At 40.0% G+C, this 72089-nt stretch overlaps 1 protein-coding gene and 1 pseudogene across 1 annotated transcript; both read right to left on the bottom strand.

The window, feature by feature from the left end:
• Positions 1 to 14549: 14549 nt before the first annotated feature.
• LOC118842150 (receptor-type tyrosine-protein phosphatase T-like) lies at positions 14550 to 40810 on the bottom strand. The gene is made up of 4 exons (XM_036749773.1): positions 40550 to 40810; positions 22859 to 22940; positions 17585 to 17700; positions 14550 to 14732 (listed from the first exon to the last, which is right to left on the bottom strand). The coding sequence occupies exons 1-4, from the start codon at positions 40808 to 40810 to the stop codon at positions 14550 to 14552; spliced, it is 642 nt and encodes a 213-aa protein (XP_036605668.1).
• Positions 40811 to 66871: 26061 nt separating this feature from the next.
• LOC118841916 lies at positions 66872 to 67351 on the bottom strand (annotated as a pseudogene).
• Between the last annotated feature and the right edge of the window lie 4738 nt (positions 67352 to 72089).

The following is a 72089-nucleotide window of genomic DNA, read 5'->3' as shown; positions in this document are numbered from 1 at the left end:
ACCAAAACTACTACCTCCATAGACAGCTAGGCATAAACCAGAGTGTTACAGGTAGGCAATGAAAATTTTGTTGACTGATTAATACAATGCTAACACTGTAAATCAGAAAATCAGCACCATGGCTAGCTAGCAGCAGTAGGCGCAGTCCACACTAAAGCTGGAGAAAATCATGAAGTCAGTTATAGGTGGGCTTCATTGTGCAATTTTTATGTCAACACACAGAGGCAACCTCTACGTGTATGGAACAGTAAAGGTCACATGTGGTTATTCATAGATAATTATGCTTTTAGGCGATTTGAATTGTTTGTGGACTGAAAGTCCCACTGAGGTAAGAACCTAGGGATTAGGAAGGGAGCTACTGAATTATGTGGCTTTCCCAAAGAAAAATCTCCCTGATACAAACATATCTCTCTACATTGACTGGCAGGGAGGCAGCAAAGGCAGAAGAGGTATGCCTGTGTGCCTTGCTCAGCTGTCCTGTGGCAGAGCTTTGTACCATCTCAGGAGTTTTCACAGAATCAAGGAATCTGAGAATGGTTACAAAAAGACCTTTCAGAGATAGTCTTGGCTGCAGAGATTGTTCTGAGACTGTTCTGTAATCCTAAGGGTACTACAGTTTAAGAGCCTGGCTATATAATCCTAAAGATTCTGCAGTTCAACTCCTAGTAGTTAAATCAGGGCTTTTAATAATTTTTCTGTCACAGACCCCTTTGGTAGTCTGGTGAAGCCCACAGACCCCTTTTTCAGAATCATGTTTGTAAATAAATGAAGGAAATACCAAAGTTCAGTAAGACATTAGTGAAAATAAAAATGTTAATTTTTTCCCCATACAAATTCACACATCCCTTGAAATCTATCCTTGGACCCCTTGGCAGAGTCTGTGGACAACAGAGTAAGAACCCCTGCTCTAACTAATGACCTAGTTGTTGGAGAGATGGATTCTTCTGATTACATAATTCTAAAAATAAGCCCAAATTGAAGCAGGCCTTCCCTGATGGAGTGGCCAGAACCAGTGGGGGAAAAATGATGTTTACCAAAAAAAATGCCCTATAAGTAAACCAAAGCTATGAGTCACACACAGAATTATAACTGTTGTTGTTTTAGCTACTGATACTCAGTCACATCAGATGCTTCATCTCTGTCTATGGCATTGGCAAGCATAAGACGGGCTAATAAAAACCTTGTGGGCTGAGCTCAAGCTTTGTGAGTAGGAAGATTTCATCTAGAATTTCTCTGTAGGATTTCAGGCTAATACACATACTCTTGGCTTGCCATATCTAAGAGGGAGCAGGAGACTGAAAGGGAAAGGGTGTCAGAAAGAGAGACAGAGAAAATGTGAGTATGCATGCATGCGCACACATGGTTGGATGCACTGGTCTGGAACAGGTAGGTTGAGGGAAAAGACTGTCAATTGAGTACAACTTCAATTACAGACTAATCTAATGTATACCCAAGTACATTATCACAATCCAATAAACATCTCTTTAGAATTAAGTAATTCCAATTTGCTTTCATTTCAGCCTGTGTGCATGTGCTGAGTTTCTGATAATACCCACACCAAAATTAGCCCAAGTACCTGGAGTCACTGATCCATACAATCCAGTGTAAGAGGAGCTGCAACATGTTCCTTGCAAATCAATCATTTATATACCTGTTACCATATATACCATGATAGGGTCCCCTTGTATGACCCAGAAAATCCTTCTCTTTCACTCTTGCCGTTTGTCGTGTCCGTGCTCAGCTGCGCCACCGGCCCATACATGCTAATATCATATATGCTGATATCCTGGTGCCAAGAATCTGCTCACTCTTGGCAGTCTGGTTCTTTCACATTCTAAGAACCATCAGAACAACCTTTCCTTTAAGGAAGAGTATGGAGATTCCCACTGTCAAGAGGTTTACAATTCATCTTAAGGAATAATCACCACTCGGGATCGTAAAATCACAGATTCAGAGTTAGAACAGTCCTTAGAGGTCATCAAGTACGAGCCCCCTCATTTTATAGATGAGAAAAAATGAGGCCCATAGAGGTCAAGTGACTTGCCCAGTGTCACAGTGTTTTAGGCATGATTTGAATCCAAGTCTTCCTGGCCTTCAGTCCAGGGCTCTAGCTACTACACCACATTGTCTCTGTTTAACTCTTGCTTGAGATCTTCCCCTGAAGAATCCCTTCTAAGGATACATGTGTCTGTACACATAGGAGAATAAAAGTGGGGTTTTCTGCCAGTCTACCATAATTAAAATGGCTTCCCAGAGGGAAGAACTAGGGTCGAAGGATAGCTGCTACATGAAAGTAAATTCTGACTTAATATAAGTAAGAATTTCTCCTCAAAGCTGTCATAAAATTGAATGGGTCATGGTATTAGCAAGGCAATAATCACAATATAGACGATAATTGTCAAAATGCCTATGTGGTTCTGTACTGCAAAATTTAAGAGACTCTCCAAAGAGAAGGTAGAAGGAGTAAACCATTTATTCAGACACCAGAGAACCAGGTCCCAAAACCAATAAGCCCAATCCATCACAGCAGCAAGGAATTCAATACACAATATCACAGCAGAGAACCATTCCATCTCATAACCTTCCACCCCCCTGATGGGGCCTTGCCACCAACTATCACTCACAGCACAGCTAGCACACGTCTGCTCTCTCCCTCAGTTCTGACTGCTCTCTCCACATCTGTGACACACTTGCCTTTAACTCTCAGCAAGCTCCTCCTACCACGTGGGACTTAGGCTTCCTGTGACATAAGCAGGTCACATGGCCTATTAATGGGTGGGAAAGATCTTCAAATCCAAATTGTCATTATAGTCGCCTGGGGAGGTAGTGAGTTTCTCATCACAGGAGACCTTTAAGCCTAAGCTGAAAACCATGCTTCAGGTGTGGGCTGGACTAGACATACTCTAAAGTCTCTTTCAACTCTTACATTCTATGATTTCGTACATGACACAACAGGTATGACCATTTGTATAACAACTCATATTTTTTCAAAGCACTCTCCCATTCTCATTTGATCCTTATACTCCTGTGAAGTAAGCCATTTCTAGATCAGAAAGTCAAGGCCTCAAAATTTTTATCTCCATAGTCTAATTCAGGGGTGGGGAACCTGTGGCCTCAAAGCCACATGTGGCCCTCTAGGTCCTCAAGAATGGCCCTTTGACTGAGTTCAAGTTTTACAGAATAAATCTTTTTATTGGGAGGATTTGTTCTGTGAAGTTGGGTTCAGTCAAAAGGTCACACTTGAGGACCTAGAGCGTCACATGTGGCCTTGAGGCCACAGGTTCCTCACCCCTGGTCTAATTAAACAAGTATTACTATGTGCCCAGGACTATGCTAGGTGCCAGGGCAGATATAAAACTGAGCTAAGACACAGTCCCTGTCCTCATGGAGGTCACAGTCTGGAAAGAAGACAGGGTCCATACCCAGATAATTACAGTAAAGACAACTCCACAAGGTCACTTCATTTTAGGAGAGGCAATTATAGGGAAGACTTCACACCAGTTCCGTGAGGGGTGAAGTTATATTACAGAGAGTAACTGAGGCATGGCAAGGTTAAGCAATTTTCCCAAGGTCCCACTGATGCAGGGCTAGAGGTAAAACCTGCATGACAATCCAGGTCTTCCACTGGAATCCTGACCTTTAACCCACACACCTGTTTGATTCTGAAAGGCACTGGAAGCTCAGGAAAAAGGAAACTAGAAGTAAATCAGCCCCAGGGAAAACATTTTGTCTCCAGAAATAGATATCAAATGATTTTTTTTTCTGATTTTTAAACCTCTATTCAGGAAGAGAGATCAATATTTTACAAACATTTTTCACAGCATGTAAGGATGATTGTATCAAAGTACTTTGTCTCACTGCTCAGCCACCGAAATTGCCCTTTAAGAGATAATTGTGGTGAGTCATTCTTTATGACACATCCTTCCCTGAAGTGCCTCTGTTTGCTTCCTTTAGATGGACAGTCAAGCTACTGGCCTTTACCCTGAATGATTTTTCCCTTTCAGATGGTGAATCTAGTCAAGGTTCCTGTCCCTTTGTGTGCTTCATGACCTTTCTATAACTTCAGTTTTTACCCATTGCCACAGGCTTCTTCCACATCCAGGAGACTGGCAGGCTTTTGTCTGAGTCACTGACTTCCGGAGACAGAACTTCATTCTGCCATTCCTGGGCTGAGGATCACTGTGAGAGGCTCAGCCCACTTCTTACTATGTCATGCCACCAGTGTCCTATCACCCAGCACCATTTTGACTGAGCTCAGTGAAACCCTCTAAGTGCAGGCTCCTGACATAGAAGGTGGGCTAAGGCCTACCTGGTAGGCAGGGAGCTGAATAGCCACTACCTAGAAGCCTGTGCTTTGCCTAGAGAAAAGCTGGCTTCTTTCCATTTTCTGGCTGGAAAATCAGAAGAGGAGAAAATGAAGGACATTTCTGAGGCTCAAATGCAGCTTTTATGCAGCACACTATTTTTTTTTTCCTTTAGAATAGTAAGTTGTGATCATGTAGAAAAATGATAAATTAATGTGTGAAACCTTTCCTGCTAAAGTCTAGCTTGTAATAACCTGTGTACCCAGTGAATGGAAGAAGGTTGAACTGTTGTGGTATGTTAATCTATTGAAAATATCATTGCAGACAAAAAGGGACAAACATGAATAAGTCAAATAAGTAAAGACCTATGTGAAGTGATGCAAAGCAAGGTCAACAGACTAAGAATGTCAAACATACCAACTACAACTTGATAGCTCCCCAAAAATAAATAAATAACAGGGAAATGGATGCAGACACAGATTTAGGAGGAGCCACAGAGAAAATACCTAGTATTGCTAAAATTTACATTCTTTTTCTTTAACCACAAGCTGCTTAAATTTTAGGATTTTACTTGAAGACCTAGTCCCTCTTTGGCCTGATTCTTTGTTGACCAGTGTTTGTGGAGGGTATTAAGGTAGACCATGGGCCCCTTGCAAATCAAGGTTGTGATAGTCTTTTTATTTGTATCCCTAGCATCTGGCACAATTTCTGGTACATAATATGTTTGCTGATTTAATTGACTTAATGCTTGTTGAATGATCAAGATCAAAAATAAATATCAGAGAAAGAAACATAAAGATCCAATTCTTAGGTCACCCAGAGTTATGGCAGAATCAGTTTGGCCATCCCTAGCCCTTGCTCCACACTGGATATATGCCTTAGGAACCTTAGTTGATTTCTTCCTTCCTAAGCATCCTTGGGTGGTTGCAGAAGACTACTTGAAAGCTGCCTTGCATTAGATCCCACCTAGTTTCTACCTTCCCTTCCTAATAATAAAAACAGGGATATCTTACATTTGCAGGGTACTTGACTATTTTTGTGGACAGGCCCTCCCCAGGCAAGAACACTCAATTCAAACACTGCTCAAGTGGAAGACAAAACTCAGGATAAATCTGTGTGTATAAACATGTGTATACACACACACATCTTCATGCACAGAATAGATGGAGCACAAAGGGCACTTGACCATCATCTTCTTGGTCTAGCACAGCCTGAGATAAACTGGCTAATATTCTAATCTAATCCAATCTGGGAGGGGGGATGGTACTCATGGGGATGGTACTCATGGGGGTATAATGAAGACAGAGCAATACAAATTAAAACCCCTAAGGAAGTGATCTGAGCTATCAGAAATTTCTAAGTGCTCACCTGACATGAAGGCTTTTGGGCTTCAGAGACAGAAATTGGAGGGTGTGGGATTTGAATTCAGATGTGTCTACAAGTCAGATAAATTGTACTAAAAAGACTTTAATCTTACAGTATTGATCATTGCTTGCTCTACATTAATATATTCTATGGTGACAAGGGGCAAGGAGAGAGACTTAAGACGCCAACAAATCAGACCCCTTCCTTTTGTAGAGGAAATACAGCTAGGAGACACAGCAGACAGTGACAGGCCTGGAGTCGAGAAGAACTGAGTTCAAATTCAGCCTCAGAGGCTTACTAGGTGTGTGACCCTAGGCAAGTCACTTAACTTCTATTTGCCTTAGTTTCCTCAGGTGTAAAATGGGGATAACAGCACCAGCTTTTCAGGGTTGTTGTGAGGATCAAATGATACAATATTTGTAAAATTTTTTAAAAAGCACAATGTCTGACACATAGTGCTATACAAACATGATGATGATGATGATGAAGATGATGATGGACAACAGCGACGTGAACCCAAAGAGGTTAAGTGATTTGCTCAAGGTCACTCAGCTTCTCTGATTCCAATTCCAGCACCCTTTCCATGGTATCTCAGTACCTCAGATCCAAGGAAAACCCCATAGCAATGGCAAGCAACCATTCTCACACCTGTTTACACATAACTCCCTGCTCTGGTAAAAAACCACATCATTTCCAATCTTATTTTCATGCTAGGTTCAATTCTAACTATTCTTTGCTACATATTCCAGCATCCTGCCAACTCCCTTGCCACTCCTAAAGTTCCTCCACCTCCATGGAACTGCAATCAATTCACTACCATTTCAAGATGACCCAACAGCAGTGAGGTCTAAGAAGGGAGTTTTCCTGGTAATGATGGTACTGGTACCTCTTCTGCTTCCAGTCCTTCAGCATCCCAACAGGCTGACCATCCTGAAACCATTAAATAAATCCCAGGATGTTAGTTAAAAGAAATATAAGAGCATGAAATTGTTCCAATAAAGTGATTTCAGTACTTTCCTGAGGCTCCACCAATCTCTTAAGGGAGATCGCGCCTTTCTCCTCCATCTGGTTGACCACAAGCCAGTTATTTCCCTTATTAGATTAGAGAAAAAGAATAAAACATGGGCAACTTGCTGGCTAATATGCTGCTCCTTCAACCTCATCTCCTACAGACCATCTAAAGGTATATAAACAATAGGAAAAAGATCACAGAATCACAACTCTCCATCCTCATAACTTACTCCCCCTCCTTCACTCTGTGATTAGCCAAACTGACATTGCATTCACCATAACCAACATTCCAACTCCTGTGTCTGTGTCAGTGCATTAGCTATCCCCATGCCTAGAATGCATTTCCTGCTCACTTCTGTCCCACAGACCGCCCCCCTTCCTTAAAGATGATGCTCAAGCACTATCTTCTACATGAAGCCTTTTTTGATCCCTTTAATTGCCACCTCCCTGTCTCTCTCAAACTGCCTTGTATTTAACTACTGTATATTATTCTAGATATACATAGATCTGTGTCCTTGTTGTCTCCTCTGTTAGAATGTAAGTGCCTCCTAAGTAAGTTTTTTTATTTGTTGTATTTTCATCCTTAGTGCCTAACACAATACCTGACACAGTAGGCATTCAATCAATGTTTGTTGACTGACTGAGAAGTAGAAGGAGCCATCAATTCCCACTCTTTCATTTTATAGACAAGGAACTGAAAGTCACAGAGGTTAAATGAGTTGCCCAAGGTCACTCAAGTAGTGATATCTAGAACCTGAATCCAAGTTCAAATTTCACATTATTTTCAATATCTCTCATGAAATGTAAAATTGAGATAAATTTCTGGAAAAAAACTGATTAATTTCATTTATTGAATTCAATTAAAAAGAGCTATCCCCTGAGATCCAAATAGGTATGGACATGATAGTCTAAGTTTCAGATGAAGATACGGGATGATCCATTCTGGAATAAAGTCAAAATTTTTTCTTCCTCTGAGATGCCATTATGGTATAGTATGGCTACCATCAGAAAAACTGGAGAAGAATCAAGGATGGGCATTTTTGTTCCTTTCTTCACTGAGGGATCTGTGTCTGTCCTTCTCCTTCCTATTCCTCTCTATTTTCTGTCCCTTTTCCTTTGTAGCCCTGAAGCCTCTTGGCTTGTGTGTATGTGTGTGTGTGTGTATGTGTGTGTGTGTGCATGTCTGTGGGGTTTGTGTGTGTATGGCATATATCTCTATCTTTTATTACCTCATCATGAATTTCCACAGTCTTCAATAAATGTCAATAAGGAATCCTCATTATGCTATTCTATCTTCACAAGGGTATCTGACAAAAGTGTGTGTATTTTCCTTCTCACAGATCCTCAATCCAACCATCTGTCTTACTGCATCCCTTCCTGGAGTAAATATCTGATATTAAATAATTGTTAGTATGTATTAGCATTAACCTCCCCATGCAAAGTTATTGCTTGGATGAGTTAATTTCTCTATTTTTGAAGAAAAAAGATCTTGAGCTAAATTTTCTTCCAAATTATTAGTAGTTTATGTAATAGTCTAATCCTGTCAATTTGATAAATATGCATTCTTGTTTTTAAGGAGAGACCTCTACATATGCAAGTTATTAGGTACAATCTACCGAAGTGCATCTTGGCCAAGGACAGACATCTAACATAAGACCCAGAACATGTGCTTACGAACTGTGTCACAGGTCACAGGAGGCAGCTGGGTGACATTTGGTTTTGTTTTGAGTTGTATCTTATTTTTATTTGTCGTTTTTTTTGTAGTTCCTTCCACTGTTGTAGTCATTAATTGTATTATTTTCCTGAACTTGCTTACATCATTCCTAATCAGTTCATAGATTACTTCCCATGCTCCTCTAAATTCTTCATATTCATTGTTTCTGACAGCACAATATTATTGTATTATAGTCATATAGAACAATTCCTTTTCCCAATAGATGAGCACCCACTTTGTTTCCAATTCTTTGCTACCATGAAAAGTGCCGATAGTAGCTGCTATAAATGTGTCAGTGTATACTAGACCTTTCTTTTCATTTCTGACCTTCTTCGAATATATTTCTAGTATTGGAATCTCTGGGTCAAAGGGCATGGACATTTTTGACATTTCTAAAAGTGTAGTTCCAAATTGTTTTCTAGAATGGTTGCACCAATTAACAGCTTATTGGTAACATTTTTAAAGCACTTTTTGCCACAGTTTTAGGTTAACTCCACTGAACTTGCCATATGTGCATTATGAGATTTTATTTAGACTGAAGAAAATGTGGTGATAAGAGGCCATGCTAGCCGCTCATTTGGCCTCATGGAGGAGGAATTTTGCTGCCAAAAGGACAGAAAATAAACATGAGTTGCTTCAAAAATAAGGCCATCTGGAAATAAGAGAAATTATTAAAAAACAGATGTAGAGCCATGGCGATACTATCTCCTAGACACTTCTTCTAATTGTGGGTGAGACAGAGGTCAGGGAAACATTTAGAATGAATTAATAAAGGAAGCTACAAAATTAGTAGATGCTTAATACCTAAAACAAGGGAGACAAAATTCTATACTCCTTACCTCTATAAGATCATATCTGGAATGTTGCATCAGTTCTTGAAGACCTTGATATGCTATACTATATCCAGAGATGGGTAACAAGGAATAGAGACAAGAGTTGAAAACATATCACAAGTCAAGGAAATGAAGGAACTGAGGACGGTTAGTAAGGAAAAGAGGAGCCTTAGAAGGGCCATAATCACTATCTTCAGATATCTGAAGAACTACTTCCTGGAAGTCTCCAAATGGAGTCTCCAAATGGAATGTCTCCAAAAAGGAAAGCTAAGACCAATGAGTGGCAGTTACAGGGGGGCAGATTTTGGTTCAGTGCAAAGATTTTCACAGAATCTCTGAGTGGTTGTCTAGTCTAACACATAGGGACAATAAACCCTTCCACATTATGTCCAACAAGCAGTCATGCATCTTTTCTTGAAGGTTTCCAGTGAGGGGAAACTCTCTAATACGCAAGGCAGCCTATTCCACCTTTGGATATTTCTAATTGCTCACAAGCTTTTCCTTTTATCAAGATGACTCTTTCTAACTTATATCTATATTGCCCAGTTCTGCTCATCCACCCAAGCCCAGGCCTCAAAGCAATTATCTTGGAAGTAACTGCTATGGAAAAGGGCACAGGCACCCCCACCAACTCATCAACCACCTTCCACTCACAGGGCAGGTGAGCCAGCCTAGCCAAAACAACAAAGGTACTCTGAAGGAAACACAGGAAGTATTATGTGACATGCAAGTCAAACAATCCTTACCACCTTGACCACCATCTCCCTTCAGACCCTGGTGGAGACAGCCCAGGACCTTTTGCCCAAGAGCCTTTGGAACAGCAATGCTTCTGGCCTGATGTCCCCATCAGCCATCATGCTGAAAACAGCCCCTCTGTAATTGTGGCCTGGCAATTGCTCATACAGGAGCTACAGACACAACTAATAAAGACCCAGAAAAGGAATTTCTTTTTATCAAAATCCTTGATACTGTCAAGTGGTTTAATATCAAAAACTGATATAATGTTGTCAGTGGACATTGAAGGAGAGGTATCACTAAAATGTTTTCCTGCTGCAGCCTAAGGACCATCTGACTTGAAGCTGAAACCTTCTGTAATACATTATCTCCTCATATCAGAATGTGAGCTTCTTGAAAACAAGACTGTCTTACTTTTCCATTTTTTTCTATGGCTTAGCACAATTATTTTAAACATATTAAGTGTATAATAAATGCTTTATTCATTTATTCATTCAAGCAGAGTGAATTTAATCTGTCTTCCAGTTAATAGTCTTTTAAATCATGTGATCACTGATTTAGAGCAGGAAGGGCTCAGATGCCACCTAACTTGACCAACTCATTTTACAGATGAGGAAATGGAGTCATTATATGGTTAAGTGACTTGCCAATGGTCATAGAGCTAGTAAATGTCTGCTTCAGGATCTAAATCCTGCATTTCCTGACTCTAGATCCAGTTCCTTATCCACTACCCAAGTTGCCTGTAATAAAAATACTTTATGATGGCTAAATTTTCTCTTTTCCAGGCTACCCATCCCTTGTTACTTCACCTTATTCTCACAGGGTACGATTTGAAGCCCTTCACCATTAAAGTTGACTTTCTACGGATGTGTTTTGACTTATCAATGCTCTCCCCAAAATTGACATAATAATCTGCTTATTGTCTGATTGGTAGGTCATTTATCTGGACTATAATGCTATGCCTTCCTTCATGCAGACTAAGGTTTCACGAGCTTTTTCAACTACCACATGATACTATGGACTCAGCATGAGCTTGCAATCCCCCAAAATCTCCAGGTTAGGAGGATTTGGGTGGGTGTTTTTGCATATAAACTACTGTCTAAAGGAGCCTTCCCAATCTTGTACTTGCAAAATTGTTATGTTGAAACTAAGTGTACAACTTTACATTTATCCTTACTGTCACCGTATCAAGTCCCACATTCCAGCCTTTCAAGCTCCTTCTGAATCCTGACACTGTCATCCAATGTTCTTGCTACTGGTCTCCAAGCACTGCACCATCTAAAAATCCGAGAAGCACATCTGAGCAATCCCTGTCATTGACAGAAGAAATAAACAGCATGGGACTGAGCACAGTTCCCTGGGATACTCCACTTTACTAGTTAAAACTGAGTACTGTAGTTCAAAAATGGTCCGTCCATCTAAGTAACTTTAAATTTGCCTCAGTGCATCATCTTCTAACCCATATCATCTCCTTCTCACAAGAAGGCCACGAGACTCACTCACATTATTCGCTAAAACCTCTAGCTATGCCATTAACTATAGCATTTGCTTGCTTTGCCGGGTGGTTAACACTGTCAAACAAAAAAAGGAAACAAAGTACAGAACATAATTCTGATGAAGTCATGCTGGGTTTTTTTTCCAATAACCACTGCCTTGTCTAAAAGTTCACTAACCATCCTGTTACTAAAATTTCCTAGAATTGGCCAGGAATTGAAGTCAAAGACCACTGGTTTGCAAAATTCATTCTCTTGCCAGTTTTGGAAATGCAAACTTCTTCAGTCCTGCAGTACTCTTCTGTACTCCATGATCTTTCAAAGACAGGGGATGAGCAATCACATATAGTAGTTCTTTAGACACTCCAGGATATATTTCATCCAGGCCTAGTGACTTGACATCAAGGGCAGCTTGGAGCGCTCATAGCTCCTCCTTCCTTATCCCAAATTTCAACTCACTATTAGCCATATTTATTATAGTTTTTATAGCCCAAATATAATTTTCCTCAACAGAGAATACAGAAATAAAACAGCACTGAGAAATTCTTCATTCTGTTAACCATAATGTTGTCCCATCTAACCTGAGAAGTTCTCCTCTCCCCCCAAAAAGTTTTAAAACAAGAAAGAAAACTTTTGTTCTTCTTAGCTTTCCTTACTAGTCTCAGCTTATTCAGTCCTCTAACCATCTTAAACTTATTATTATAGTACTCTAAGTGGATTTTACAGCTGTTCTCTAACACTTGTCCTTGCTTCTACCTTCTGTACATGTTTCGTTTTAAACTGATTAATGAGTTTCCTGTGCATCCACATCAGTTTCTTTAGGCCACTTCTTTTCCTCATCAGAATTTTTTATTTTTGTATCTTTAAAATTTAATTCCTGAGAGCTTCCAACCACTATCCACCCCCACCTTTATTCCACAGTCAACTGGATCTCAGAGATTCATGGCAGACTGTGACCTATTTTCATTTCCTTTTCTATCCCAAGATACAATGTGGAGTGAACTTCCAAAGATCACATAATTTCCATTCATGCAAACAGTTCCCCCTTATTTTAGAAAAGCACATAAAGAATGGATGTTCCTCCTATTGTTTCCTCTATGTTTTGAAATTATAATTAAAGCAAGGCAAGAAATTATTAGCTGCTCCCCTTTTGTCAGAGTACCCTCCAGCAGATCACTGAATAACTGAAGTCTCCTGTCACTACTATATAATGACTCTATGTCAAGCTTGTGATTTGTTTGAACCCTTCATCTATTTCCTATCCAGAAGTTCCACAGCATACTAAGATTAAAATAGCATCTATTTCTGCCTCCACTGATCTTCCCTCACTCTCCACCACACTATCCTTCTCTGGTTCCTGGATCTCCTCACATGAGTATATCCTCTTACCATTCAATGCATAGAGCTAACAATTTCCTTGGGTCATCTCAAGCTCTGAGATTCTATGAGTCAGTCCACACTACATCATTTAAGTCATTATCATTGGTGTATCCAATAGATGTACCTGTCCCAAATTTGACTGCATTAGGTCAGAATGCAAAAGATTTATTTCAGTAGGTTTTTAGTTTACTTCTTTTGGGGATCTTTGTTCTATTTTGTTGAGTTCTTTTAAATTTTCTTTTGTCTACTTAACAATGTTTTGCTTTTTTTTCACATTTCAACTACCATTTCCCGCCCTGCCCCACCTCCAGACCCCCATGGCTAACTGATATGCTTGGTTAAAATATAACATTAATGAGACCAGAATAGTGGACCTAATTCCCCACATGGACCAATTATATTTATTCTTTTCCAGTACCAGAGACCATGCCCTTAGCTTCAGTCATCCATCTGTAAAAGAGTATGGCTGGTCACAAGAGGAACTAAGCAAGAAGCAGTAGAGATAGTTTAGTGCAAACTCATCTGTACTCCTATGTATACATCATGAATTAATGGAAAGATCATGGAAAAAAGAAAAGGTATTGCAGGACTGAAGAAGATAGCATTTTCAAAACCTGAAAGAAAATGAAGTCTGCAAACCACAGGACCATGGTCTTTGATTTCAATTCCTGGCCCAATTCTAGAACATATTAATTAATAATAGGACGGTTAATGGACATTTAGATAAGGATGTGGTTATTGGCGGGGGGGGGGGGAAGGTGCAATGTTTAGAGCAACAGCAATAATACTGGATAACAGTGTCATGATTAAAAAGGAGCTTAAAAGGCTGGAATGTGGGACTTAATAAGATGACATTTAATAAGGATAAATGAAAGTTGTACACTTGGTTTCAAAATACTACCTTCACAAGTACAAGATTGGTGAGCACCATTTGGACTGTAGGTCATCTGCAAAACCCCCCCTCAAAGTCTCCCAAAATGTGGAGATTTTAAGGGACTGTGAGCTCATGCTGAGTACGTAGTACAATGTGGCACTCCAAAAAGGTAATGAAATCTTAGTCTGAATATTCAATGCTCAACTAATATTATCTTCATGTGTGATTATCTTCAGGTGTTGTAATGTCGACAAAGCTTCATTGTTTTGTTCATTAAATTACATTATCCTATTATCCATAACTAGAGGAAGTTAGATGACTGTGACTCCTTTAAAAATATAAGGATTCTAATTATTCATCATAAAAATAAAATGAAAACCCCTACTGTGTACACAGTACTGTGGTCAGCTCTGGAGAAGATACTAAGTCTAGCCAAAACATAGTATCTGTCCTCAAAGAGTTTACAGCCTAGAAAGGGGGGAAAATGTCAACATACATAGTTATGACATAGAATATTATATGATAAATGAATTACAGGTTAACACAATTAAAATCCAGTCTTTCTTAACTTCTCCATAGCTTTTCACATATGATTTCTTTAAATGCAACTTTATATTGTTAATAAAAATATCTTTGCATTTTGTTTTTTCAAAAATAGATTAGAAAAATTAAGAATGTCTCCATCCCATAACCACCAAGTGTTGTGAGCAAAAATTCATTGTCCTCCTCCTTACCTTTAAAAAGGCCCTTCCATGGCAGAGAACAATCTCTGGCCTCTCTCAGGAAAGGTAGTTATTCGGAAGAATGAAAAAGAGCCACATGAATCCCATACTTTCCGGATCACTCACCTTTTACTATTAATTCTGCATAATTAGAGACTCCAGAGCCACCATCAGAGCGAATGACACATCGGTACTTGCTGATGCTCCTCTGAGATGTATCGGCCACACTAACTGTAGCTGAAAACCTTCGGTGGTTGACCACTCGGGTGACCATGAGGGCAGTATCTCTCCCATTCCATTGCTACCAGAGAAAAGAGAAATCATCTTAAGGGCTTGGATGGACCTTCCTAAATATGAATTGATTCCTGTCTCACTCCCCTACATCCAAAACTGATTAGTCATTTCTACACCTACTCTCTGGCCTAATTAAAAATGGGGTTCATTTTTATAAGCACATTCCTCCTACTTCTTGGTACATTTTGCTGGATGAATTATGGTAGATGTCTTAGCATAAGAGAGCATGTACCCTAATGGTTAGGGATGAAGGTAAAGGCTCAGTAATCACTATAGTTTCACTCTGAGGCTGGACTGATTTGCTTTGTGAGCTAAGGTCAATCTTTTAACCCTTCTATTAGTTTTCTTCATCTGCAAAACTGAGATAAGAGACTTTACCTCTGATACCGCAGGTCTGAACAAAGCATAAAGGTAAGCTAGTAAAAGGCCATTCTTATCTGGGCTGCTCACTTTCCTGTAGCTGAAATGAACCTGCTTGAGCTTCAATGGCACTGGTATACAGGTAACACTCCATTATATAAAAATCTAAGGTTTTTTTAATATGTTTGTCTGTTTTTTATTTGATTAATAAAGTAGAAAGACTCCTGGATTTGGAGTCATGGGGCCTAGGTCTATATCCTGGCTCTGACACTCACTGTGTGACCTCAGCCAAATTAATTCCTTTCTCTTGGTCTCAGTTTTCTCATCTATAAAATCCTCATTGGTAAAATGAGGGTGTTTGACTAGATGACCTCTCAGGAGCCTTCTAACTCTGAATCTATGATCCTGCCTTGATGTATACTATCTGCCAAGGTTATATAGGACCCTTTTAGAATCCCAAACTAATACATTGGAACTGGTAACTTTATTGCAGCAGAGGGACAACATTTTATGCTTTTCTTCCAATGAAAAATAACATTTTCTTTAGCTTTTCTTTAACTTCTGTGTTACACTAAGGAAAGCAATTCTGGGCATCATATTTTAGGAAGGGCATTGACAAGGTGGTAATCATCCTGCAGAGAGGACCAGAAATCATATCATATGAAGATCGGTTGAAAGAATTAGGATTGCCTGTTGAGGAGGCTTAAGCTGTATATTGATGGTTGTCTTCAATAATGTGAAGGGCTATCTCAGTGAGGAAGGATTAGAATTGTCCTGGTAGGCTCTAGAAGGCAGAACTATGAACAACTGAGGTAAGTTAGAGGGAGACAGATTTCAGTACTGTATAGGGAAGAGAGAACAATCAGAACTATCTAACAATGAAATGGACTACCTTGAGAAGTAGGGAGGTCCACATCACTTAATGTGTTCAAGCATTTTGGATGACCACTTACCTTGAACATTGTAAAGTTCATCTGGTTCAACTTAGGTCATATGTTTCTAAGGCTAGATATTAAGCAATCTGTTACTTGTAATGAACCAATATTTCATTTAGAAGAAGGTACTCTCTCACCATTTCTATCAATTTACATTTCTCTTTAGCAAACCCCATTTATACATCAACAATGACGTGCCTGGGAGCAGTCATTTGTTTTAGCATCAGCACAGAACACCAAATTTCCCATATGGAACAAATGGCTAATGAAATGATATTCCTCTTCGTGTTTTAAGTCCTGGTCAGTGATATTTAGTTTTCAGTTTAACAAATACAGCCTCAAGAAGGGGTAGATAGGATTCAGTGAGTTTGCTTGAAATATTCTCATTTTCTGTGACAGGCTTTCCAACCAATGGGCCTTTTCTGGATAGAAATTAAACAGTGGCATTCCATATATCTATTCCTTCTCTTTAAAAAATGGACATTAGAAGACTAGCTTATAAAATCTCTAATTATGCATGTCTCCTATAGTTAATCAATAAGCCTACTATGTGTCAGGAACCTAGATAAATACTAAGCATGCAAATATAAAAATGAGACGGTAACTACCCTTGGTGATGTTACATTCTAATCATGCATATCACACTGAGACTTGGGCACAAATGAGCTAGAAAAGCCCTACCAGCAGGAGGTCCAGGATAGGAATTTTGGCTGTATTTGAGCCAAGTTGAGAGTTGGGAGTGCCAATTGCAAAGAGAGTAACAGTGCTGGAATGGTGTATGGCTATCCATGGGATATACAGGCAAAAGTCTCTGGGTGGGGAACCTGCAGCCTTGAGGCCACATGTGGCCCTCTAGGTCTTCAAGTGCAACCCTCTGACTCAATCCAAACTTCACAGAGGAAATCCCCTTAATAAAAGGATTTGTTCTGTACAACTTGGACTCAGTCAAAAGGCCACATCTAAGGACCTAGAAGGCCACATGTGGCCTCAAGGCCGCAGGTTCCTACCCCTGGTCAAGACCTCAGAGATCAGATAAATCCAAGAAGGAATAAGCAGGCCCCATAGGTCATGGAAGACAAAATCAAGGTCTAGATTTTGGGTGGCCAGGAAGAAATAATCAGGATCCCAGGAAGCAGACTGAGAATAAAGGGTCAAGGCCCCAAGCAGGGGATCTGAAAAAAAATAACATCAAGAATTAAGGCCAAAAAGTTTGGCCACAACATGCTTAGGAGGTAAGTAACTGGCAGGAGGAATGGTGCTTGTTACAGAGTGCAAAGAGCATTGGATTTAATGTCAGAAGACTTGAGTCTGACTCACAGCTCAGTCACTTACTACCAGAATGAACTTGGACAAGTTACTTAACTTCTCTGTTTCTTCATCTGTATAATGAGGGTGTTGGACTTCTGAGCTCCTTCCCAGTTTAAAATGGACAATGCTACAGCCATGTTGATGAACTGAACTCTGTACTCAATCGAGAAGACGTGGATTCAATTCTTGATGCTACCACTAACTCTGATCAGATTACGGAGGAAAAGCTACATGAATGAAGAAGGAAGGTATTTACCTGGAGCCAGAGTTTGTCATGCTGGGACCACTTTCCCCCAGCAATACACTGGAATGTTGCATTCTGTCCCACATTCACTTCAACATTTTGGAGTCGCAGGAAATGAGGTGCTTTTCCTAGGATAGAAATGAAATATTAATTGGGTGGATTCTTTAGCAATTCTTTTCCCCTTAGGCCCTGGTCTGGAGAAGGCTCATGACCTAGGTAGAGTCCAAGGGCAAGATAAGGTTCTTTTTCTTTAGAGATTTAAGATGCTTATTCTTCATGAGGCAGTGAATCCAGATCAATGGGCCAAGTCTACATGGCACAAAATACTGGACTGAAAAAATGACCATCCCATTGATAGGGACGTTTTTACAGCAACACAATGGAGATCATTGAGGCTACTATTTAAGATGCACCCCCATCCCATGTTAAAAAAGAATTAACCCAAGATTAGAAATGGTTCTATAGTTTGTGTTTGGGACAACCCCTCAAAGGACAGTTCTGAATCCCCTCAAATAAAAGCAGCCCTAAATCCTCTCATTTGCCTTAAACATGTACAGGGTGTCCCAAAGGTATTAGTTCAGTTTTAAGTTTTAATAGCTTAAATTTTCAACCTTTAACAGCCTAAAATTTCACTAAGGCTTTTAGGGGGCAGGGGAAGGTCATACTGCCAATGCTGCCATGTTGATGAATATAAGTTAGTGCAACTGAAAATTCAAAGGCCCTAAAAGTCACACGGTGGTGATGAACTAGAAGATGCTTCTCTGTGTACAAAAAATATCTACTGAAATACTTTCCACATTTCCTAATCAAAATTGAACCTTGATGGCTGGAGTCCCAAAGAATTTCACGCCAATAATGCAAACTTATCAATACGTGACACAACACAATTATGGCCCTCTTTGCTCTCTGAGCTGTCTCATTTTTGAAGGACCTCATTCCAAGAAGCCGCCCCACCCCAGAAACTGAAAGAGAAGGGAGATTGGAAAAAAGGAACCAATGTGGACACATCTTAGATTAAAAAAAAAGGTGAAAGTCACCAAACAATGACAATGGTCAAAATAATTACATTTAACAATGACACTAGGAAGGTCTGTTTCATTTCTGAATCATCACTGACATTTAAGATTTGGTGACACTGTAGAAAAATATTCTGTCTCATACATCATTGTTCCGTGTGTGTGTGTGTTCCTTTGTTCCCTTCCTCCCCCAAATCTTTCCTCAGCATTTGTCACGACACCTTATACACTTTTTTTTGGCCAGACTTGTGATTTCAACACTGTATGTAACTCTCATTTCCTGTAATGCAGATTGATTACTGCTTTGTAACTTAGTGTATTAGAGTTGTCTAAGACTGAGAGATTAAAGTAACTAACTCAGTTGGGCAGATGTTGGTCAGATGGGCAGTGTTGAGGGATTTAAGCCCAGGTCTCTCTGAACTCAGAGGGCCATCAAGGAGTTCCCACTTAGTAAATGCTGAATTGAATTGTATAACATTAGGCAGGAATCACAACCAGCCTATATAGATTGGGCAACGGGTCCTTTAGATCACCTATAACAATTGGGCATCTATTATAATAAAGATAGCCCCTCAGGACCCTAGCAGACTCCTAGCTTAAGCCCAAGACTTGTGCTCCCAATCTTTGTACCCTGTCACTTTCTAAGACACTGGGATTTCACCTGGCAGAGGTCCCTACGAATGAGGCTAACCAATGCTTATTGTGCATTTAGGGCAAAATACCCTGATGTGATTGACATTTCAAACTCATTCTACAAACATCAGTACAACATTTGAAGACATATCACTCTGCCCTTTATGCTACTCTCTGGACTTGTCAGCACCCAGCAGGTAGTGAGATAAAATTGAGAGAAAGAGAAGACAAAGTCCCAGCGGTTCATGGAACACTAGGAAATTCACCCTGATGATGCCACAGAAAATAAAATAAGGAAGTCTGAAAGTCAGTGGAAAAGATGGAGATGGTGAGACCGTGAAGAAAACTTCTCTGACATTTACCCAGCAGTTATTACTGATGCAGCCCTGTTTTTAATAGTTAAAGCTAAGAAATGACAACCCTCAGAGGGCAACCAGAGTTACGACACATGCAGGGCGACATGGAAATGTTAAATGGGCTATAAAATATAAGTGAAAGGTTTGAGTTTATAAGAGAAAATCATTTCCTCTGCTGTGTTTTAAGTATTACGTCTGTCTCTCGATCACTTTTTAAAAGTGTGAGGCAAAAGCATAATGCTATTAACCTTAGCGCCAATCAATACAGGGCACGGGGCGATTGGGCCACTAAAGGCCGTGTAACTTTGGGAATATTTAACAGAAGCACTTATTGATAAACTCTGGGCATATCTTAATAGAGAAATAGCTCTGGAGGACAGAAATGGGAAATTAAAAGGCCTGGGGACGTGAGGAGAATAAAAAGTTCTCAATCTACTTAAATATTTAACAGGCCATGAGGGAAGTTTCTAATTCGTGCATTAATATTAAGTGTGAGTGTGTGTGCGTGTGTGTGTGTGTGTGTGTGTGTGTGTGTGTGTGTGAAAGGCAGGGTGCGTGTATGTTGTTGGAGGGTTGGGGAGAATGGGGAAACCAATATCTACTCAGTACAAAGAAATATATGGACATCATTTTATTTCCCAAGCAATTTGGGATCCTATGCACAGTCCACTGAGACCTTCTGTCAGCATCACTGAAGTTGGCCCACACATTTGGCTGCACTGTTCTTAGCAAAAGAGGCCTTCCAGCTTGCATGAAGCTAGGAGGCATTCCCATTTGTGATATGCCCCCACCGGCACCAGTGGCTCTGCTTTTCTCACAACTGTTCATGTTGTGTTAAAATTCAGCAGGTGTGATTTCTGCCCAGGGTCAAATTTTTTCTAGCTTGTTACCAGGTGAAAGAATTTTAGCTAAAGAAGGGCAAGAAAGGAGAAAGGCAGAAGAGGGGGTAAAAGAGAGGGGAGAAAGAAGGAAATCCCTTTTCCATTTCTTTCATGGGCTCCATGGCTTTCAGAGCTTGAAACTTTCTGCCAGAAAATCTTCAGAGGAAAACGGGCTGCTGAATTATTGAAGCACTCCTTCTCATGGAGCAAGCACATTCCTACTGTTCTCCATGCACTGGGATTCCTTTGAACTCACCATAGCACTGGCCATGGGAAGACAGAGAGCTGTCTCTGCTCACCACTGGTACCAGAAGTACCGCCAGGAGGCAGCAACACCAGTGATGTGGCCAGCTTGTTTTAATGGTTCCTTTCCCCACCTCCATCTAGGAAATCTTATGAATGTGTAAGAGGATCCCAAGGCCTGCATTGGGCACAAGCCCCTGGTTCTAGACTTCAGGAGGGGGGTTCAATTGGAGCAGCCCAGGTGCCCCTATGGATATATTATGAAAGCTTCCATTTTAGGTTTCTATCATTCCGTTAAAAGGTATGAGAACTGCAGGTACCATAACAGTACCCTTTCATTTTTTCTGTATTTTATGTGTAAGCCTGAGTGGTGCATTAATGGGGTGGCTTTGCATTATGCAGGCACACAGATAGGATCATGTTTTCCCTAGTTACAGCTCATAACCCATTTGCATGGTAATTGCCTCATGGTCATTCCACTCGTGTGGAATCCAGTTCTTTACCAGTGGAGAGGAAGCTGAGATTATCCTTAAAGTCCAGTGCACACTTACTTTCCCAAAGTATTGATTTTACCTGAAGTCAGAGTCGGGAGGTATGCGCCCCTAGCCCTCAGGCCAGCATCTTACCATCAAGCTTTCTCAGAGGGGAGAGGTTACAGCTACTGAATCTAGAATATAGGTTTTTAGCCTTTTGTGTTATGGACCCCTTTGGCAGGCTGGTGAAACCTATAAACTCCTCAGAATAAGAGTTTTAAAATGCATAAAATTAAATACATAGGATTAAAAGGAAATCAATATATTGAAATAAAGATGTGATTTTTTTTTTCCCTTCCAAGTTCTCTCTTGAAATCTCTCTTTGAACCTCTTAGATCCCTGGTTAAGAACCCCAAACTAGAAGAACAAACTGATTAAATTCATTTCAATAAGCATTTGTTAATTATCTACTAAACATCCATTAAAGATATTTTATTAAATATCATCCATTAAACATCAGACATTGAGCATACAAAAACCAAAAGAAACACTTCATGCCCTCAGGGAGTTTCCATTCTACTAGGATAAAGCCATTACTAGTACTTGGCACTCAGCCTTCACCTGCTGTTGCCCTGGCTATGGCTAAAGCTCATTCCCACACAGAGAGGTTCAGGCTGATCAGTGGCAAGCCCCAGCAATATACAATGTGTTTCTGTTCATTTCTGCATAACAGCCTTTGCGGGGTGAGGGAGGAATATAAGCAGGTCCTGGAAAACAGATGTGGAATGTGACAGACACCCTGCAGCACAGCACAAACACCTAGTAGGCATAGCCTGTGTCACTATAGCATCTCCTTTCACAGACACACCATGTGTGCCCATCCTGTGGGGCACTGCTGAGGTGCATTCAAATGCCTATCAGGAAATAGACAACTGGGACAGAATTGTATGAAACACAAACAGGGTGAGCAGAGAGCAGTAACACTCTACAACGAGAGCCAATGATGACAAATCTTTCAGAACGCCTCCATAAGAGCAGATGAGTGGATTTAAAATTATTTTCCAAGAATTAATAGCTCAAGGTCCCCTCTTCCCTGTGAGTGAACATCCAGTTCATTTCCTAAGTGCTTCTGGTAGGATTTCTTTTTTTTTTCTTTCTGAAACAATTACATGTGATTCTATCCAGAGCCCTTTAATTCTTCTCCTTCAGTGCTCTGAATCACACTAATAAACAATCAGGGTTTTCTATTCCCTTAATAATGGAGTCAGATTTGAGCGGAGATGTTTTGGCACTATCTGCAGATTCACATAGGGGTTGTCTGTTGCACAGCCTGGCAAAATGAGGGATTTATTTTGGGCTGATTGCCTTGGGTACAGAAGTGTTTTCAAAGAATAAAGAAGAAAAAAAATTTAAAAATGTTTGTGAACCAGGTGAACTAAACTGTGCAGTCTAGCCCAGGGCAGGACCATGTTATCAGGAAGATGGAAAACTGCAGGGTCATAGATACCGAGCTGGAAGAGACTTGAGAGGTTATCCAATCCAACCCACTCAATTTTGCAGATGGAGAAACTGAGGCCCAGAGAAGTTAAGTGACTTGCCCAAGGTCAGAAAGGTAGGAATTGTTAGATCTGGGATTCAAAGCCAGGGCCTTCAGATATTCTTGCTACTGGATCAAAGTACTTACGGCATGGATGAGCAAGGACCCGAACTTCATCCACTGCTATGTAGCCAGGATGCCCCTTCAAAGATACCGACTCAAATATAACCTGAAACATACAGAAGAAATCATGTTCTCACAACAGTTGGCAGTCATCTAGGGCTACTCCTTCCTCATGCCCCTACCAGTTTTTTTTAGGTCAAGATCTGTGATTTCTCATCTATGTGAAGATCTCCCAGTGTAGGAAATCTATCCACCAATTTAGATTGACCACTCATCTCTAATTTAGTACCTCAGCTGCCTGGAGGGAGTAGGTGACTTTCCCAAGTTCACACAGCTAGTATGGAGATGAACCTATTCCCAACAGTAACTGTTTCTTACTGCCTCTCTTCTGCTCAATTAGGCTTTTTAGTATTCAGATTATTTATCACAACCAAGCAGAAAGCTTAGTCTATGATTACAGGGACTTTTCCCACAAACCTCAGATTATTTCTTGTATTTTCTGAGGCAGAAAAAGTAAACTGTGCTGAACAGAATGAACACTGAAAAAGTACCATCCACACTAACAGTGACTGAAAAGGTATTTTGTCTGAATGAAAATGTCAGATCAAACCATGAGCCTTGAGCCTTCATTGTGGTTCACATGATGCCTACAGAAGAGCTATCTCCTAACATCCAACTCGCCTATACATCTAGACGGAAAAGCTTCCTTTGAAAATGAGTGTATAGGCTGGCTCAGACCTCGAGTGGCTAGCCAGGAGAATGTAGCCTCCTTAACAGTAAAAGATTTTTCAATGCATGTCTTTGAATCCTCAGTACCTGAGGACTGCCTCGCACACAGCAATGATTTAATAAATGGTTTTTTTTTAAACAGAATGGAAACTGTCCTTGCCATAGGGGCCTAATGTTAGAGGCAGAAAGAACCTTCAAGGTCATCTAATCTAAGCCCCTCATTTTACAGAAGAAGATACTGAGACCCACAAACATTTAATAACTTGCTTCAGAGGCAAAGCTTGGAGACAAACGCACTTCTCAAATGGCTTTTACCCTACATGCCAAAGGTCAATGACGGTGCACTTAAAATGGTAGTGAAGAATACATCTCGGGCTCACAAACCCCTACCTGAATGAGATGTATCTTCTGGGAAGTAAAGCCCACATAGGACCAAGTGTGGGCTGCCAGCATAGAATCATAGACTCAGAACACTTGAGAAGAATTAGAAGAGACCTAAACACCATTTAGTCCAGTCCTCTCAACTTCAAGACGAAAGTGAGGCGCAGAGAGAGGGGGTGACTTGTCTAGGATTATATGGATAGACAGAGACCAAAAAAAGAAGTCTTCTAGATCCCATTGCAGGGTGTTTTGTTATGACTTCACTTGGCTTTTGCATCACACCATCCTGCCTCCCCTAAATGCTGTAGAGAAGCAAGGACCAAGTGCTATTGGGCTTGGGCAGTATCTAACTTAGCAGGACATCGATTAAATTATTCGTCTCAGGGTTTCCCACTGTTATGGCAAAAGAGACCCATTTGAAGCCAACATGTCATAAACTGTACCCTTGGCAAGAGGATACACCTCCGGCCATGAAGTAACTGCTACCCACGTCTCCATGCTCTAAGCAGAGAGCTTTTTCCTTCTCTCATTATTAGGCTTTCCATTCTTGGAAGAATCTCACATCATAGATGTGTTACTGAACCCCACATCTGCCCATGGAAGATGGTTCTGTATTTCTTGCTAATCAAGGAGTCAAAAGGGAATTATGAAGAACTTACAGTGTGCCAGGCACTGTGCTGAACAATGAAAGTAGAGAGAAAGGTAAAAGTGGCTGCTGCCCCTAAGGAGTTCTCATTTTAATGGAAGAGACAACATGTAAATAATTAAGTACATAGAAAATATCTACAGAGCAGATGAGATGTAATCTCAAGTAGGAGGTGCTAACAGCTAGAGGGGGGAGCTGGGAAAGGCCTCATGCAGAAGGTGGGATCTAAGATGCGTCTTGAAGGAAGCCAGGAAAGCTAAGGGGCAAAGACAAAGAAGGAAAGCATTGAAGATGGTGGGGGGCAGCCAGCACAAAGGTAGAGAGACAGGAGATGAGGTGTCATGTGAGAGACACTATAAATAGTTTAAGGTGGCTGGGTTTTAGAGTACATGGAGGGAGGTAAAATATAAGAAAACTGCAAAAGTAGGAAGCAATCAAGTTGTAAAAGGCGTTAAATGACAAAAGGAAAACTTTCTTTTTGATCCTTAAAGGCTGCTGGGTAGCACAGTGGAAAGAGCCCTGGGCTTGGAGTCTGGGAGATTCATTTTCCTGAGTTCAAATTTGGCCTCAGACACCAGATGTGTGACCTTGGCCAAGTCACTTAACCTTGTTTGCCAGCTAGGTGGTACAGTAGATAGAGCACCAGCTCTGGAATCAGGAGAACCATGAATTCAAATCTGGCCTCAGAAACTTGCTAGCTATGTGACCCTGATTGCCTCAAAAAAAAAAATAAAAAAGTAAAATGAGCTGGAGAAGGAAATGGAAAACCACTCCAGTATCTCTGGGGGTCAAGAAGAGTGAGATATAGGGGCAGAGCCAAGACAGCGGAGAAGAGGCAGTGGTTCATCTAAGCTCTTCCCAAAACCCCTCTGAATACTTTTTAAGAATGCCATAGGACAATTCCTGGTGCAGCAGAACCCACAAAAGGATAGGGTGAAATAATTTTCCAGACACAGACAACTTAGAAGTTCAGCAGGAAAGGTCTATTGCACCAGGGTGAGAGTAAAGCACAGTCCAGGACAGCCATGCCATCACAGACCCAGCCCCAGCAAACCAGGAGCAAGTTAATCAGCAGCAGCATCAGCTACTTCCAGAGCTCTCAGCCCACAGATGGTAAGGGGGTTGAACAAGTGGTCAAAAAGAGATTACAGTGATCTCTTTGCTAGCACTGAGGCAGGACTCTGTTGCTTTGTTCATAATCGGATCTAGGTCACAGTCCTGGGTGGCAGTCCAAGAAGGAGCACTAGCACACCAGTGCTTATGGCCACAGTGGAACAGGAACCTCCCTCACAGTTCCAGGGCAGAAAAGAATGCTTGTGATCACTCACAGCTCAGAGCACAGGCCAGGAGAGGAGTAAATGCACCTCTCCTTAGATCATAACTCTTCAGAAGAACTGAAAACTTACAGGTCCCTAGGAGTATCTCAAAAACAGCTGCACAAAACCCCTGAAGTTTGGGATAGTGTGCCTTCCACCCTGAAAGCAGAGTTAAAAATCAAGAAAAAGACTGGAAAATGAGCCAACAACAGGAAAAAATTCTGACCATAGAAAGTTACCATGGTGACTAGGAAGATCAAAACATACACTCAGAAGAAGATAACAAAGTCAAAACTCCTCATCCAAAGCCTCCAGGAAAAATATGAATTGGTCTCAGGCCATGGAAGAGCTCAGAAAGGATTTTGAAAATCAAGTAAGAGAAGTAGAAGGAAAATTGGGAAGAGAAATGAGAGTGATGCAAGAAAATCATGAAAAACAAGTTAACAGCTTGGTAAAAGAGACACAAAAAATACTGAAGAAAATAACACCTTAAAAAACAGACTAGGCCAAATGGTAGAAGGGGTAAAAAAACCCAATGAAAAAAATGCCTCAAAAACCAGAACTGGCCAAGTGGAAAAAGAGGCACAAAAATTCACAAAGAAAAAAAAACTCCTTTAAAAAGTATAACTGGCCAAATGGAAAAGAGGTACAAAAGCTCACTGAAGAAAATTCCTTAAAAATTATAACTGAGCAAATGGAAGCTAATGACTTTGGGAGAAATCAAGAAACAATAAAACAAAACAAAAAGAAGGAAAAAATTTGAAGACAATGTGAAATATATCATTGGAAAAAAGGCTGACATGGAAAATACACCCAGGAGAGACAATTTAAAAATTATTGTACTACCTGAAAGTCATGATCAAAAAAAGGGGCTAGACATCATTTTTCAATAAATTATCAAGGAAAACTGTCATGAACTTCTAGACTAGAAGTCGAAATAGGAATTGAAAGAATCCACTGATCACCTCCCAAAAGAGATTCCAGTTCAGCCTCCTTATCATCGGTGGGCTGAGTTATCCCAGGAATATCATAGCCAAATTCCAGAGCTCCCAGGTCAAGGAGCAAATATTGTAAGCAGTCAATAAGAAACAATTCAAGCATCATTATTGGAGGGCTTATAATGTGATATTATGGAGGGCAAAGGAGCTAGGATTACAACCAAGAATCACCTACTCACCAAAACTGAGTATAACCCTTCAGAGGGAAAAATGAACATTCAATGAAATAATGGACTTTTGAGAAATCTTGATGAAAAAACTAGAGCTCAATAGAAAATTTGACTTTCAAATACAAAACTCAAGAGAAGCATGAAAAAGGTAAAAAGGAAAGGGAAATAATAAAGGACTTAATAAGGTTAAACTGTTTATATTCCTACATGGGAAAGTGATACCTGTAACTCATAAGAACTTTCACATTATTAGAGTTTTTAGAAGGAGTATATATAGACAGAGGGCACAGATGTGAGTTGAAAATGAAGGGATGATACCTAAAAAATAAAATTAAAAAGTGAGAGAGGGGGAGCCAAGATGGCAGCTGAAAAGCAGGGACTAGCATGAGCTCCCCGCCGAGTCCCTCCAAAAACTTAAAAAAAAAATTGCTCTGAACCAATTCTACAACTGCAGAACCCACAAAAGAGCAGAGGGAAAAAGGGCTCCAGCTCAGGACAGCCTGGATGGTCTCTGGGTGAGGCCTATCCCGCATGGAACTGGGAGCAGAGCGGAGCAGAGCCCAGAGTGGGCAGCGCAAGCCAAGCAGACCAAGAGCCGGGCAAAGCATGCCCTAGCGCCCTGAATCAGTGAGCTGAGGCAGTTACCAGACTTCTCAACCCACAAACACCAAAGACAACAGAGAAGGTTAGTGGGAAAAGCTGCGGGAGTGGAAGGAGTTCACGGTTAGGCTACCACCTTCGGGGCAGCGGAGGTGGTGCAGCTACAGAACTACAGCTGCAGTTGCTTCTGGCCCCAGGCCCACCTGGTGGGAGGAATTAAATGGTGGATCAGAGCAGGACTGCCGAGCCTGCTGAAGATCTAAGTCCAGTCTGGGTTGGGGGTTCTTGGGGAAGGAGAAGTGCTGGTGTGGCAGAGCTGGCGCATCTCCCCAAGCTTGGAACAAAGAACTCTTTACTCTACAAGCAGTCATACCCCACCGAAAAACTCATGGCTTAAGTTAGTTGGTTGGGAATATGGCCAGGCAGCGAAAACGCACCCAGATTCAATCTCAGACTCTGGAATCTTACTTTGGTGACAAAGAAGACCAAAACATACAGCCAAAAGAAGTTAACAAAGTCAAAGAGCCTACAACGAAAGCATCCAAGAAAAACATGAACTGATCTCAGGCCATGGAAGAGCTCAAAAAGGATTTCGAAAAGCAAGTTAGAGAAGTAGAGGAAAAATTGGGGAGAGAAATGAGAAGGATGCGAGAAAACCATGAAAAACAAGTCAATGACCTGCTAAAGGAGACCCAAAAAAAATGCTGCAAAATACACTGAAGAAAACAACGCCTTAAAAAATAGACTAACTCAAATGGCAAAAGAGCTCCAAAAAGCCAAAGAAGAGAAGAATGCCTTGAAAGGCAGAATTAGTCAAATGGAAAAGAAGGTCCAAAAGACCACTGAAGAAAATACTACCTTAAAAAGGAGACTGGAGCAAGTGGAAGCTAGTGACTTGATGAGAAATCAAGATATTATAAAACAGAACCAAAGGAATGAAAAAATGGAAGACAATGTAAAATATCTCATTGGAAAAACCACTGACCTGGAAAATAGATCCAGGAGAGAGAATTTAAAAATTATTGGACTACCTGAAAGCCATGATCAAAAAAAGAGCCTAGATATCATCTTTCAAGAAATCATCAAGGAGAACTGCCCTGATATTCTACAGCCTCAGGGCAAAATAGAAATTGAAAGAATCCATCGATCGCCTCCTCAAATAGATCCCAAAAAGAAATCTCCTAGGAATATTCTCACCAAATTCCAGAGCTCCCAGATCAAGGAGAAAATACTGCAAGAATCCAGAAAGAAACAATTTGAGTATTGTGGAAACATAATCAGGATAACACAAGATCTAGCAGCTTCTACATTAAGAGATCGAAGGGCTTGGAATACGATATTCTGGAGGTCAATGGAGTTTGGATTAAAACCAAGAATCACCTACCCAGCAAAACTGAGTATCATGCGCCAAGGCAAAATATGGACTTTCAATAAAATAGAGGACTTTCAAGCTTTCTCAGTGAAAAGACCAGAGTTGAATAGAAAATTTGACTTTCAAACACAAGAATCAAGAGAAGTATGAAAAGGTAATCAAGAAAAAGAAATTGCAAGGAACTTACTAAAGTTGGACTGTTTTGTTTACATTCCTACATGGAGAGATGATGTGTATGATTCATGAGACCTCAGTATTAGGGTAGCTGAATTGAATATTCATATTCATATTCATATATATATATATATGTTTATGTATATATATGTGTATGTGAGTGTGTATGTATATATGTATGTGTATGTATGTATATATATATGCACGTGTATGTGTGTGTGTGTGTATATATATATATATATATATATATATGTATAGACAGAGAGAGAGAGAGAGCGAGCACAGGGTGAGCTGAAGATGAAGGGAAGATATCTAAAAGAAATAAAATAAAATTAAGCAGTGAGAGAGGAATATATTGAGAGAGGGAGATAGGGAGAGATAGAATGGGGTAAATTATCTCCCATAAAAGTGGCAAGAAAAAGCGGTTCTGTAGGAAGGGAAGAGAAGTCAGGTGAGGGGGAATGAGTGAATCTTGCTCTCATCAGATCTGACCTGAGGAGGGAATACCATACATGCTCAATTGGGTAACTTACCCCACAGGAAAAAAGGAGGAAGAAGAAGATAAAAAAGGGGGGATGACAGAAGGGAGGGCAGATGGAGGTGGAGGTAATCAAAAACAAACACTTTTGAAAGGGGACACGGTCAAGGGAGAAAATTCAATAAAGGGGGATAGGTTAGGAAGGAGCAAAATATAGTGAGTTTTTCACAACATGAGTATTGTGGAAGGGTTATACATAATGATACTCATGTGGCCTATGTTGAATTGCTTGACTTCTTAGGGAGGGTGGGTGGGAAGGGAAGAAGGGAGAGAATTTGGAACTCAAAGTTTTAAAAACAGATGTTCAAAAACAAAAAAAAAGTTTTTGCATGCAACTAGAAAATAAGATACACAGGCAATGGGGTGTAGAAATTTATCCTGCCCTACAAGAGAAGAAGGGAAAAGGGGATGGGAGGGGAGTGGGGTGACAGAAGGGAGGGCTGACTGGGGAACAGGGAAACCAGAATATATGCCATCTTGGAGTGGGTGGGAGGGTAGAAAAGGAGAGAAAATTTGTAATTCAAACTCTTGTGAAAATCAATGCTGAAAACTAATATATTAAATAATAAAAAAAATATGAATAAAAAAAAGACCCAGAAAAAAAAAGTGAGAGCGGAATGTACTGGGAGAAAGAGAAAAGGAGAGGTGGAATGGGATCGATTATCTCACATAAAAGAGGCAAGAAAAAGCCTTTCTAGTGGAGGAGAAGAGGAGGAAGGTTAGGGAGAGTGAGGGAACCTTACTCTGATCAGGATTGGCTCAAAGACGGAATAACATACACACTCAATTGGTTATAGAAATCTATCTTACCCTATGGGGAAGTAAAAGGGGAAGGGAATAAGAAAGGGGCAGAGGTGATAGAAGGGAGGCCAGATTTTGGGAGGGGTATTGAGAAGCAAAATACTTTTGAGGAGGGGCAGAGTGAAAGGATAGAGAGAGAACATAATAAACAGGGTGGAGGGAAATAAGATGGAGGGAAATACAATTAGCAATAGTATCTGTGAAAAAAAAATTGAAGCAAATTTCTGATAAAGGCCTTGTTTCTCAAACATATAGAGAACTGTATCAAATTTATAAAAATAAGAGCCATCCCCCAAATGATAAATGATCAAAAGTTATGAAGAGTTTTCAAATCAAGTAATCAAAGCTATCTATAGCTATACGAAAAAATGCTTTAACTCACTATTGATTGGAGAAATGCAAATTAAAACAATTCTGAGGTACTACCTCATACCTATTAGACTGTCTAAGAGGACAGAAAAGGAAAATGACAAATACTGGAGAAGATGTGGGGAAAATGAGATATCAATGCACCATTGGTAGAGCTGTGAACTGATTCAACCTTCTGTGGAACAATTTGGAACTATGCCCAAAGGGCTATAAAACCATGTATACCCTTTGACCTAGCAATACTACTACTAGGCCGGTATCCCAAAAGAGATGAAAACAAAAAGGAAAAGGACCTACATGTACAAAAATATTTATAACAGTTCTTTTGTAGTGGCAAAGAACCGGAAATTGGGGGGATGCCCATCAATTGGGGAATACCTGAACAAATTGTGGTATGTGATTGTGATGGAATACTATTGTTCTATAAGAAATGATGAGCAGGATTGCTCTGAGAAAAACCTGGAAAGACTTACATGACCTGATGCAAAGTGAAATGTACTGTGTACAAAGTAATAGCAATATTGTAAGATGATCATCTGTGAAGGACTTAACTATTGTCAGCAATACAGTGATCCAAAGCAATTCCTAAAGTCTTATGATGAAAAATGCTATCCGTCCTCAGAAAAAGAATTGATGGTGTCTGACTATAGATCGAAGCATATGTTTTTAACTTTAGTTTTCTTGATTTTTTGTCTATGTTTTCTTTTACAACATGACTAATATGGATATGTTTTGAATGACTACATATGTGTAAAGTATATTGAACTGCTTGCCTTCTCAATGTGGGGGGGTGGGAGGGAAGAAGGGAGAGAACACGGAATTCAAAGTTATACTAAATAAGTAAAAAAAAAGTGTTGCCTGTGTACCTCAAAGTGAAAGGACTTGCCCAGGAAGGGTCAGATATGGGACCTGATCCGATTCTTCAGCCTCAGAGGCAGTGATTATCTATCCACTGTTGGATGTTGCCTTTCAACTTAATCATGATGTCCTGCTGTGAATCTCATCATTCCTTGTTCTGAAGCGCATTGCCTTCAAACTAGAATGCTTCATGGAAAGAGTAGACCGCCAGTATATAGAGTAGGAAAGAGGAGGCAGGCAAGGTCCGAAGAAATGAATGGAAATAGAAAGCCTGCTGTGGATCTGTGGTGAAAGCAGTGGCCCTCCTGCGGAGAGCTTCAGTCTGGAACAATGCTTAGAGTTAGCCAATTTCTCCAACCTTTCTACAAGTTTTAAGTAGAAAACACCTATTTCCCAAAAGGCTAAAAGAAAAGCAAGGGATAATCAGGTAAATTCTATAATGTGTGGTATGAGGCCTCAGGGCAGATCGGACACATTCAAGGCCCTTTACCTTAGGATGGAGGAGGGACATAATAATTATTCTGCAGTATTTGACAAACATAAAATATTCTTTGTTCACAAATACAATCTCTATGAAAAGCTAGATTATATTAATGTCCCAGTTTTAGGGGGAAACAAGGGAATGATATAAAAATATGCTGTAGGTGAAAATTCTTTTTTAAAAAAAAAATTAAAAGCCTTTGGTAGATTAAAATAAGAAGAGTCAGATACAACAGAAACAACTGAACAATAACAAATATTTGATCATGGATGTAAAAGAAAGCCACTGGAGTTCAGGATGGGGATAAGGGTGGTGGGACATGGCCAGATCTTTGCTTCAGAAAAATCACTTTGAGTGGAGGATGGCCTGGACTCAGGAGAGACTTGAAGCAGAAAGACCAATTAAATGGCTTTTGCAATAGTTTAGGCAAGAGGTGACAAAGGCATGAACTAAGTTGGGCAAAATGACAAAAAAAGTTAACTTGCAATCTTGACTATACTTCAAAGGTTTGAGGCAATACTGCAAATAGAGGTGACCTCTCAGTAAAGAAGAGGAGACCTGAAGCACCCTTGCAGGCCACGTGCAAACAATGAAAGCTAATAAAGCTAGGTGTAAGAAAAAATGATAAAACAGAATGAGCACTGGATTTGGAATTCCAGGACCTGAGTTGAAATTCCAACTCTCATTTAGTATATATGTGAATTTGGGTAAATCATTTGACTTGATTGGGCCTTTTTCCACGTCTGAAAAATGAAGAGCTTGGCCTGGATGACCTCAAAGATCTCTTCCAACCAATTTCATGATGACTTCAAGTTAACTGGACCACACTTTTAAGATTCCTACCATACACTTGAAAACTGCCTATGAGCATTCACAATTTGTCCTTCCGCAAATACTCATGAGGCACCTACATGGCCCTATGTTATATTCTAAGAGGTCTTCAAAGTTAAGATAAGAATTAGTTCCCGCATTTATGAAGTTAACACTCTGGGGATTAAAACATCAACACAGAGTATTAGTATTCATAATATCATGCTATAAATGCATCAGAGAGGTACAGAACAAAATGGTATTGAGGTCAGGAGCACTATTGACAAAAGGGATCAGGGAGGTGTTCTTAGAAGATGGCATATGAGTTGGGCTTTAAAGGATGGGAAGGAATTCAACAGGTGAAGATGGAAAGGGAGGGTATTCCAGGCACAGGGTAAAAGCTTCTCATTGTATTACCAGGAGTTGTTTTCAAATTACTCTAGTCCTCACCTCTCTACATTGGGAGGAAAGTTTGTCTTTGAGTCAGCACATGTGAATAGGCAAAAGAACATAGAATTAAGGAACATTAAAAGTTTGAAGGGGCCTTAGACATCATCTAGTCCAACCCTACCTGAAAAAAAAAATGAAACCTCTCTATGACAAGCTTGACAAGTGGTTATCTTGTCTAAATCTGAAGACAGGGAACCAACTATTTACTTCCTGGGGGAACTGGTTCTATTGCTGGATATCTATAATGATTGTGTGTAACCTTGAATGAACTAAGGTTCAAGAACTCAAGTTCTTTCTTAGATCAAACTGAGATCCATCATCCTATAACATTTACTAAAACTTGGCTCTAGTTCAGCCATCTGTGACTATCTGCTTGGAAAATAAAAACACCGGCTCTCTTGAATTTCCTTTACGTGATTTTCCAAGATCAAGCCAGGAGTTGTAAACATGGTAGCCAACTGAGATTCCCTATATGGACTTCCCCTTTGCTACTTTCTATTCTCTTGAGTAGAAATATAGCTTTGGCATTTCTATTAAGTCATCAAGTCGATTAATTGTATCCCATTACAAATAAAGGGACTACTTAGGGACAGTTTCTAGAGATAACAGAAATGATTTTTATAAACAGAATAGAAACGACTTCTAGACTAGATTTGCTTCAAGTAATCACTACTAGATCTCCAAAAGTCCCAGTACTAGATCTTAGTCTTTTAATGCCCAACAGCTTGAATCTAGAAAACTTTGAAAGTCTAAATTAATTTTTTTCTTCAGCCTCATTTATTTGTATCTTATGGTAGCCATCTCTAGGGTGGGAGGAGAGGAGGGAAGATAAAAGGGGGGAAAGGGGATGAAGGAAATTTATGTGATAACTTTAAAAGGAATAGCAAGTGGTACATAATAGATTTGCAGTTTCATGTGCAAACTCTTTTTATTATACTATGTTATGGAAATGCTTGTTTAACCCATAAATTGAAAATAAAACAAATAAAATTTTAAAAAGAAACAGAATAAAAAGAAAGACTATTAAGTCTTGCAGACAACTATTAACTATGAAGTGACCAGAAATACCTACTCTTTCAAAAAATCTTCAACTTTCAAGCTTGTTGTGGGATTCAAGTCATCTACTTTAACACATACTCTATACAGATATTATGAAATCACAGAATTCAGCCTCTACTTGAAGGCCTTCCATGGCAATTCATTCCACTTTTAGATAGTCCTAATTATTAGGGAGTTTCTGGGACAAGTATAAAAGTACATCTTTAGAACTTCTACCCAAAACTCCTTGTTCTTCCCTCTGGAGCCAGACAGATCAGATTCAATCCCTTCTTCTACCTGACAGATCTTCATATACTTAAAGGTAGTTATCATATCCTCCCTGAATCTTTTTCTCTAGGCTCAACGCCCCTATTTCTTAGGCCAATCTTCACATGGCACGGACTTCTATCAAGGTACATGTCTTCATGGGGCATCATGGATTGTCTAGAGATGGAGTGTCTGATCTTACCAACCAATTTTTATTCTTCAATGATTCATCTCTCTTTGTGATTTTTGGATTCTGACTGTGCCTCTTTAGTATTTTCAAAATGAAATTTCTATGTGAAAGAATGACAAATTGCTTTCAGCCCAAAAAAGTGACACACGCAGATGTAGCCTCTGGTACCTTGGAAGGACCATGTTCCACAAAAAATTGATTCATCTTTTCCTCCTCTTTCTGCATCCTCTGCACTCTGCACATAGTGCACACCCCTATCACGATGCTTAGAAACACCCAGGCACAGCTTCCATGAGGGACAAAAACGCATCCTTAAAACTACGCATTTAGAAGAAACCTTGTCTTGACAAACACTAAGATTTACTGCAACAACTAGAAAAAGTGTCATGTTTTCTCCATACAGGAAGTGCTCTTATGTGCATTCAGTCGTCTCCAGAAAAGAAAAATCTCAACTCGCCAAGCCCTCAATTAACCAGATGTTTTGTTACACTGTTCTTTGAGGGAAAATGGAGAAGAGACAAAAAAAGAATCACCTAGCTTATGCTCCAAGATCATAGGATCATATGCTTAGAGCAAGAAGGGACTTTATAGGCCGTCAAATACAACTCCTTAATTTACATGAGGAAATTGAACAAATCAATTAACTGCTTAATTAATAAGCATTTTTAAGTACATACTATATGCAAGGCAAAATGTTTGTTGACTTGGTAAATACAAAAAATGAAACAAAGTCTAATGATTTGCCCAGGGTCACATTGCTAATAAGTGCCCAAGCAGAATTCAAACTCAGGTCCTCCTTATTCCATACCTTGTGCTCTTCCCACCGGAAAACATAGATCCCTATGGCTTGAGCCCATTTTCCTACACCTTCTTCATCTGGTAATGGAAGACTTTAAACTTTAATTCAGCATTAGGACAGCAGTGTAGTGGAAAGAACACTGAATGAAGAACCAATGAGACTTGGGTTAAAGTTCCAGCTGGCCCTTAATAAGGGGCTTTGTTATGTCAAGTCAGACACTTAATGTCTTATGAGCACAGCTCTCCTCATCTGTTAAATATGGATGACAATAGGTACATTACCAATCCCAAAGGACCATGGCAAGGATCCAATGACATAGTGGGCGTGAAAGTGTTTTAAAGCACATGTACTACTTTAAAGTATTATAAAGCACAGATAGACAATGAGTATGATTACTAGCATGACAAAAAAAAACAGGCAATTCTGTAGCAAGGTGAATTGGAAGGAGTACTAATGCTAGAGTCTGAAGGACTTGAATTCTGACTATCGTTACCTTGGGGCAGCTAGGCGACACAGTGCAGAGAGTGCCAGGCCTACAGGCAGGGAGACTCATCTTCCTGAGTCCAAAGCTGGCTTCAGACACTGACTAGCTGTGTGACCCTGGGCAAAGTCACTTAATCCTGTTTGCCTCAGCTTCCTCATCTGTAAAATGACTTGGAGAAGGAAATGGCAAACCACTCCAGTATCTTGGCCAGGAAAGCTCCAAAAAGAAGTCCCGAGGAGTCAGACATGCCTCAAATGACTCAACAATAGCACTGTAACCTTGAGCAAAACACTCAACTCACTAAATCCAGTTTCCTCATATTCAAATGAGGGAGTTGGACTAAATGATGTCCAAGGCCCACTCTGGGATTGTAGCAGAGGATTTGGAGCCAAAAAGATTTTATTTCAAATCCTTCTCCAGACATTTTTTAGCTATGTGCCCATGCACGTACCTCTTAGTCTCAGTTTTCTCAACTGCAAAATGGGGATAATAAGAGCTCAAAATTATAAATCTCATAGGATTGTTACAAGGTTCAAATGAGACAACATGTATGTGTAAAGCCTCTAAAATTTCAAAGTGCCATAACTGTTTGTTATTACTATTTTCACATGACTCAAGAACTTTATGGTCCCTTCCATCTCCATGTTATCTAAAGTTATGTGAAAACTTTAAAAGGAATAGCAAGTAGCACATAATAGATTTGCAGTGCCACCTCTAGGATTATGTGATTCTTATCAAGACATAGTACAGAATCATAGAAAAAAGCACTGGATTTGGAGTCAGAGAAGCTGCATTCAAATCTTGGCTCTGCCCTTCACTACCTATGTGACCTTGGGTAAATAAGTCATTTAACCTTCTTTGGCCTGTTTCCACCTCTATAGACTGAGGGGATTAGGCTAGGTGATCTGCAAAGAGCATACCTTCTAGTTCCATCAAGGTTGCCATATTCTATTAATGCAAGATATTGGGTCTTAGGAACAACCTGCTTCTTTACAGGATCTAAGTTCCCTGAGATAGGGAACTGTTCTATTTTTATCACTGTAACCTCAGTACCTAGTACAATGCTTTGCAAAGAGCTGCAGTTTATTATATGTTTGTGGAACTGAAATGAATTTAACTGAAACACTTGAGGAAGATCTGTGAGTTAGCCCTCTATTAACCAGAACTTCTCCCTGATCAAGTATTACAGGTGCTTCAGGTTTTCCTTTGTTGTGTATGACCCACCTCTCTCTTTCCACAGTGATGGACAGTCTATCTTTCACCATTTTGTTACTACTATTTGGTCTGACAAGCAAAAAGCAAACTGATGCTGTTAATGAGAAGCAGGTGAGCCCATCCTTTACAATTCTTGTAGCAATTAAAGACAGTGTTGTGGGAAGCCATTTAAAATGGGCAAGTGAGGAAGGATGAGACAGGTGGCTGCAAAATTAATAAAGTATTTTTGGGTAGGTAAATCTTGCAAAAGACAAGTTCAGAATCATTAAAAATGTTAAATATAATGACTATCACCTGGAATGGCCCCAAAGCCCAAAGCACTGCTTAACCAACATTTAATAAGATGTGGCTTTACTTAAATCAGGCAACTGCATAGAGGGGTATGTTTAAAATGCCAGGAATTACCAGGCCTGTGCTAAATTAGTCCAGCCAGAAAAACACACTAATAAGCCAAATGAAATTCCGGCAGTGTTATGAAGCTGAAAGTCAATTTTAGGAGTTTGAAATATAGCTTTAATAACTGAATACATAAACCATCCAGAACCAATGCAAGGAATCCCTGAAATCCTAAACCTGATTTACTTCTCTGAGCTGCACATGGCAGGATTATGGCTCAGCAGCTGGGGAAGCCACAAACCAGCTCTGCCTTCTTTTTTCCCTTCTTTCTTACTCCACAGACCTCTCTCTCTCTCTCTGTCTCTCTCTCTCTGTCTCTGTCTCTCCCCTTATTTGGTATGTGTATACATCTGGTACATTTTCTGAACTGCTGTTGGAGATGCATCTAGATGCATTCTAGCTACAGAGAGCAGAGGGGTAGGAGACAAAATGAGACTCACAAAGACAACAAGTGGAAAAATGAGAGTGAGTGTGCACTGACCTACTGATCACTAGAATGCCAGTATGGGCTAGCAGGGGAGAGAGGAGCAGCTTGCAGAGAAGGCGTTCAATAAGCATATTTTGGATGAATGGAGAAAAGAAACTCGGCAACTTGACAAGCAATGTGCTCAAAACCTAAGCTGATGGACTGGTCCATGTGGGCAGCTTGTTTAAATACAATTTCCATGTGTACACTGTATGGGCAAAGCTGGGCAGAGAAGGATCTTATCACATCAAGGAATTCCAGAGGTGGAAGAAACCCGTCTCCCAATCAAAAAAACTACCATAGGCAGGGAAAAATTTAAATTCTTTATCTTGGACCACTCCCCACCTGTAGCAAACAGCACAGGCTACTGTTTCTTCATGGGACAGGGGCTATAAGCCTGGGATAAAGCCTTAGAAGGAGCAAAGCATAAGGAAAAGAAGAAAAAGATCTCAAGTTTTGAGCGTCTCTCTGTTTAGCTGATTGCTTCTATAAGCTTTAAGGAGTAAAGGCTCATTGGAATAATAGGTTTAAAGACTGATAAAAAAAGTTTCTTCCAATTCATGTTGTTGTGGATTGGTCTAGTCTAACCCTATTTAAAGTATCAATGTCCACTATAATATCCCAGATAATTTGGAAATCACCATGGTATCATTTTTATCATTATGACTGCGAGGTTTGAGGACATTCAGTCTGCAGATTTTTGCTGGGAACATATCGCTGACTTCAAATATCTGAAGTTCAAATATCATATTAAAGGAAGATAAGACTTATTTTGTTTACCTGAGGAAAAGGAAGACACAGGCCTAATGGACAAAGGTTACAGAGACACAAATTCTGGTTCAGTGATAAAGAAGGCAGCATTTCATAGTGATCGGAGCACTGGCTCAGTCAGGAAGAACTGGGATTGAAGTCCCATCTCTGACAAAGTCACCTGCTCTCTCTGAGCCTCAAACAATTCTCTAAGGCTGTAAGTTTCAAAGCATGGGTCAATATACATTGGTAGAGGGCGTTTCTCACTCTGAATAAGCTACACTAATAAAATCATCACTTGACGCCCCCCCCCCCAAATAAGGACACATCCTAAAAATGAGAGCTGTCCAGAAACCCAGTAATCGGCCTTTTGAAATGACGAGTACTCCATTTCTGCAGGTGTTCAAGCAAAGGCTAAAATCTTGTTAGGCATATTTTAAAGAGGCTTTATCTTTTGGAGAAGTTTGATTAGATGACTCTTTGTATCTCACTATGAAGAGGCAATGTGCTATAATGGAAAAAATGCTGAATTTGGAGCCACAGAACTGGTGATGTAGTTGGTCGTGGGGGATGGTGGTGGTGATGTTTTCATATTTCAGCTCTAGCACTTACTGACTATGCAAACTTGGGCAGGTTACTTTCCCTCCCCTAGCATATGTGTCAGGCACTGTGCTTTTTACAGATATTACCCCACTTGATCCTTACATCAACCCTGAGTGTTTTGCACATAGCAGATACTTAATAATTATTGAATTCAATTAAATAAAATTGTCCCCAGTTTTATCTCGATACAAACTTGTAACTCAGCTTCCAGAAAGGAATTCAGACTCACTTTCCATTACGAAAATTATCAGGGCTTCTTTTTAGCAAGCAGTACAGGCCTGCAATAGAGACATTGCATGTTTAATCCTTTGAGGTGATAATAGCCTCTTAGGGTTCATTAATACCAGCACTCTCACAATAATCTCTGGGCTACATTCTTGAAAAATTTATGTGCTCTGTGTGAAAAGAAAGCCAGACTCGTGGACAGGCAAACAAAGTCAATGGTCTCACTTTAGTGTGACATCAGAATACTTGACACCCATAAATGCAGAGTCTACTGAGGCAAACCAAGCTAGTAAAAAGTAGGCAGTATAGTCAAAGCTGCAGTGACCTGGGAGACAGGAAGTCTGGGTTCTAGATTTAGCTCTGCCATTGACTTCCTGAATGACTTTAGGCAAATCCTTTCTGTCTCTGAGCTTCAGTTTTCTCATTTGTAAAAATAAGATAATTCACAAGATGATCTCTAAGGTACTCTTCAGATCTAATATTGTGTGCTTCTAAATGGGGTTAGGAGACAAGGGGAAAAAAACAAAAAAGGAAGGAGGGGACAAGGACATAAAAATGAGAGAAAGTAGATTATAAATATAATTGATACCTGATAGAAATGTGGCCAAAAGGTGCTGATGGCCAGCTCCGCCTTCACCCAGCCTTCTGTCACAATCCCTGACACGTTCCAGATGGGGTTACCCTGTGGTCCTCCGTTAACTTTCACATAAACATTCAATGATCCAGGGCTGGACCGGTCTCTGCTAGATAAGTAGTAATGGAAATCGACACAGTGTGTATCATTCTCCTTCAAGGTCGGCAAAAGCAAGTGAGCTTTTTGTCCGGATGCCCGCCCAGAGCTGTTCACCATCATGAAGGAACCTGGAGACCACCAAAACGCAAAGGGGAAAAGCAGGGAGGGATGAAAAGAAGGAAGACAAGAGGGAGGAAGACAGAGAGGGAAAGGAGACCCATGGGAGAAAAAGACAAAGAAAATTCTCTGAAAACCAGCTGTAAACAAATGTACTCACAACATGAACTGATTGTCTAGTTATGGCATCACAAGCCATGACACAAATGAAACAGAAAGCTTAACAAATTTCAAAGTGGAAAACTCAATTCTGGGAATATCAGCCACCACCTAGAAAGACTGTGGGGTCATTTAGATCACTGGTAAACCGTGCTGTCCAGGATGAAATTTGGCATTTGGGTTCCCTTATCCACAACATGTAACCCTATTATTTGAGCTCAAGTATATACTGCTGGGTTAGGGCAGGCAAGCCTTCACATTACAGTGCTTTACAACCCCAAACCACTCTAGGTTTTAGGTCATCTAGCCAGTAATCACTATAGCCAGCAAATATAGGAACATGGAAAACACCAAATATGCCCCTGAACTAATATTTAAAGATATTTTAATGGATTGACGTGGGAATGAGCATCTCATACCTTTGCCCTAGGGTCACTGTCAGTTTGGCGGTGAGAACTGTCCCACCCCAAATAGAGGCTCTGATTGCCCTCCAAAGATAGCTTACAAACACTAGGGCTGTTAACGTTCTTTGTACCATGAGTAGCTAGATATCTAATCCAGAAGAGTCACTGGTATCATCTCTATTCAGAAGGTAAAGCTGACATTAATAGGTTAGCCTGAAATGATGGCCTGCAACCATAAATCCAACCTCTGAAGAGAACTGGAAAATTGGAGGGCAGATATTGACTAAAAAGATATCAGCCCAAAGAAAAGTTTTGATGTTAATATACACTTGACTTTGAGTTCCCTGAAGGCAAAGATCATATATCTCCTCTAGTACCCAACACAAGGTTCTGGACATAGTAGGCATTTCATAAATGCTTGCTGAATGGAAACAATTTTTTAAGAATGGAAGAAAAATAAAATTAAAATGGAAATGGAAATAAAAAACACATTTATATTATTTTAGTTTAACATACACATTTCTAAACAAGTTGTAAATCATTTAGAGTTTATGGCTTATGTACAATTTTTAAAAAAATTTTTATTGGTATGTTTGTTCTGGATGATGTTTACTAACTTTAGAATAAAAACTGCATGCCAAAAAAAATAGAGAACAGAAGCAAAATAAAATATAAATAAATACCTATTGAATGAGTATAGAATGAACATACATCATCTCCCAGCTATATTTCTTAGGTTGCTTCTGGCTTAGTCTTAAGACTTTGGGGCCATTTTTATCCCTGGTAAAATAGTTGTAGATTGTCATAACTGGGAGAAATCTTAAAGATCATAGGGTCTAATCCCCTAATTTTGCAAAGCAGTAAACTATAGTCCAGAGGTGGTACTATTTGCCCAAGATCACAAAGCAAATTCCTAACAAAGCCAAGAGAAGAATTATGTCTCTTGCACCCCAAACTGAGGTCCCTTCTCCTTCAGTCAGTCTCTCATTTGGGGGACAGAACAAAAGCAGAATAACTTAATGTGTCATTAAAACCATAGCAGATTTTTTTTCAATCAAAATCCTAGAAGATATATGCTTGTTTACCTGTGTACATGAAAGAAAAGCGGAGAACAGCATCAGAAGAAGTGGGTGAGGCTACCATCTGACAGTTACAGCAACCCAGCAGAGTTGTTTTTTTTTTTTAATCAAATACAGTCTGCCCGGCCTTCTCACTTCTCACACTGCTGCCAAGTCTGGCTACAAATGTATTTCTCTACTGGCCTCTTACAATTCACAGAACACTGGGTTTGGAAGAGCTTAAGTTCTAACTGACTGTGGCTTATATTTCCATTTAAAACAGACTCCAGGTATATGACAGACTCCAGATGGCCCAGATAAATGCTGGAATGAGTTCTGCTCAGTGGACAGCCATAGGCTGTACATTCATTCAATTAATACTAATGTTAATAGCTGACATTCATATAGCACTCTGTGATTTATAAAGTACCCTATGTGAATTGCCTCATTTGATTCTGGCCACAATTCTCTGAGGTAGGTATTTCAGTCATAATTACCTTTCTACAGATGAACAAATAGAGGCTTGGGAAGGCTGTGACTTACTCAAGATCACACAACTAGTAAAAGATTCGCATTGAAGTTTCTTCGCTTGAAATCCAGAGCGTCTCTTCCCCCTCCCTCAATTTCACAGTAGGGTTACATGGCAACAGAAACTTATTAAGGTCCTACTTTATATATGACATTGTGCTCAGGGATCAGGTTACAAAGATTTAAAAATTACACAGACCCTGCCCTCTGGGTACCTACAATAATAATATTAACTCACTCTGGTATAGTCCCTTAAGGTTTACCAAGTGCTTAAAAGCAGGATCTATTCATTTTTACAGATGAAGAATGTGAGAATGAAAAGTCAGGTGACTTTTTCATAGTTAAATAGCTTCTAAGTGTCAAAGATGAACAGCTACACAGATAGGTATTTTAAGTCCAATGAAAGCTCTTCAATATGTCATACTGCTTTTATTCATTAATGCTATTTGTTCAAACTCATTGAACAAACAGTAATTAACTCAAGCATTACTTAAAGAGCTAAAAAAGTTAAGACTCATCTACCATCTCTTCCCTGGAAAAGTAAAGCCAGTCCCTGAACAAGTACTTCTTAAATGCTTACTATGTGACAAGTACCTTGTTAAATGTGGAAATGCAAATACAAGTCGGTGAGGGTGAAAAGATAGTCCCCGCCCTCAAAGGGTTTGCATTTTAATGGACAAAGACTACACATAAAAGGCGGCTAGAAAGCATCCTGGACACAGGCAGGAGAGGAATGAGAAGGTTCCCTGGCAGCTCTCCTTAAATGGGAGGCCAGGAGCAGTCATATAATCAGAGGGAGAAGGGGGGAGAAGCTACTTTCAATGTTTGAATTCAAGAGCTGGAGTGATCTTTGGATGAAGAGATTTCTTAGGCATGGTAGAGGAAGTCCAGAGTGTAATCTGGAGAGGCATGAGATTTGGCTCCAATATAATAGCATTTGTGAATTGCCAACAATGCACAGAACACTATAATAGCCATTAATAGAGAGTTTGTGCCATGGACCCCTTTGGCAGTCTGGTGAAATCTATGAAAATCCTTCTCAGAATAATGTTTTTGCCTTTGCCGTTGAAGGAAATGGTAAATGGTATATAATAAAAGGAAATGGTAATTTTTTTAAATGAGTGAAAATAATTATTCATCATTTTTCCAGATAGATAGATTCATGTATCCCCTAAAATCTGTCTACAGATCCCAGAGAACATTCCAAAGCAAGAAAAAGACAAAATGTTAAGTAAAACCAGCCTTCCAGGAACTGACTTTCTCTTGGTGATACAACAGGTCCATAGATAAGGAAATCCAAGCCAATTTGAGGAAAGAGAAAATGTTAACAAGTAAAGGGATCACAAAAGCTATCACATTGGAGGTGGTACCTGAGCTGAGTCTTGAAGGAAGATAAGGCTTCTAAGAGGCAGAGATAAGTAGGGACCATGGGGGAGAGTGTATACAGTCACAGAAGCAGAAAATGGAATCTTAAGTCTGGGGAACAGGAAATTAATTGTCTCCTTTGGCTCAAAGGTAAGACACATAAAGAAAAGTCATGTAAAATAAGTCCGTAAGGGTAGGTTAGAACTACTTTTTTCAACACATAGGAAATATACCTTAACATTCCCTGACATATGTATTTAAGGCTAAAATATCTGGCTTTCCTATGTCTACAAGGTTTTAGTACTGTTGTTGTTCAGTTCTTTCAGTTATGTTTGACTCTCAGTGACCCCATTTTGGGTTTTCTTTTCAGATAATGGAGGGTTTGCCAATTCTTCTCCAACTTATTTTGCAGATGAGGAAACTGAGGTAAATAGAATTAAGTGACTTACCTAAGGTCTGGTCTAGTGTCTGAGGCTGAATTTGAACTCAGATCTTCCTGACTTTAGACACGGGGCTCTATCCATTGTGCCACCTAACTTTCTATGGTTTTAGCATAACTTCTCTAAAATTTATTTAATATAAATAGAATCTCAGAGATAAGACCTCAGAGATCAGCTCAAATAAGCCCTGAGTCAGGAATGTCCTCTAACACATCCCTACCTGGTGGTTATCTAGCCTCCACCTGATTGTCTGTATGGAGAGGGAGATCACTGGAGGTCAGTATTTCTTTCTAATAAATAGTAGAGGGAGGAGAAATGTGGGCACTGCTAAATGGATGCCATTTTGGTGGGCCACTTTTCCATATGTTGCCCACATCCCTGCTATCAATGGGAAGAGATGTAATCCGTTATCTAAGGTTTATTCTAGCACAGGGGTACTTGTGTGTTTCAGGGGTCTTTTGATAGAATTAAGGCACAGGATGAGACACTGATGTCCCTTTTTCAATTCCACAAATATTATAAGTTACGTGTTAGATAATAAGAATACAAAAGCAAGTGGAAAATAATCCCTGCCCTCAAAGAGCTTGTATTCTCCTGAAATTATGGGGAACTGAAGTCTTTTCCTTGGATTAGGCAGTAGGTACATTCATCAGATTGGCAAAGTTAGCAAAACACAAAAATGGCAGATGTTGGATGGACTATGGGAAGGTAGGGGCACTAATGAACCACAGGTTAAACTGTGAATTTTTCCGATTATTTTGGAAAACAATTTAGAATTAAAAAGTCATCAAACTATATTACCCCTTTTATTTTGCAATACTGCTACTAATCCTACATATTCTAAGGAGGTCAAAGATAGAAGGATGGGCTCCATACACACCACAATGTTCATAGTAGAACTTTTATCATAGCAAAGAAAAACAAAAAAACAGAAACACAGTCATTGCCCAAAGACCAGGGAATGGCTGAATAAATTGTGGCCTGTGGGTATAGTGAAATACTATTGTACCATAAGAAATGACAAATATGAAGAATTCAGAGAATCATAGGAAGACTTGTATGAACTGATAAAAGGCAAGGTAAATAGAGGCAAGAGAACAATTTACATGCTGACCATAATGAGGTTGGGGCAGGGGGGACACCGAAGGACTTCAGAACTCTGACTTTAAATTGGAAATGGCGAATCAGTAAGTCCCAAAGTATGTATTAGGCACCTACTACATATGTAACAGGCACAAAGTAGGTGCTTCTGCCTCTTGGAATAAAGCGATAACACTACAGATCCAACAAAGGCACATATTTTCTGACATGGCCAATTGTTTCTGGTTTTGTTTTGCTTTTGCTTTTTGAATGATTCTACTTATTTGTTACAAAAAAAGGGCTTGTGAGGAGGGAGGAATTTGGGCAAGAGACAATGACATATCAAAAAGGCATCTTTTTTAAAAAAAAAGTTTTAGTATGAAGTGGAAATATCCCTTTATTAGGATCCCTTTATAAGTTCTAGTCTTAGTTTTGTCACCAATTTGCTAGGTGACCCTGAGAAAAACCTCCTCCCCTTCTCTGGACTGCTGTTTCCCCATCTCTGCAATAAAAGAATTGACCTAGAAGACAGACCTCTAAGGTCCATTCCAGGGCTGACATTCTGTAAGTCTAAAAAATAAAAAAGTACATCAATTACTCAATGAAACATGATAAGCTTATTCAAGCATATCCTGGCCAGAATTATAAGTCAAGAAGACAAAGATAAGTGTATTGGCAAGGTCCTGCTTTTGTCCTGTTCCTCAGGTCTATTTTTCTAGCATGTGTAAGGAAGAAGGGGCAGAGTGCCTAACTAAAAAGAGGCTAAAGATTCCATTTAACTACCTGCTTCTAAGACAATTGCTGATTGTAAAAAAAAAAAAAACACCACAAAGGGAGGGATCCATGGGGCTTGATCTCCTAAAAAATGACACTATCTTTCCATCTCCAATATGTCCCATACGCATTTTGTAAGTACGCAGTTATTTGCATGTTGTCTCTCCCATTAGACTGTAAACTCCTAGAAGGAAGGGGCTATTTTGGTCCTTCTTTGTATAACCAGCACTTAGCATCATGCCCCTGGCCCACTGCAGCCACTTGATAATTGTTTGTTGATTTGACCATGACAATTGAGAGTCTACTCTGTAAACTGCCATCTCCATCTGCTCCTCTTTATATCACTTCTCACCTGGAAAAAGAAAGTGTCAAATAACATAGGTCTGAGTCCAAGTTCTTCTACTTACTATCTGCATGGCTTTTGGAGAACTCATAGGGATGTGAGTCTGTGCCTTGATTTCTCACCTAGAAAATGGAGGATTTCATAGTTACGTGGATCATAGAGCTAGAGCTAGAAGGGACCTCAGAGACTATCTAGTCCAACCCCTTCATTTTATAGATGGGAAAATTGAGACCTAGACAACTTGCCCAAGGTCATATAGCAAGCATGAGGATTCCAGAGCCTACTTCTCTGTCTAACTACGGTTTTTAACTGGCTGATGTCTAAGGTTTCCTCTGGCCTTAAATCCTATGATTCTGCTCTGCCAGAAAATGAGCATTTTGGACATTTCAGTACCTACCAGGCTCTTAAATTCTTGGTGAGACTGACTGAGCATCCTAAAGACTTTTTAGATATACCTTCCTTCAACCCCGAGACTAGCAGCTCATGAAAGACTGACTTACTGAATTGGGAGTAACATTCTGGATGGCAGGTCAGAAAATGTCAATAGGAATTATAGAACCCCAAATCTCTACAAGAGACATCTTAGGTCCTATCATGAACCATGAAACTACCTTCTTATTTGCATTCTAAACCAACCTTGGTCAGCATGAATGCAAAGCCTGGGGTAGACTAGGTACCAGCCTTATGCATAAATGGGGAAAATTACAATTCATCGGAGTAATGCTCAAGGCAGTTTGGAACGTAAAATTGCTCTGAAAAAAAAATTTCTCTGCATCTAGGTAATTAAATCCATGAATGTATTTGTGTATGTGCATGTGTACTAGGCATGTAGAGAGGATAGGAGATAAACACGGAAACATTTAAGGGGAATTGGCCAGATGATCAATGCTTTCTTTCTCTTGTTCTTGCTCTGGGCTCTAAAGTCATATCCTCATTGAGATTACAAATGTCCTCTGAGTCACACGCAAAGGAAAGCAAACAGGACCTCTGGTACATAGGAAATCATAGGATCTTAGAGCCAGAAGCAAACTCCAAGAATATCTTAAATAGCTGCTGCGTTTTACATAGGAAAACACTGAAACTCAAAGAAAAGAACTTTCCCAGACCATTATAGACTTCGGAGCTCACTGTAGAATCTAGAAGGTCTTCCAAGTCCTCCTTCTAGTCTCCCAATTCAGTTGGCTCCAGAGAGAAATAAACTATGATTAACTTAGCACTGAAAAAAGAACTGGACTAAGGTAATATGACACCCTCTCCTTTCCACTCTATCACTATCACCACGGAAGCAGAAGGAGCTCAAAGGATCATTTCTTTGCTTCATGGGTTGATCTGGCCAAACCCATTGAAGATGAGCCTTTTTGTCACATCTGAAGATGACACAAAGCTCAGAGGGACAGCTAGCCCACTGAATGGCAGAGTGCCAATCGTGGCATTCCCAAGATTGATCTCAACAAGCTAGAAGAATGAGCTGAATCAATAAGATATCCCTATTTAATTTTAAGTCTTTCATACGGATTTTAAAAATCAACTTTAGAAGTGCAGGATGTGGGAGATGGAGTTAGACAGAGGATCATGTAAATAAAAAATTGGGGGAGGGGCTAGTAAACTGCAGACTCAAAATGAGACAGCAGTGTGATATGGCAGCTCCTCCCCTCAAAAAAAAATCATATGTGATCTTAGGTTGCATTGAGAGGCACAGAATCTGAAATAAGAAAAGGAATAGTCCTATTCTCTTCTGATTTAGTTCACATCTGGATTGCTATGTTCAGTTACATAAGTATCACATTTTAGGAAGGATGTTAACAAGATGGAGCTGACCCAAAGGAGGATGATAATGATGATGTGCGAAATAAAGATCATGCTACATGAGAATGATTGGAAGAAAATGAAAATATTTAACCTGGAGAATGGAAGATTTAGCTATGAGTGATACAATCAATCAATCAACAAGCTTTTATTAAGCATATACTATGTACCAGACACTATCCCATGTGCTGGAGACACACACACACACACACACACACACACACACAATGATAGCTGTCTTCAATATCTGAAAGATTGTCACATGGGGAAAAAAATAAGACTGGTCTCAGGAGGCAAAACTCAGAGCAGAGGAGGCAAATGGTAGAGAGGTAGATTTTAAACATGGGAAAATGTCGTTACAACTAGAGCTGTTCATAAAGAAAAATAAGATGTCTTCCATCAACTCTGCATGGATCTTGTACTTATGATACCTATTGTACTTATTACATCTCCCCTTAGAATGTAAGCTCCTTGAGAGTAGAGAGTACTTTCCCATTTTCTTTGCATCGCTAACTCTCATATAGTGTCAGGCACTTAATAAATACTTGGTGATGGATCATGCCCTCCTGATTAAATCTTCTATTCTACAGGCTATTTTTTTAAATTTCATTAACTCCTCCTCATAAATACATGTTGATTGCCTTCATAGAAGGTGATGTGTGTGAAGAAACTGAGTGACTAATGTGGCAGATGTCAGAGGAAATGCCCATTCGAGTTTGAAGTTGACTGAGATGACCTTGGAAGTTCCATCTGACTGAACTTCTGATGGCAGCCTACAAGCCCTCCTCCCTCCCAACACACACACACCCCTCATTTTGTACAATTATTATCCATGTTTCCTCATATGTTCTCCATTGGGATGTACCCAGGACATTGGACATCTTCCCACTGTTCTGTTAATACCTCAGAGGGCACTACTGGAAGCTATGTTGTCCATCTGCTATCTCCCATTAACACAGTCACAACTAATTTGGAATTAGTAAGAGTTTGGACGTGTGAAATTTTACCTTGGCTTACCATAATCTTTCTCCACTAAAACCACACACAATCAAGAAGGTTAGGAGTATGTTTAACCCACTTTAAATAACTAGTCGTTTGCTACTTGCCTGAAGACTTAAATACTGTTGGTACATAATTAAGAATAATTAAAGCAGAGTTTCTAAAGATGTCTATTAGGTAATAATGCTGTTAATCTGGGTCCCCTATTACACAGGGTGCTCCAAAAGCCTTAGTGCATTAGGCTATTAAAGCTTATCATTAGCTTATTAAGTTATTAAGTACTTACAGTACGCAAACCACTGTGCTTGGCGTTAGGGATATCCCTCAGGTAACTAGAAACAAAGATGTATATCCAGTGTACACAAGGTCCACTTAGCTGTAGCTTTTTTCTGTTTTTTTTTTTTTGTTTTTTAAATTTAATTTATTTAATATATTTAGTTTTCAGCATTGATTTTCACAAGAGTTTGAATTAAGAATTTTCTCCCGATTTCTACCCTCCCACCCACTCCAAGATGGCATATATTCTGGTTTCCCTGTTACCCAGTCAGCCCTCCCTTTTGTAACCCCACTCCCCTCCCATCCCCTTTTCCCTTCCTTTCTTGTAGGGCAAGATAAATTTCTATACCCCATTGCCTGTGTATCTTATTTCCTAGTTGCATGCAAAAACTTTTTTTTTTGTTTTTGAGCATCTGTTTTTAAAACTTTGAGTTCCAAATTCTCTTCCCTCTTCCCTCCCCACCCACCCTCCCTAAGAAGGCAAGCAATTCAACATAGGCCCCATGCGTATCATTATGTAAAACCCTTCCACAATACTCATGTTGTGAAAGACTAACTATATTTTGCTCCTTCCTAACCTATCCCCCTTTAATGAATTTTCTCCCTTGATCCTGTCCCTTTTTGAAAGTGTTTGTTTTTAATTACCTCCTCTCCCTATTTGCCCTCCCTCCTATCATCCCCCCTTTTTATCTTCTTCCCTCTTCTTTCCTGTGGGATAAGATACCCAATTGAGTGTGTATGGTATTTCCTCCTCAGGTCAAATCTGATGAGAGCAAGATTCACTCATTCCCCCTCACCTGCCCCCGCTTCTCTTCCTACAGAACTGCTTTCTCTTGCCACTTTTATGGGAGATAATTTACCCCATTCTATCTCTCCCTTTCTCCCTCTCTCAATATATTCCTCTACCATCCCTTAATTTGATTTCTTTTTAGATATCATTCCTTCATATTCAACTCACCCTGTGCCCTCTGTCTATGTATATACACACATACATATATACATACATACACACACACACATATATGTGTATATATATGTGTGTGTGTATATATATATATATATATATATATATATGCATATTCCCTTCAGCTACCCTAATACTGAGGTCTCCTGAATCAAACACATCATCTTTCTATGTAGGAATGTAAACAAAACAGTTCAACTTTAGTAAGTCCCTTGTGATTTCTTTTTCTTGTTTACCTTTTCATGCTTCTCTTGATTCTTGTGTTTGAAAGTCAAATTTTCTATTCAGCTCAGGTCTTTTCACTGAGAAAGCTTGAAAGTCCTCTATTTTATTGAAAATCCATATTTTGCCTTGGAGCATGATACTCAGTTTTGCTGGGTAGGTGATTCTTGGTTTTAATCCTAGCTTCATTGACCTCCGGAATATCGTATTCCAAGCCCTTTGATCCCTTGATGTAGAAGCTGCTAGATCTTGTATCATCCTGATTATGTTTCCACAATACTCAAATTGTTTCTTTCTGGCTGCTTGCAGTATTTTCTCCTTGATCTGGGAGCTCTGGAATTTGGCGACAATATTCCTAGGAGTTTTCTTTTTGGGATCTATTTGAGGAGGTGAACTGTGGATTCTTTCAATTTCTATTTTACCCTCTGGCTCTAGAATATCAGGGCAGTTCTCCTTGATCATTTCTTGAAAGATGATATCTAGGCTCTTTTTTTGATCATGACTTTCAGGTAGTCCAATAATTTTTAAATTCTCTCTCCTGGATCTATTTTCCAGGTCAGTGGTTTTTCCAGTGAGATATTTCTCATTGTCTTCCATTTTTTCATTCCTTTGGTTCTGTTTTATAGTATCTTGATTTCTCATCAAGTCACTAGCTTCCACTTGCTCCAGTCTCCTTTTTAAGGTAGTATTTTCTTCAGTGGTCTTTTGAACCTCCTTTTCCGTTTGGGTAATTCTGCCTTTCAAGGCATTCTTTTCCTCATTGTCTTTTTGGAGCTCTTTTGCCATTTGACTTGGTCTATTTTTAAGGTGGTGTTTTCTTCGGTATTTTTTTCCGTATTTTTTTGGGTGTCCTTTAGCAAGTCATTGACTTGTTTTTCATGGTTTTCTCGCATCCTTCTCATTTCTCTTCCCAATTTTTCCTCTGCTTCTCTAACTTGCTTTTCCAAATCCTTTTTGAGCTTTTCCATGGACTGAGACCAGTTCATGTTTTTCTTGGAGGCTATTGATGTAGGTTCTTTGACTTTATTGACTTCTTCTGGCTGTATGTTTTGGTCTTCTTTGTCACCAAAGAAAGATTCCAAAGTCTGAGACTGAATCTGAGTGTGTTTTCACTGCCTGGCCATGTTCCCAGCCAACTTACTTGACCCTTGAGTTTTTCAGCAGGGTATGACTGCTTGTAGCGTAAAGAGTACTTTGTTCCAAGCTTGAGGAGATGCGCTGTTGTTTTCAGAGTTATTTCTATACAGCCAGCTCTTCCACATCAGCACTCCTCCTTCCCCAAGAACCCCCAACCCAGACCTGACTCAAATCTTAAGCAGGCTGTGCACTCCTCCTCTGATCCGCCACTTAATTCTTCCCACCAGGTGGGCCTGGGGTCAGAAGCAACTGCAGCTGTAGTTCTGTAGCTACACCACTTCTGCCACCCCCAGGGCAGTGGCTGAACCACGAACTCTTTCACTCTGTCCCTGCAGCTTTTCCCACTAGCCTTCTCTGTTGTCTTTGTTGTTTGTGGGTTGAGAAGTCTGGTAACTGTCACAGCTCACAGATTCAGGGCGCTAGGGCCTGTTGCACCCAGCTCCTGGTCTGGTTGGTTCTGCTGCTGCCCACGCTGGGCTCTGCTCCCAGCTCCATGCCCAATAGACCTCACCCAGCGACCATCCAGGCTGTCCTGGGATGGATCCCTGCTTCCCTCTGCTACTTTGTGGGTTCTGCAGTTCTAGAATTTGTTCAGAGCCATTTTTTATAGGTTTTTGGAGGGGCCCAGCAGGGAGCTTACGCAAGTCCCTGCTTTCCAGCCGCCATCTTGGCTCTGCCCCCAGCCTTGAAGCTGTAGCTTTTAAATATATTTTAAAGGAAATGTATATTTTTACTTCTTACATACAGTTTGTTCCAAAGTGTACTTTTAAGCTAGCAAAGCTTAAAAGTACAAAGACATATTCCCTTTAAATTATGTTTAAAAGCTAAGTGGACCTAGGGTATTCAGGATACATATCTTTGTTTATAGTTAACTGAAGCTCATCCACAACTCCAAGCATAGTGGTATGAATACAATAAGAACTTTCTAAATGTGTGCTGTTATTTTGAATCCATATGTGGAATGCTCTTATGCTTAGCTGCTTAGGTAGAGAAGTGGCTTGGTTGATAAAGTGCTGGACTTGAAGCTAGGAAGACCTGAGTTTGAATCCTGCCTTAGGCACTTACTATGTGACCCTGGGCAAATCACTTAACCACTTAGCCTCATTTACTTCATCTGAAAAATGTGAGCAATACAAGCCCCTTACTGAGTAGTTGCTATGATAATTAAATAACATATATAAAATATTTTGTAAACTTCAAAGCCCCATGTAAGTGTTTCTCCCATTTTACAGAGCTGGATAAAATAATAACAAAATTCATCTGGAAGAACAAAAGGTCCAGAATATCAAGGGAATTAATGAAAAGAAATGCTAGGGAAGGTGGCCTAGCCATACCAGATATTAAACTGTATTACAAAGCAGCAGTCATCAAAACTACTTAGTGCTGGCTAAGAAATAGAGTGGTGGATCAGTGGAATAGGTTAGGTACACAAGATGCAGCAGTCAATGACTGTAACAATCTACTCTTTCATAAACCCAAAGAGTCCAGCTTCTGTGTTAAGATTTCACTATTTCACCAAAAACTGCTGGGAAAACTGGAAAACAGTATGGCAGAAACTGGGCATAGACCAACATCTTATACCATATACCGAAATAAAGTCTAAATGGGTTCACGATTTAGGTATAAATGCTGATACTATAAGCAATTTGGGAGAGCAAGGAATAGTTCATTTGTCAGATTTATAGAGAAGGGAAGAATTTATGATCAAACAAGAAACAGAGAGTGTTACAAAATGCAAAGTAAATAATTTTGATTATGTCAATTTGAAAAGTTTTTCTACAAACAAAGCCAATGCAACCAAGATTAGGAGGGAAGCAGAAAATTGGGAAAGAATTTTTACAACCAGTGTCTCTGATAAAGGCCTCATCTCTAAAATATACAGGGAACTGAGTCAAATTTATAGGAATACAAGTCATTCCCCAATTGATAAATGGTCAAAGGATATGAACAGGCAGTTTTCAGAGAAAGAAATTAAAGATATCTATAGTCATATGAAAAAATGCTCTAAATCACTATTGATTAGAGAAATGCAAATCAAAACAACTCTTAGATACCACATCTCTCCTGTCAGATTGCCTAACATGACAAAACAGGAAAATCACAAATGCTGGACAGGATGTGGGAAAATTGAAACACTGTTACATTGTTAGTGGAGTTGTGAACTAATCTGGCCATTCTGGAGAGCAATTTGGAACTATGCCCAAAGGGCTATAAAGATGTGCATATCCTTTGACCCAGCAATATCAATTCTAGGGCTGTATCCCAAAGAGATCACACAAGTGGGAAATGAACCAGTAAATTTGAAATATTTATAGCAGTTCTTTTTGTGGTGGCAAAGAAATGGAAATCAAGGGGATGCCCATCAATTGGGGAACAGCTGAACAAGTTGCGGTATATGAATGTAATGGAATACTACTGTGCTATAAGAAATGGGGAGCAGATGGACTTCATAATAACCTGGAAAGACCTACGTGATCTGATGCTGAGTGAGGGGAGCAGAACCAGGAAATCATTATACATGATTACAGACACACAGTATCTGTGATGACTAACTTTGATAGACTTGGCTCCTCTCAGCAATACAAGGCTCAAAGACAGATCCAAAAGACTCATGATGGAAAAAGCTATCCACATCCAGAGAAAGAATTGTGGAGTCTAAATGTAGATTGAGGCAAACTATTTGCTCTCTTTTTTCTTTTCCTTTTCCTTTTTTTTGGTTTTGTTGCTCCTTTCTCATGAGTCAAAAATAAAATTTAAAAAAATTAGTGTTTCTACCAGCACCACCACCACCACCTCTATGACCTTGGGTAAATAATTGTTCCTCTGTAGATATCAGTTCCTCTTTTCTACAATGAGAGGATTAAACTACAGAAGATCTCCAAGATCCCTATGATGCCATACCATTAACCATACTGTCAATAGATCTTTAAAAAGACTTCATAAAAGTATCAGAATTATAGACTGTTAGAACTAAAAGGGACCTCAGAGCTCATTCATTTTACCTTTCTTGTTGTTTCTGTTCAGTTGTTTCAGTCATGTCTTACCCTTTGCGACCACATTTGGGTTTTTTTTGGCCAACATACTGGAGTGGTTTGCCATTGCCTTCTCCTGCTCATTTTGGAGATGAGGAAACTGAGGCAAACAGGGTTAAGTGACTTGCCCGGGGTCACACAGCTAAGAACTATGAGATCAGATTTGAACTCAGAAAGAGGAGTCTTCTAGTCTTCAGGCCCAGTACTCTATCCACTATGTCACCAAGCCGCACATTTTACCTTTCTACCCCACGCAAAAAGCTTTTGTACAGTAATAATCAAGCCTCTTTTTAAATAACGCCAAGGACTTACTACCATACGAAGTCTACTATTTGGCAGCCCTAATGGCAGGAAGAACCATACTTGTCTTAAGGCCATATTCTAGTCCTTCAGATAAACAATCATCCCCTCCAACAATTGTTACCTTCCTTTTTTGTCACCTTTGCCAATATAAAGGATATGAAGCAGAAAAAAAACAGATCAAAAGTTTTCCTCTTCTACAGGGCATTCCTTTAACTATCATGAAGTGGCAATCACATCTTCCCTAAATCCTCTCTTCTGCAGGCTAAGTGGGGACTAAAGGGCATTGGATCTGTGATTTCATTCATGTATGGAACTCCCTGATTAACAAACTACCTCCACCTACGTGGGTCAGCACCTTCCCTGCAACTTTTAGGTTTAGAGAGTTGCCTGGAATACTTAGAGCTTAAGTGACTTACTCAGAGTCACACAGCCAGTAGGCATCATGGTTGGCCTAGAACTTAGGCCTTCCTGGTTCCCTGGTCAGCTCTCTATCCTCTATGTCAACACTATCTTTGTGTACTACAGGTTCCCAAATAACCATTTCCTTCAACCAATCCTCACTCGACACACTGTTAGTTCCTTATCCGAGTCACTCTCCTCTGAGTGAGTGCCAATCTGTAAGTGGGTTTTCCCCCTAAAATGTATCATTCAGGACTGAAGACAACATTCAAGATGTAGCATGACCCCAGATTTCTTATATTAATGATTCTGAAGACCATGTTAGCTTTTATGACTGCCAAGTTAAAATTCATATTATTAATTCATAGAGCTTGTAGTCCACTCTATCTCCAGGTCTTTTTTCACATTAATGATTGTCTATGCCTATTTCCCTCATCCAATACTTATATGCAGTTGGATTCTGCAAAGCTAAGTGTAGAACTTTATATTTATCCCTATTAAATCTCATCTTATTAGGTTCAGCCCATAATTCTGGTCTGTCAAAATCTTTTTTGTGTCCTGACTCTGTCATCCAATAAGTTAGCTATTCTATGTCACCTATAAATTTGATAAGCAGCCACCTATGTCTTCATCCAAGTCACTGATAAAAATGTTGAACAGGACAGGGCCAAGGACGAAGGCCTGTGGCAAGTCACCAGAGAGATGCTACATCAATCAACATTCTTCTGACCCAGCCACTTGACCAGCTCCAAATATACTGGACTGTGCTATCATCCAGTTCAGTATTTCTCACACTTTGTTCCATTAAACACTTGTGTTCTATAAAACCACAGAAGAAGGAATTCAGGAATGCCTGAAATGCTAGATGGTAGAGGGGAGAGTAGGAAGGGTCACTCAGGAACCTACACAAACCCATTCTTCACCACAGCAAATGCCAGAAGTAAATCTAGTGCCTCATACTTTCCTTTCCTTGCCCCACCCTGGTAACAAGAGGGAAATGTTCATAAAGTATCGTTCCAATCCCATTCACAGTTCAGCCCCACTGTGCCCCCCCACTCACACATATCTGGTCCCTCCCCGATCCTACCCATAGGACTTGCCTTCCTTGACAATACAGTCTAATTCTCTCCTATCTCTTTGTATACTTCTACTTGACTCCCTCATGCCATATCCCCATTCCTTACATCTCTCAATCCCCCACACATAAAAAGTGTGACATATCACAAACCCCCATCATTTGTTCAAAACTTCTATGTCTCACACACTATGGTGCCTGATGTTGTAAATCTGATGCACACAAACACACACCACAACCATCTATCTTTTACAAATCTTTATCCTTCAAAGGGTCCAACATGCCCTCTCCCATTTCCCTTCTCACATGCTGTCATGGAAAGCAAGCCGGAAGCTAGGAATTAGAAGACCTGGTGTGAGTCATGAGTCCAACACTTACTAGCTTTGTGACTGAGGGTGAGTTATTCAGCTCTCTGAGCCTCAAGTTCCTCACCTGTAAAATGGGGATAATAATACCTGTACCACCTGGTTGTGGGGTAATGGTGCTAACTAAGCATAATGGACCATCTTTTCACATGCTATGCAGATCTGACCCATACTCTTCACCATTCCTTCTCTGCCTGATCCACATATACACCACCTCTCCCCTACGTAGTGTTGAAGATAGAATCAGAAGACATGCTTTCATCCTTGCTCTGCCACTTATGGCCTTTATGACCTTGGAAAAGTCAGCAAATCCTTTAGGACCTCAGTTTCCTCATCTGCAAAGTGGGGTGTTGGGCTACTAAGACTCCTTCTAGCTGTAAATCTATGATTCCTTCATCCTCACTGTCTGACACATACCCCACTATTCCTCCAATATCCTGTGTCTGACACACCTACAACATGATGATCCTTTACATTACGTGTTTTCTTCACAAATTTGTCCCCATATTTCCCCAATGATCCTTTACCCTAGGAGCATTCCATAGACCTAGACCCACTCACTGCAGCTGACAAATATTTTTGAGGTCCCTTAAAATATTTCAAACCCAAAAGCATCCTTCAGCCAAGCTAGAGTGGAAAATGCCAACCTAGCTATTCTCTCTCTCCCCTATCTAGTCCATGATGATCACAAAGGACTTAGTTAAATGCCCTGCTGGAATCTAGATACAAGATCTCTACATTTTTCCAGTCTTCAATTTCTCTATATCTACTTGATCCTCCTCTACTACTCAAAGCATGTCCAGGGTATCCCCATCTTTAAAAAAATCTCAATAGACCCTATCATCCCCTCAGAGTGTCATTCTATAGATAGTCTTTTAGTGCCATTTTGGGAGGCAGCTAGGTGGCTCGGTAGATAGACTGCTGGGGGGCCTGGAGTCAGGAAGACTTGAGTTCAGATCCAGCCTGGGAGACTTATTAGCTGTGTGAATCTGGGCAAGTCACTTAAGTTGTTCTATTTGCTTTAATCCACTGAAGAAGGAAATGGCAAGAATCTTTGCCAAGAAAACCCCATGGACAATATGGTCCACAGAGTCATGAAGAAGTAGACATGATTGAACAATAAGAATGCCATTTTCACCTCCTAAAGCCGAACATTACACTAAGACTTTTGGGATAGCCTATATGAAATCATCTTCCTTCTCTCTCTCTCTCTCTCTCTCTCTCTCTCTCTCTCTCTCTCTCTCTCTCTCTCTCTCTCTTCCCCTCCTCCCTTTCCCCCCCCTCTCTCATAACACTTTCTAAAGGAAAAAAATATTTTCATCTACACCCCTCATTTTATACAAGGAGAAATCAATTAGATTCGATTACAATAGAAAAGTGGTATAAAATACCCAAAGTTACATAGTTATACAAAATTAAAGATGTTTCTCATTAGATGCACTATAACACAGTAATACAGAGAGGCACTGTGGTTTAGTGAAAAGTATACTAGACTTTTGGTCAAGGAGGCTGGGCTCCAAACCTCGCCTCAGGTACTTACTAATTACTTAATCTTGAAAAATGTCCCTAACCCTCCCTCAGCCTTATTTCCTCAGCTGTAAAACGGTAACAATAATAATAGTAATAACTCACCTATCTCACAGGGTTGCTGTGAGAATTATGAGAGATAACTTTTATGTAGCCTGATTTGCAAACCTTCAAGCCTATCTGAATGGGCGCAGTGACAAATACTGCTTTCTGGTACAACGATAAAAAGAACACAGCCTTAAAGGGCCTCAGTTTTCTAATCTACAAAAATGGGGACCATACTGCTTGTACTATGATTCTGTGGATTTAACTAAGCATAATAAATGTAGGGAGAAAATAACCTTTCACACTGATAGATGGGGAAATGCCTCCTAAGATGGTGGAAAAGGGCAGTTATTTCAAAAATAAGGACTGATTAAAAATGTCAGAAGCCAGAGGTGTCTCTGAGAAACAGTGGGGTCACTGGAAAGGTTAAAGCCGCAAGGATAAAAACATAAAGCACGCTGGCCCTGGAAGGGTTGACTAGCACAGGGATGTTGCAGTTTCTCCAGCATTGGATCACACATTCAGAATCCAAGTGTGGGAGTCCCATACATCTCTTAACAATAGTAGAATATAGCTTGTCAGCCACACTTAATGCTTACAACTAAACCTCATGCACATTAACTCACCGTTATGTGAGTTGGCCCTACCATTTTGAAGAAAATTTTGGAATTATTCTAGAAAATTCACTAGATTCTCATATTTCCCAAAGTGTTCAAAGACAAAAACAAAGATCACATAAACATCAAAATATTCACAGGAGCACTTTTTTGGCAGCAAAAAAACTGGAAACAAAGGAGGCACCCATACTTTTGAAGAAGGGTTGAACAAATCATGGCACATAAATGTCAAGGACTATTACTATGCTGTGGGGAATGATAAATATGAAGAGTTCAGAGAATCGTGGAAAGACTTGTATGAATTGAGCATAACAGGGAAAAATATACAAAACAACCAAAGCAGAGTAAAAGAAAGCACTAAAAAGCAACTGAACTCAGATTAAATTCAATAACCAATTGTGGTTCCAGGGAACAGGTGATGAAACTCATCTCCCTCCTGTCAGTAGGGCTATCAGAGGTAGAAGGGAGGGATGCTTGGCAGTATCTCAGACACCAAATGCTGCTCAAGCTGACAGACTTTCTCACTATGTTAGTCATTTACAAATATCTGCTTTTTTCTTTGATATGATACACGGTTCTATTGGGAAGGAGAGGAAGAGGGAGAGTTTTATTTCAGGTTAATAAAAAGTAATAAAAGTGTTTTAAAAATAGCATAAGTGGTAGTTAAAGATCAGTTTGATGAGGTTCATGGGAATACCAGTATTTAACACACTGAACTACTCTTAGTGTATTAGGTCAGGACACATTCTCAATTATGACTCCAAGCTTCTATCACAGATGGTGGTTTTAAACCTTTATATGAATAGATTCATAAAATGAATGTACTTTCATAGGGGCAGGTAGTCTCAAAAAGCACTCAGAGTTTGGCCATGTAGCTATAAACTTTGAGACAGCTGCGTTCTCAGAGTCTATTAGTTCACAAATACAATCTATTTCAACTTTTCATCAACCTGTAATTCTGGCAATGTGAGTAGTTTTCCCCAACAATGCAGATCCCACCAATCTTTCTATGCCCTAGATCTTTGTGAAGCATAAGAGCATAGGATTTAAAAGTGTAAAGAACCTTAAAGATCACTCAGTCCCATTCCCCAGCCCCCAGTTTTCCTCATTAAATATCTGAGACCCAGACAAGTCAATGAACTCACATAAAGCCACATAAGTAGTAAGTAACAGAGGTACTGGAACCCAATCCCACCAACTCCAAATCCAGTGCTATTTGCACTACTGTAGGACAGTGTTATAGGAACTATTTTGATCAAAAGCAATCCTTCGGTAAAGGTTTTTGTTTTATTTTGTTTTCTTAAATCTATCCTACTGTGTGGGTAGCGAGGTGGTGCAGAGGATAGCATGTTGGTCTTGGAGTCAGGATGACTTATCTTCCTGAGTTCAAATCTGGCCTAGCTGTGTAATCCTGGGCAAGTCATTTAACCCCATTTGCCTCAGTTTCCTCATCTGTAAAATGAGCTGGAGAAGGAAATGGCAAATTAGTCTGATATCTTTACCAAGAAAACTCCAAATGGGGTGATAACATGACTGAAAACTGAAAAACAACAAATCCTACTATACTAACAATTATAGACATTACAAAACACAAAAACATAGAATTTTTAAAAGGATAAAATAAAGATTAAATATTATTTGATCCTAGAGACAATAGGATGTCATTGGAGTTTATTAAGTAAAGGAGTAAGTGACTTGGTCAAACCTGTGATTTAAGACAATGATGGTGGCATTTGCGGAGAACTGATTGAAAAGGAAGGAGACTTGAGATGTGGAGACAAATTAGGATGTTCTTGTAACAATCCAGGTGGGAGTTGATAGGGCCCTGAACTAAGGTGGTGATTACGTGAATACTGAAGGGGAGAAATTCATGCAATGTTGAGGAGGTAGAAACGACAAGATTTGGCAACTGATTGGGTATGTGGGATTAGGGAAAATGATGTGTCAAAGACAATACCAAAATTGAGCATCTGGATGACTTAGAAGGTAGCTAGAAATAGAGAAGTCTGGAAGAGGGTTGAGGTTTGGAGGATGAGCTGTTTTGGACATGTTCATTTTGAAATGCCTATGGAATATCTAGTTCAAAATGTACAACAGGCAACTCATCATGTAAAACTGACCTTAAGAAGCAAGATTAGCTCTAGATACATAGATCTGGGAATCATTTTTATATAGAAGAAAATGCAATCAATGGGAACTGATGAAGTTACCAAGTGAGAGAGTATATAGAGATAAGAGGACCCAGGATAGAGCCTTGGGGCACATCCACGGTTAGGGGGATGATATGGATGTTGATCCAGCAAAAGACACAGAGAAGCAAAGATGAGACTGGTAGGAAAACTGAGAGAGCAGAGGGGAGAAAGTCAACTGTATCCATGAGGAGAGAGAGTAGTCATCAGTGTAAAAATGATACAGAAAGTACAAAAAGGATAGAAATTTTTTAAAAATCTGATTTGAGAATTAAGAGATCACTGGTAATATTTAAAAACATAGTTTCATTTGAGTGAGGTCAGCACATGGAGAAAGTTGAGAACCTTGAAGGGAATGGAAGGATGGTGAGACCCTCCATGGAAACAGAGAAGCATAGATGTGGGATGGATTGTGGGAAAAGATAATGTAAGATAATGGCTCACAACCCATGCAGAAGGGAGTAAGGGAGACTTGGTCACTGGCTACTTTCAGAGAGCCTACCACCAGCAAGAAAAAAGGGTAAAGGTGAAGGGTCTGAATGGGATTGGAATTTACCCGATACCCAGGTCACAGCTGTCAGAAAGAACCGCTGAAGGCCAGCTACACAATAGGCAGAGGAGGACTATTGAAAGGAGTGGTAGGGCTGTTTTGGAGACAGGTTCATAATTAGTTATAGTGGGAGGACAGAATGTAACATTTTTCCACCCTCTGATTTCTTGATCACCCACCCCTAGGTTTCAAGAAGGGACCACCCAATATGGAGATTATTGCTTCGGGTTACCTTTCATTTTGTGCTCAGCAGCTATTGTTGAAAAATTCATCATTCTGTTATAGAACATGGCTTTGCCTGAGGGCATCATAATTTATAGGGTGTGGGTAGGAGAAACAATTAAAGCCTATTGCTTAACTAACAAGAAAAAATCAGTTAACACAGGAAGCTACCTGAGTGCAGTTTCTTTCCTCCTTCCACTGTATCCTTGAGAGGATTCATTTTAGAGGGATGGGGGTTGTAGGATGCTTTGTACTGTATGCCTTGGATGTCATTTGTCCCATCTGACCAAGAGACAGAAATCATTACCTGTGGCTTTACCCCATGACCATCCTGGTGATAAGGCTTCCTGCATTAGGCTGGTCATCTGAAGACATTGCCAGGACTCAAAGTCTTTTTAAATTGATGGAACCTGACAAAGATTATGTTCTAAGGGCAAAGAATTAGAGAACATAGAGTCACCTCTAGTCATGCTGACTATTAATCAGTCAACAAATGTTTGTTAAGCATCTACTATGTACCAGACCCTATGCTAAGCACTGGGGATACAAAAAGAGGCAAAAGATAGTCCCTGCCCTAAAAGAGCTTACAGTCTAACAGGGGATATGACATGCAAACAAATATATGCAAAACAAGCTATATACAGGATAAATAGGAAATAATTAACAGAGAGAAGACACTAGAATTAAGAGGGCTTGGAAAAGTCTTTCTGTAGAAGGTGGAATTTTGGTTGGGACTTAAAGGAAGCCAGGGAAAGCAGTAAGTAGAGTTGAAAAGAGAGAGCATAGCAGATATGGGGGACAGCCTGAAAAAATGCCCAGAGCCAAAACATTGATTGACTTGCTCAAGGAAGAGGCAAGAGGCCAGTGTCACTGTATCAAAAATTATGTAGTGGGGAGTAAGGAGTATCAAGACTGGAAAGGTAGTAGGGTACCAGGTTATGGACAACTATGAATGCCCAACAGAGCATTTTATATTTGGTCATGAAAGTAATAGAAAGCCACTGGAGTTTACTGAGTAAGAGAGTGACATGGTCAGATTTGTGCTTTAGGAAAGTCACTTTAGTGGCTGAAAGGAGAATGGATTGGAGCAGAAAGACATTAAGTGAACAAACCTACCAAAAGGCTATTGTAATAGTCCAGATATGAGGTGATGAGAGACTGCATTAGAATGGTGGCAGTGTCAAAGGAGAGAAGGAAGATGTATTTGAGAGATGTTGTAGAGGTAAAATCAGCATGCCTTAGCAAGTTTGGATATATGTGTGTGAGGAGCATGTTAGAACGAGGAGTCAAGCATAATTCCTAGGTTATGAGCCTAAGGAATTGGAAGAATGGTGTTGCCCTCCAGTAATAGAGAAGATGGGGGAGGTGAGAAGGGTTTAGTAGGAAAGACACTTAAGTCTGTTTTAGACATGTTAATTTAAGATATTTACTGGGCTTCCAGTTTGAGATGTCTGAAAGACAGCTGGACATGCAAGACTAGAGATCAGCATAGGTTAGGGCAGGGTAGATAGATATGAGAATCATCAGAATAAAGATAGTTATTAAATCCATGAGACATGATGAGATCACCAAGTGAAGTAGCATAGAGGGAGAAGGAAAAAGGACCCAAGACCCTGAGGGATACCTATGATTAGAAGATATGATCTGGAAGAGGATCCAGCAAAGCAGACAAAGGAGCGATCAGATAGGTAGGAAGAGAACCAGAAGAGAATGGCATCCTGAAAACCTACAGAGAAGAGAGCATGAATGAGCAGAGAGTGATCAACAGTCTCAAAAGCTACAGAGAGGTCAAGGAGAATGAGGATGAAGAAAAAGTCATTTGGATTTGGCAACTTAGAAATCATTTGCAACTCTGAAGAGAGCATTTTCAGTGAAAGGCCAAATTGTAAGGGGTTGAGAAGACAGTGAGAGGAAAGGAATTGGAGGCACCGATTGTAGATGGTCTTTTCAAGGAGTTTAGCTACAAAGGACAGAAGAGATATATAATGATTATTAAGGAGACTGGAAGGATCAAGTGAGGGTTGGGTTTTTTTTTTCATGATAGAAAAGACATGAACATGTTTGTAGACAGAAGAGAATGAACCAGTAGAAGGAAAGACTGAAAATAGTGATAGTGTGGAGGATAACAGAAGGTCCAATATGTTGGAGGAGATAGGTTAGAATGGGATCATTTGAACAAGGAGAGTGGTTAGTCTTGATAAGGAGCAAAGCCACTTCATCATAGAGATAGGGATAAAGGAGCAGTGACAGAAGGCATCTGAGTGATAAGAGATACAGAGAAGAACAAAAGAGTAGAGATGACAGGAACTCATTTTTCTTTTTTCTAAAAGTCTCAAACAAATTAGGCTGCATCCTAAGTATGAGGCAAACTCTATCTGGACCAAAGACTATATATTGCATACCCATGAACTAACATTGGAACCAAATGTAAAGGGAATTGTTTTGTCCCCTTAGGTCAGAAATAGTAGGACAAAGTAGAAGTCTCCAAGGGTTTGAGGAACTAACAGGTTGGAAGGTTAGCCATGAAGTTTTGCACCCTATTGATCCTTCATTATTGTACTTTTCTAGTCTCACTAGGCAGTGGAGGCGCCTGCTAAGTTTGGGGGAAGGGCTGAAAATAAGTATCTGGAGACTGTGTAAGAAGAGCTGTCATTTCTTTTGTTTTGATTTTTTTCTCAATTACATACAAACAAAAATTTTTAACATTTGGTTTTTTTAATTCTGAGTTTGAAATTCTCTCCCTCCCTCCTACCTCCAACCCTCCTTGAGAAGTCAAGCAACTTGATATAGATTATATGTGTGCAATCATGCAAAACATTTCCAAATTAGTCATGTTGCAAAAGAAAATAGACCACCCCAAAAACACTCAAGAATAATGGAGAAAGGTTTTTTTTTTAAGAAACTATGCTTCAATCTGCATTCCGACTCCATCAGTTCTTTTTTTGGCGGTGGATAGCATTTTTCATCATTAGTCTTTTGGAACTGTTTTGGATCATTGTCTTTCTAAGAAAAGTTAAGTCTTTCACAGTAGATCATCATACAATATTGCTGTTACTGTGTACAATGTTCTCCTGGTTCTGCTCACTTCACTTTGCATCAGTTCAGGTAAGTCTTCCCAGGTTTTTTCTGAAAGCACCCTGTTTGTCATTTCTTATAGTACAACAGTATTCCATCACAATCACATATCACAACTCGTTCAGCCATTTCCCAATTGATGGACAGTCCCTCAATTTCTAATTCTTTGCCACCATGAAAAGAACTGTTTCCAATATGTTTGTATATATAAGTCCTATTTCTTTGATCTCTTTGGCATACAGACCTCATAGTGGTATTGCTGAGTCAAAGGGTATGGATGGTTTGATATCCCTTTTGGGCAATTTGAAATTGCTTTCCAGAAGGTTTAGATCAGTTCACAATTCTACCAACAGTGCATTAGTGTCCCTATTTTTCCACATCCCCTCCAACATTTGTCATTTTCCTTTTCTGTCATATTAGTCAATCTGATAAATGTGAGGTGGTACTTGGAGTTGTTTTAATTTGCATTTCTCTAATCAATAGTAATTGAGAGCATTTTTTTCATATGACTATAGATAAAAGCTGTCATACCCCTGGGCAGGATATGAGTCCATCAGCCCTGGCCTCAAAGACAGCATATTAAAAAAAAAGACTACCTCTGAACAGAAGAAAATTCATTTACTCACTGAAGGAGCATTTATCAAGTATCTACTGTGTACCAGACACTGTGTGAGATAGAAGAAATTCAAAAACAAAAATACAATAGTCCCTGCCATCAAAGACCTTACATTCAGTTGGGGCAATGATTCCTTGCTAGGGAGTACCTGTGTGTTCCTCCTTTCCAAATGCTCAGACAGGTCTGTGAGCCATTACCCCATTTTGTTGGAAAATATAGACAGCCTAGAAAGCCACTAGAAAGAAATCTCTTCCTTGTGCTTCCCAGTGGGGCAGGGAGTAGAGTACACTGGGGGGAAAAACTGTTATCTTGAGGAAGAAATCAGCCACCAGCTTCTACCTGCTAATGGTCCAGGAGAGAGGGGTTATGTTCCATTCTGGAATTCAAGCAAGCCATTCCCTCACCAGTCTAGTCTGACAAAATTTCTTTTTTTTTTGTGAATGTACTGGAAAACTTTTTATTGTAGGTGGAGTGGGATAGCTGGACACAGTTTAGATGATTCCAATTTTGTTGGCAACATCTAAAGCATCGTAGTCTGGAGCAAGTCGGACATAGGCCTTCTTCTCTCCATCAGGCCGGATCAGTGTGTTGACCTTGGCCACATCGATGTCATACAGCTTCTTTACCGCCTGCTTTATCTGATGCTTGTTGGCTTTGACGTCCACAATGAAGACTAGGGTGTTGTTGTCCTCAATCTTCTTCATAGCAGACTCAGTGGTCAAGGGGAACTTAATGATGGCATAGTGATCCAGCTTGTTTCTCCGAGGGGCACTTTTCCGAGGGTATTTGGGCTGCCTTCGAAGTCTTAGTGTCTTGGGTCACCGAAAGGTGGGGGATGTTCGGATCTTCTTCTTTTTGTGGCTGGGGACACCCTTCAACACTGCCTTCTTGGCCTTCAAGGCCTTGGACTTGGCCTCTGTCTTGGGGGGGGGGGGGGGGCCAACGGCTTCCTTCTTCGCCTTCGGCGCCATCTTGGGGGAAAGGGTCCCTGACAAAATTTCTAAGCAAGCTGAATAGAGAGGTAGCAGGAGACAGAATTCTGGATTTAGAGCCAAGAAGATTTGAGTTCGAATTCTGCATAAGACACTAGATGTCTAACAAAGTGAAAGTCCTTTCATGTCTTCGAGCATTAGTTTCCTTATGTATAAAATGAGGGAGCTGGACTACAAGGGGACTAAGGACCTTGTCATCTCTAAATCTATGACAGTCCAAATGGCTAAGTTCTGCCCATATCTGCAAAAAAAACTCGCCAGAAAGACATTTTGAGAGTTAGGAAAAAGCACACCCATTCAGAGCTTCCATGAGGCACAGAAGCAGGTGTCCTTTGGAGAAGCCGAGGTATAGAGGCAGCTCAATTGCGCTTCCACTGATCAACAGGTTGGCTTAATTAATACCTTCCTGTGGCTGCCAGTTTCATGGAAATCAAAAATGAGCCTGCTATTGTACCCTGATCACTCAGAAACAAGAAGGAGGAAGACCATAAATAAAATTCTTTTTTTTAATCCACTAACATGATCACAAACATAAAGCGGCACTCACTCTCTCATAGTTATTAAACATAGCACTGAAAATTGGGGAATTAAGCCAGGAAGTGCTCTCTCGCTGGCCATAAATTTCCCATTTTTCCCCCTTGGTGCATAATGATGGCTTGATAAGCGTCCTATTACTGATGCATCTGCAACACATCTCCTCTTTCTGGAGCTGAAATGCTGCTCGGCAGCAGATGGTGGCTATTGTGTTTACACATCAGCACTTTATGATAGCATTTCTGCACGTCTGCAGTAAGAAGAAAGGCAGAATTGAGTTTTTAATGGCTCCACACATTGTCCATTAACATTACACGAGTGTGTTCTGACAAACAGCAGCTGAAGAAATGGAATTGTGGATTCCAAGAATCTTCGAACTGAAAAAGAATTCATAGACTAAGAAAGATGAATCCCCCTTTAAATACCCAGTCAAGGAGCTGTCCAAACCCTGCCCTGAACACCTCCAGTGATAGGGAGCTGGCTGACTCCTTGGTCAGCCCCTTCCCTTGTAGGACAGCTCTCCATGTTAGGAACTACTACCTTATATTTAGCCGAAGTCTGTCTCTCCATCATTTTTGCCCATGAATTCTAGTTCTGTCCTTTAGTGCCAAAAGTTGAATCCTTGACCAGCATCATGACACAGAAGAAAGAATGTGGGACTTGTAATTAGGAGACTAGCACTTGAACCTTAGCTCCATCACTTATTAGCTACAGAGCAACGAAATGAAGCCTTGGAGTCAGGGAAGCCTGGATTCAAATCCAGCCTTAGACATTTACTGACTGTGTGACCCCGGACACATCATCTCATATCTCTCCACCTCAGTTTTATAATCTCAAAAATGGGGGTAATAATAGCATTTACCTTTCAGGAACTGTTGTGAGGACCAAATAAGACAATATTTGTAAGGTGCTTAGCATAGTGCCTGGCACATGGGAAGCACTTACCAAATGCCTGCTCCCTTCCTCCTCCCACCCCGTATAACCTTGTGAGACAACTTTTCTCTTTTCTCATCTGTCAAAAGGAAATGGTAATAATTGTATTACTGATCTTACAGTATTTTCCAACCCTCAAAGAGCTACAAAATGTAAGTTACTTTTATTATTATTCAATAGGAACACTCCTTCAAATATCTGAAGATATTGATCACATCTCTTCCCCACCAAGTCTTTTCTCTTGCAGGAACTCTTAGAGTTCACCAAAGATGACCAGTTTCTTCTGGTTTTAGACACAATCATTCCTTCATAGGAGAAGGTATGAGATTTCCCAATTGATAAATGGCCAAAGGATGTGAACAAGTAGTTTGGTGACAAAAGAGCTATCTATAGTCATATTAAAAATGCTCTCAATCATGACTGAAGGGAAAAGCAAATTAAAATGACTCTGTAGTACCACCTCCCACTTACCAGATTGGCTAATATAACAGGAAAGGAAGATGATATATGGTGGAGGGGATGTGGGAAAACTGAGACACTAATGCACTGCTGGTGGAGTTGTGCACTCTAATCATTCTGGAGAGCAACTTATAACTACACCCAAAGGGTTGCCCTTTAACCCAGTAATATCTCTATTTGGTCCATATCCCAAAAATATTTTTAAAAAGAGAAAAGGACCTATATGTACAAAAAATTACAGCAGCTTTTTTTGTGGTGGCAAAGAACTGGAAATTGAAGGGATGTCCATCAGTTGAGGAATGGATATGCAAGTCGTGGTGTAAGATTTTGATGGAATACTATTATGTATAAGAAATGATGAAGAGGATATTTTCAGGAAAGTCTGGAAAGACTTACACAAACTGACGCAAAGTGAGCAGAACCAGGAGACCATTGTACACAGTAATAGCAATGTAGTATAATGATCAGCTGTGAAAGACTTAGCTATTCTCAGCAATACAATGATCCGAGATAATTCCAAAGGATTCATAATGAAAAATGCTATCCACATCCAGAGGAAGAACTCATATAGTTTGAATGCAGATCAAAGCATGTATTTTTTCACTTTGTGTGTGTGCATGCGTGCGTGTGTTTCCCCCTTTGGTCTGTGTCTTCTTTTACAATATGATTGCACATGTATAATCTATATCAAATTGCTTACTATCTCAGGGAGGGGGATGAAGAAAGAGGGAGAGAGAATTTAAAACTCAATAGTTTTTAAAATGAATACTAAAATCATTTTACATGTAATTGGGAATAAAATGTTATTCAAAAAGAGAAAATATTTGATAGTTTTCATAAAACTCAACTTCTATTGAAGGCTAAAGTAAACTAGTGCCTACCTACTATGTGCCAGACCTTGGGCTTGGCACTGATGATAAAAGGATTGGTGGATCAGAGGACTATGTTAACTCAAGGGCTCCTAACCCATATCTGTGTGTGTGTGTGTGTGTGTGTGTGTGTGTGTGTGTGTGTATGTATTCTGGACCCAGTTTGCAGTCTAGGGAAACCTATGGACTCTTTAGAACACATAGCATGACAAATGGAATCTATCATATAGAAATATAATTGACATTAAAAGAAAAACAAGTTCATGGATCCCAGGTAAAAAAAACCTCTGATCTAACTGAAAGTCACAATTCAAGTACCCTATGGCAAGAGAGAAGAGTCTGCTTAAGGGACCTGGAAATGAATGGGTTACTGTCTACATTTCTATATGGGAGAATAGACACATGTGCCCATGAAGGGTTTAGGGCAATGGGCAAATAGTAAGGAATCATGGTACAGTAGAAACAGTTATCTCTAGAGTCGGAAGAACTAGGTCCAAATCCAACCTCAGACAAATCAAGGATCAGAAAGCCTCATCTATTAAATGAAGGGATTGGATTAGATATCCTTTGAGGAGGGCTCCCAGCTCTAGAGCTACAACTTTATTAGGATTCAAGATTAGTTGTGATACTTCTGTCAAAAATACACACACATAAACAAAAACACATACTCACACATACATTCTATGAGTAGTAACATATTAGAATATTTGAAATTAGTCTCATAGAGACCACTTATTCCAAACCCACTTGCTTTATAGTTGAGGAAATGGTGCCTCAGAAAAGAGAATTGTCCTATCCACGGTAAATGGATATGAATGGTAAAGCATTGAACAGTGAAGCAGCAGGCGAAGCCAAGCTAGGACCCCCTTCTCCTGCATCTTAGCTCAGGGCTCATTTTACCCCACCAAACAGCCTATCTAAAGGCTCTTGTTCATTCATTGCACACTATACAAACAGGCAGAGTGATGGAAAGAGAGTGAAGCTTGAAGCAAAGAGGCCAGATTTAGAGGACCCTGATACCACTTCTTCTAGTGGCTTGAAAACAAGATATCTCAGACAGAAAGACAGAGACACAAAGATAAAACCAGACAGAGAGACAAAAACAATGACAGGAACAAAGAGGGAGCATTTCAATGCTTACTCTCTACCAGGTGGCAGCTAGGTGGTACCATAGTGCACAGAGCACCAGGCCTGGAATCAGGAAGACTCATCTTCCTGAGTTCAAATCTGGCCTCTGAAACCCACAAGCCGTGTGACCCTGGGCAAGTCATTTAACCCTGTTTGCCTTTGGTTTCCCTATCTGTAAAGTGAGCTGGAGAAGGAAATGGCAAACCATTCCAGTATCTTTGCCAAGAAAACCCCAGACGGGGTATCACAAGGAGTCAGACATGACTGAAAAATGATTGAACACACACAGACCAGCTACTGTGATCAGTGGGAGGCATATAAACATAAGCAAGCAAGATAATTTCTTCCCTGAAGAAGCTTAGATTCAAATAAAGGGGATCTGGGATTGAGGGTAGAAGGGGATAGAGAAGAATGATTGGAAGATGGAAAGGAAGTGAGGTAAAAGTCTGAATCTGGGCAAGATAAAGTGAAAATTCACCTATGAGAGCCCAGGATGGTTCTAGGATGGAGTTGAAGGTTTGGAGGGGAAGGAGATAAGGATGGTAAGAGCACAGCGTGGAGGTTGGCAAGAATAATTGACTAGAACAGGAAGCTTCATGGTGGGTGGCCCACTAGCACAAGTTCCTTCTTTCCTCCGCTCTATCCCCACCCCCTTAGAGTCCCGAAGGCCTCTGTCTCTATGACATAGGTTACTATCCTGTGCCACCTCAGTTCCAAATTAACGAGCACTTCATACCACCATGGGCTTGGTACCATTACAGGAATTTGCCCCAATTAGAAAAAATCCCCATTGT

This window comes from Trichosurus vulpecula, chromosome 3, assembly GCF_011100635.1.
Source record: "Trichosurus vulpecula isolate mTriVul1 chromosome 3, mTriVul1.pri, whole genome shotgun sequence".
Taxonomy (NCBI): Eukaryota; Metazoa; Chordata; class Mammalia; order Diprotodontia; family Phalangeridae; genus Trichosurus; species Trichosurus vulpecula.
This window is presented reverse-complemented; position numbering and strand designations above follow the sequence as displayed.

Excerpts from the sequence above, each read along its gene's own strand:
- LOC118842150 (XM_036749773.1), bottom strand. The coding sequence starts at position 40,810 with ATGGTGAACAGCTCTGGGCGGGCATCCGGACAAAAAGCTCACTTGCTT. Across the intron at positions 22,941-40,549 it reads TTTGGCCACATTTCTATCAG|GTTATATTTGAGTCGGTATC; the intron begins GTATCAATTATA and ends TGTATGTTTCAG. Across the intron at positions 17,701-22,858 it reads GGTCCTTGCTCATCCATGCC|GAAAAGCACCTCATTTCCTG; the intron begins GTAAGTACTTTG and ends TTTCTATCCTAG.